Source organism: Ambystoma mexicanum, chromosome 10, assembly GCF_040938575.1.
Source record: "Ambystoma mexicanum isolate Mex_15411 chromosome 10, UKY_AmexF1_1, whole genome shotgun sequence".
Taxonomy (NCBI): domain Eukaryota; kingdom Metazoa; phylum Chordata; class Amphibia; order Caudata; family Ambystomatidae; genus Ambystoma; species Ambystoma mexicanum.
The window spans coordinates 749,365,990-749,438,078 of NC_090932.1; positions in this window are offsets into that span (position 1 = coordinate 749,365,990).

Consider the following 72,089-nt stretch of genomic DNA (forward strand, 5'->3'; position numbering starts at 1 on the left):
GCAAAAGAGTTTCAAGCGGATGTACTTCTTCCAAATACCAAAATCCCAAGGCAATTACTATTGTGAAGCCGGTTAACATAATCACAAGACAACAATACGTTTCAAGAGACCATGCATTCAATTGTCCATTGTTTCGATCGGTCACACAGTCACTGATTTGTTCCGTACGAGTGAGAGCGATTGCAGGCATTGTTTCTTCAAATGAAATACTCCAGAGGTTATTTGCTGGCGATCTCCTGATCGTGCGTTTTCTTAGTCCTTCCCTATCCCAAGCCAACAGATTTCCTTACGTGCAAAAGACAGGGCCAAAAGACAAGCCCTCTCATGATTTTCCTGATGGCACAGCCAAACCGTGCAGTAAGTCTAGCTCCGTGGATGCAGATCGTACCTTGTGACTCCTGGTACTGCGTGATCTGCGATCATGTCATTGCTTCCTGATGGAAGTGGTGGATTTGCAATAGAACCTGACAATGGTGAAAAAGGATCTGTAGGAGAGTGTGGAGATAAAGCGGCCATTTCCCCAGGCCCCACGGGCTCAGGGAGAGTCTCTGATGATGTTCAATGCTGCTTGATCGTTGGAAGCAGAACAGGTAGGATTATCTGTATCTTCTGTGTCGTGTGGCAAAGGGAAGGGAATCCTCTTGACACGCGACGCGTGGATCCAGTGCTTTCGTCTGGTCACTCGTACGGCTGTCTGTGTGGCCAGTAGGACCTGATGAGGGCCCCTCCAACGTGGTGCGAGACAGGATGCTCTTTCAAATGCTTTTATCAACACCCAGCTACCAGGTCGGATACCTGGGCCCTCGTACTTGACTGGGAGGGCTTCTCGCACCTGTTGATAAATCAAATACAGATTTTTAGTTAACCGGTCACAGTAGTCCGAAAGGAGTACATGTTCAATGTCCCGCAAGGATTTTGGCTTTTGTAAATTCCAAATGTTAGCTGGCCTACCCATAACCACCTCAAAAGGGGAGAGCCCAGTCCTAGTCTGTGGAGTTGTTCTCATTGATAATAACACGATCGGTAAGGCGTACGGCCATTTCAGTTTGGTGCCGGCACATGTTTTAGCGAGCTTGTACTTTATGATTCCATTTTGTCTCTCTACCAAACCAGCACTTTGAGCATTTCTAGCCGAATGGAACCGTTTATCGATCTGTAATCCCGTGCATATCTGCAGAATTACAGCAGCGATAAAATGTGGACCATTGTCCGACCAGAGGACCCTTGGCAAACCAAACCTAGGAAAATATTCCTTAAGCATGGTTTTCGCCGTTGACATTGCTGTAGCATCTATAGCAGGAAAGGCTTCAACCCATTTACTAAAGGCGCAGATAACAAATAATACATACTTATAGTTATTACAATGCTCCATTTCAATGAAATCAAAATGTATAACCTCGAAGGGGACAGAAGGTGGACCAAAACTACCCCTAGGTGTCGATGTGTCCTTTCCATTATTATGCTGTAGACAGATCATACAACTCTGAACAAAATGTTCAGCTGTTTTCGGGATTTTATCATTCACCCAGACATTTTGTAACATTTTGGAAACCTTCCTCGAACAAATGTGGGTGGGACCATGAGCCATTGCGACCATCATTGTAATTTACGCATGTGGCAGCAACCATTTTCCTTCTAACTTATCTACCCAACACTCGTCATCATCCAATCTTGCGAAACCCTCAGCCCATTGTTTAGATTCTTCTAATGTGGCATCGGCTTGAATATTCTTTACAGATTCGAAACCCTCATCCATAGTACAAACATTGGTGGCTTCCCTTATAGTATACATTTCTGAATAGAGATCAGTGGCAGTTTGTTTGGCTATCTGGTCAGCGAAAGTGTTCTCTTTTCCCACATCATCTATGATTTTCTGATGTGCTGTGCCTTTCATGATCACTAACTGAGTGGGGAGTGCAAGCGCTGAGAGTATCAAGGGGCCATATTGGATCTTTGTTCCATGTGAAGTCAAGAATCCTCGTTCAGCCAAAAGTCTACTGAAGTTGTGAACCACCCCAACAGCATACTGGCTATCAGTATATATGTTTACTCTAATCCCTTCAGAAAGTTCACAAGCTCGAGTCAATGCTATAATCTCTGCGGCCTGCGCGGATTTATGCGTGATTCTCTTGGTTTCCACAATCGTGCTTAATGTAGTGATGGCATAAGCAGCCGTGGATGTACCATCCGGAAGTTTGAAACAGGAGCCATCACAAAACAGCTCCCCTTGTGGATTATTCAAAGGAGTGTCTTTCAAATCGATTCTGCCTTTAGTCTCTTGCTCTGTGGTGTAGAGACAGTCATGTGACGCTTCGTCACTGCAAGCAGTACCTTGCGGGAAAGGTAAAAGGTCAGCCGGATTCAGTACACAACACCTCTGAATTTTGATGTGTGGTGCGAACAAGATCAATTCGTATCTCGTTAATCGTGCGGAGGTGAGGTGTTGTGTTTGTGTTCTATTTAATAGAACATCTACAGAGTGAGGTACCATCAGGGTTAAAGCATGGCCTAGGACCATACCCTCGCTCTGTTTTACAGACGCAGCAGCAGCAGCGATAGCTCTCAAACATCTTGGCAAAGCGCATGCAACAGGATCAAGGGCAGAAGAAAAGTAGCCGCACAGCCTATTCTTCCCTCCATGTTCCTGCGTTAATACAGCCAAAGCACATCCATCACGTTCATGCACATACAACACGAAGGCCTTTTCATAATTTAGTGTGCCCAAAACTGGTGCTGAAAACAGTGCAGTCTTGAGCAGATCAAACACCTGCAGGTGTTCCAAATTCCATGGCAATGGCAAAGAAATGCCCTTCTTTGTCAAAGCCAACATTGGTTTAATCGTTAATGAGACGTTCGGGATCCACTGCCTACAGTAAGAAGCCATTCCTATCAAGGCTCTGACTTCCTTCTTTGTATTTGGGACAGACATGCTAGAAATGATTTGAATAGCCTAAATAGGTGACCTCCTGTTGACAATATTGAAACTTTTTGAGTGAAGCTTTGTGTCCATGTTTTGCTAGGTGAATAAGCAACAACACGGTGCCCTCCTTGCAGGCACTCTCTGAATCAGCAGCCAAAAGTAGGTCATCTACGTATTGAAGCAGTGTACAAGTGGTGGGCAACTCGAGTGTATCAAGCTGTTCTTTCAAAGCCCTATTATAGATGCTCGGACTTTCCGTGTAACCTTGCGGCGCACGGGTGAATGTAAACGAGTGGCCCCCTAAGGTGAACGAGAACAGTTATCTGCTATCCTTGTGTATAGGAATGCTAAAGAAAGCATTCTTAAGATCCATAACACTAAAGTGAGTAGCAGAAGCAGGGATCATTGTTAGTATTGTCGTCACCTCCGGCACAATAGGAAATTGTGGAGCAACTATCTTATTGATGGCGCGTAAATCAATGATAAAAGGAAAAGGAATTGCATTATCACCTTTCTTATACACAGGCACAATCGGACTATTGCACAAACTACCTGCAATTTCCTCAATTATCCCACGATGTACAAAATCAGAGACTATGCACTTCAAAGTTTGCTCACCATCAACCGAAATCTTATACTGAGGAATACGTGGCAACTTTACTCTGTGTTTTGAAATGATTTTAACAGGCTCAATTTGTAGAACACCGACATCATTGTCATCAATCACCCATAAACACTCCGGCACATCACTAAATTCCGGCGGCAAAGGTCTAGTCAAGAACCGAGAGACAGAAAGTTGCTGTGGTGAAATCGTCAAACGCACTCCATCCGAAGAACAATTAATTACTGCATTTAATTCCTTCAACAGATTCAACCCCAACAAATTCTCTCCACAGTTCGTTGTCAAAATATATGGACAGTGGTCCCTGAATGGACCCAATGTAATCGGTACCAGAGAAGAAACCGGACAAACTACTGGTGTACCAGAAAACCCTACAGAAGCATTGGCTTGCCCTGGCAGTGGAATGTTTGGTGAAACCCGTGAATGTTCAATGGAACACTTCTGAGCTCCTGAATCTATCAACAATAGATGTTTCCTATTTCCCACTATCATTTCAATGTAGGGACCTTTCTGATTAACGGGAATAGGCATTGGTTCCAAACCCTACTTCGGGCAATCCTAGCGAAACAGAATGTCATCAAAAGGAAGGTCTTCAGATAGATATGCAGCAGAAGGACGATCAAAAATGTTTCTATTATCCACACTCGGTGTCTGATTATCCTGTGAAAAAGGTTGCAAATTTTGAGAAAACTGACTTCTACCAGGACTTGTGCTCGCCAATGACCCTCTTGTCTGCCATGAGCACATTGGTTCGCGTGTATAGGATCCAACGGCACACTACCATGTGTAGCATACTGCCCCCTGAATTGTGAAGTACCCCCTCTAGGGCCTCTAACAATTTGTTGCAATAGAAGTTTAGTTTTCAGGTCTCTCTTTCTCTTTTCGATTCTCTCTTTCTCATTATTGACTCGGTTCTCATAGTACTAAGTCATATGCAACACTTCAGACTGAGACTTAGCTTGCCAAGCGCTCTCAGAAGACAATCTGCGATTGGATGTCAGGCAACATCCCACACACATATTTGTCTACAAATAATCTTTTGTGCTCAAATCTTGTCCACTGAAATCTGAAAACATTTGTTCGAACCGATTAAAGAATTTGGTAGCACTCTCAGACTTCCCTTGGACACAAGCAGTAAGTTTGTCCCAAATAATCCTTCTTTCAGGAATTATGATTTTTAATTTTGTGACTATTCTATCAGGCAAAGTCAGTATTACCTGTGGCGGTCTCTCGCCAGCTGGCCTTTCTCTATCTTGTCTAACTATATTAACCCATGTGACCCCTAACCCTGGTACATCATCTGCAGTCCTAATCTGTTTCCACAAATCAATAGGAAGGAGCACATGAAATGACAAATCTATATCACTCAAGGTAAATACTGATGACTGCAAAACAGATTCTATCTCTTTATAGAACGCTGTCGGATTCTTTCTAATATCAGGAATGGATTGTTTAATGGTGTTCACTTCCTGTCTTGAGAACAGGACGTGAACAAACTGTGATACATAATGTGCAGGAATGTCATAGGCAGCTACACCTGTTCTGGTATCAGCTGGCACCTCGACTTTTGTGACAAATGTCAGCAGAACCTCTCTCATAGGCAACTGAGAGATAGGAAACTCCGAACGCTTACTGAGCAACAGAGCTAAATCGAGCGCTAAAGCAGCTGAAGGAGTGTCAGTCGAAAAAGCTCTCTTATAGATATTCAATAATTTTTTTTTTTAAGTGCCCTTCTACAGCTTTAAGGCAAAGGTTTCTAAGGTTCAGGTTAAATCTTTAGCCGACCAGAGAAATTTTAATACGAAGAAAGAAAATTCCATCAAATTTGAACTATTGTCGTTTTTGCCAAATGGTTATGGTCAAGGAAACATTACAACACTTAGTGATAAAATGTCCAAAATTACTTTCCCAGTGAATGTTATATTTTAAGGACTTGGTTTATATATATCATGATAAAAGTGGTGATGAAATTTGGGGACATCTGTTTTCAACAGTGAGATTAGCACTTATGAAAGGCATAACACAGTTTTTAGACTGTATATTACCATCAGAAACCAAGTGTTGAAGGAAGAATAACTAAGTCAAACAATTTTATGTTTTTTTTTTCTTTTGTGTAATGTAATAATTTGTTTAAATTGTAAATGAATTAAGTCTTTTGTATTTCGGATTTTAAAAGTTGTTTAATTTCAACTAAATCAAATAAAAAATTAAATAAAAAAGATGTTCAATAATTCTGCGGGACAACAAATCTTTCTTTTTATGCATTCATCCTGCACGTATTCTACCATTACCTGTATCACTTTCCTCTTCATTTCTGGCATATACTGACTATACGTGTCATATACTTCTACGGGAGATATTGACATGTCTGAAATCCATCTAATCGCATCCTTTATGCAATTTTCGTGTTTCCTCACTTATCGACTTACAACAAGGAAGGATCCTTTTCTGTACAAAAATAGCGCTCAAACTTTCGCCATCAATTTCTTCATTCCATAACCTTTCTAACTCCCTTCTATACTCAAAAACCCTCTCGACATGCTGATATACTTTCTCTGCAGTATCTCTTGAATATGCTAAAACATTCAGATCCCTCTACCCTTGTGGGAGACCTATATCATCCAGTCTGTTCCACATTACACATAAATGAATTCCCAACCCTTCAATGAAAACATTTTTCTCAGGAAAACTTTCTAAATTAGAGAGTGTGGCAAAAACATCAGATTGTTCACCCTTCTCTATGCACTGTTTGGCCCATGCAGTCAAATCGCACTTTCTCTCTTTAGACACAGTATTACGAGTTATAATCTTTGATTCCCCTCCCTTGTCAACTACAAGTGGGACAGAAGCACTCAGAAGAGGAAGAATAGACAAATCTTGTACAATCGATATCAAAGGTGCTATTACTGGTGCAGAAGACAAATCTACCAAACCCGTAACAGTAGGCAAAGGCGGAGGTGCAGGTGGAGGATTAACAATAGGAGGAGGTACAACAACCGGAGGAAGAGGAACAATAGGAGGAACGATAGGTGGAGCAGGGATTACTACGGGAGGAGGAACGATAGCAGGAAGATGCAAAACAGCAGGAATAGGTACATACGGAGGTGGCGCAGTGGCCCCAGGCCTTCATTCATTTAGAAGTTTGTCAATTAGCTCATCAGATACATGAAAGTCTTTAGAGGGATACATTTTCTGAATACCAAGTTGAAAAGCCCTATCCATATTTCTAACTGACTCAGACTGTTTATTTTGATCGTACAACAACGCTTTTTCGGCATTGGACATATGACGGCGCGCATGTTTCTCTATACTTTTAAGTTGCTGCATAGCTTCTTTCTTCCAATTTTGTAATACATCAAATGCTGCAGGTATAGCCTTTTTCCTTTTTCTTTAATAATATAGACTCTAAATATTCTATACGAGGTTTTCAAAACTACCATTGGTTGGCCACTGAAGTTTGGAAGCATGTCTAGTTTGTCTGTGCCAAATATCATTAAACACTATACTACCAATGCTGTGCTTACAATACATAGTACACACCGGAGACCCCTCCTGTGGCGCCGGACAGCTAAATTCCAAAGATTGTCCGTCCTCGTGGAATAATGCCCTGAAGCAGGCAGACAATTTCTCAGGCATATCAGATTCCTGGTGTTACCTGGTCAATGATTGTGCTCGCGTGTACAATACGCCAAAACAAATTATCAGGATACTAAAGAATCGGGTCACGACTCACCTGATCAACGGACAAAGGAGGTCCGATCCGATTACAAAGGACTACAAAGGACCCACGTGGTTGGTGATTTCGGCAAAACCGCCCGCCTCGATATATGGACCCTCGTCAAGATGCCATCTCGGACCGCGGTCTCACCATCCAGGGATCGGGTCGTGCAGTACTGTTGAGGTATTGCTTCTCATCCAAGAAAGGGGTCCCCTTTTTCACCGTCCGATCCCGGTCCGATAGCCGCGTCAACCTTCAACGAGATGGCATCAATCTTGAGGGTCCCTATTCGGGCGCCATCTGTAAAAGCAAGAGGAAATATCGAGGCTGAGTACCACAAAAGGAAATACACCAAACACAGGCTTATAAAGATTCACAGATCTTTATTCTACTGCACAGTTACAAATAAACAAATTCAGATAGCTATCTGGCCCTCAGTACATCACAGTTAGTACCAGCCCTTCAGTGTGAGGAGTGAGAGGTACTGGACATCTGAACATTCGTACTTTTATACAATTTAGTAATAATGTCCAGCCCCTCTGCAAGTTAATAATCTGTGGTCTAGAGTTTGTGCCGTGTTCACTTATGGCTCATACAACAATATGCACATGGATTACATTTGGTTTACATTACAAACAAGTTACAATGGCAAAGTGTATTCCTGGATTTAGCAGTAAGCCTTAGAGCATATCCCTTCACATTGTGTTACAGCCAGTGTCCACGCTCGACATTTGCATTACATTGGGCCTCATTACGAGTCCGGCGGTAACCAAGGCGGTAAAACCGCCTGGTTACCGCCAGACTCGTATTACCATTCCGCCTCTGTGATTCCCGGAATTACCGGGGCATTACAACCCCAGTTTTCCGGGAATCACGGAGGTGGAATGGTGTTAATCCCCATTCCCATTGAGTCCTATGGGACTCAATGGGAATGGGGATCATGGAAACACCTGGCAGCATCTCGTAATGCTGCCGGTGTTTCCTCATCTGCCTGCAGGCGGGCGGTGTTAAACCCGCCCGGTCAGACCTGGCGGGAACATCACCTCCCGCCTGCAGGAGTTGTGATCGCCCGGCATGGAAACAACGGTGGCGGCGGGTTTACTGCCACCGTTGTTTCCATACCAGGCGATTTGTAATGAGGCCCATTGTCTTTGATGTATGTTCGTGGATGAGGCTTGTTGGTGCAGACAATCCTAAGACCACAAGTCATGTATGGGACAAGGTCTCATTACCCAGTCTAAACATTCGGCCCGCAGACAGTCTAACCATTAACTTGGGCACAAAGGTCGGGAAGGCTCGGTTACAATTGGAAACACAGTCCACCATTTTAAAACACAGAATTACAAATGAACAGAAATCAAAATGGCGGATGATCCTAAAATGGCGGTGAAGTCGATCTAAAATCGGAACTTTGCAACACGCCTTTCTTCGCAGAGCGACTGGGCTTAGGCCAATATATATAATAAAGGAGGCACAATATGATTTCCCGTTTAACACAATAATCCCTGTATTCTCCCAAATTGCTGCTGATAAAGGTTCTAATCCCAGGGTGAACCACAGCAGCGAGAGTGGACAGACCTGTCTAGTCCCTCTTGTGATCTGGAATTGTTCTGAAATATAACCCCCTGTATTCACTCTGACACTAGGGTTTGCATATTGCAACCTAACCTTCTGTATATATTGTTCTTCCAAGTCAAATTATTCTGATGTTCTAAATAGGTTCCCCCATTCCACACTGTCAAATGCTTTCTCTACATTGAGAGAAAGCGTTACACCAGGACTCCCATTCATCTCCTGCCAAAGTGTGCATAACAGTAACGTCACGTTATCTCTTGCAAAGCGACCGAGCATATATCATAATTGGGATTGGTGTACTAGTTTAGCTATCACTTTCCAAAGTCTTGTGGCTGAACCCATAGACCGGGTCCTTTAAGACGAGGTAACAGTATCTGAGATGGATGGGGATGCAGATCAATAATCGGACCGACTCAGGAATTTTGGCAAAAGTCAAAGCTGTTTTAATAACTAGTCTTTAAAACAGGGAGTACAATGGACATCAACGGACGCCCCACAGAATTATCTCAACATATTTAATAAAAAAACAGTGCCTTTATACAAAATATTCTTCATACGTGATAAGAAAACCTATGGGAGATTATGGTTGGTCAACAGGGAACATCCACATATACTTTCTATGGGATACAGGGACATGATTGGGTCTCTAAGATCAGGTGGACGATTAAGCCCATCCCAAGTGCAAGTCATCTTCTGTGTCAGTCTAATACTCAACATACTATTGGCTTCTCAAACTATAGGGCTCCTTAATATGTGGCCCTCTATGATTGGTTGGCATGCTTTTACCCTTATGCAATATGCCACTTGCTTGCAGCACGCAAGCTGGTACCCCAAGTGCCAGTGGGTGGACTTGACTGTGTCTCCCCACCCAATTAGTCCAACATCTATCATCACTCCTGCGGTCTGCCATTCAATTAGAACTCGACCTTGCAGAGGCTCACTATGCCTGAGAATAAAAGGGAGTGTGGCATGGCCTTATCTTCTGGTCTCGGTGTAGCTCGCCCCAAAGACTATTTTTGTCTGACCATGTGACTGGAGACACTTTTTTGAGCTCTTTGTTGTATTTAATATTCTTAAATGAAGTAATCTTTTGCACCCTCAGTGACTTCCGTTCCACCTCAAACAGTAATTCGGCTTGCTTCTCACGCTATTGTATCTTCTTGAGTACATGACAAGGCCCTTGGTGGCCCCAACTCTTGACATGGGGCCAGGCAAGCCTTTCTCAAATCTTCCTTTGCTGCCAGCTATCCTATTCTGCTGTGCCACACTTCCATTCGTGGGGTCCAAGTTTGCGAAAGTGCGCTGTGGAATATCCAGATTCTGTACATTCCTATATATGTACATCAGCGCATCGCCATGATCTATTCACTACCTAGCCAGTCTTATGATTACTTTGTCTACTTGCGTTGCTGCGTATGTACAACTGTAAAATGGTTTTGCATTTTCTTCAGTGCTTCTCCGCACGTGCAATATTGATTTTGCTTCCAAAGTGTTGCTTACTTCACTACTTTGTCATCAGATTCTATAATATCTACATTCTTACTTCATTTGCATATCTTCTGGGTGCATCACCTCTACCTGAAGTGACATCACCAGTCTTTTCTTTCATTTGTTTTCACACTTCATTCTGGAATTTCCTTCAGAAGATCCTCATTTCTAAGTGGATACATATAGGGTTTTCTCAATGGATCTCTTGTTTGAAAGACTTTTCGCGATATAAGCACCATTAATGGCTTCGCGCATGTCGCAATTTCCGGTTGCCAATATATACGCAGAATAGGGGTGGAACTTCTGGTAGAGGTACTTGGCTCCTCTTCTACACTCCCCCCTTTGGGCGATTCATCGACCACTCTCCCATCAGTTTTCACATCCAGACATCCTTGTCTGAAGAAATGTTTCTTTGGAGTCCATATTTTTATTATTCCCTTCAAGCATCCTGCTGATTTCACAACCTCATCAATACTCCAGGTCATTAGACTTCACTGTCCATTCAGACTGCAATAAATCCATCTTCCCACATACTTTTTATGATTTCTCAGACACAGGAATTTTGTTCCCTCAGGTGCATGAATACTAGCCCTGACATAGTCTCTAATTTCTTCATCTGTCAGCTCTTTGGGTTTGACCCCTGACTCAAAATTAATCATGATATTCATTCCTGTTGCTTTCTTTGCTGTCTTCTTCCACTGTGTGATTATTATTCTGATCACACAGAATCCAAACATGATCATCACCAACAAAGAAACTTGAAGACATTCACCATCCATTGTGGTAGCCATGAGAAGATTGACACAAACCAGCTGTCATCAGCAATATCTTCCACTTCATCTTCCATCTTGCCGTGTGAGTTTGTCAACATCGTTATGGCCTCTATCAAGGTGCCATTCTCGTCATCATGAGAAGGTATGAATGTGAAACATGATTCTCCGATTTTTCCACAAACACCTCCACCCATAGCTGTAATCATGTCTAAAACATATCTATTCTGGAGTGTCATCAGTCTTATGGCTCTCACTCTTCCTTGAATGCATTGAATCCCTTTATGGTAGTGTTGATCGTCTGCAGGAGCTCCCATCTAGTTATCTGTAACAACTTGGCATTTGCCATCATTTGGATCCTAGGCATAAAGATAAATGTAAAGACTGAGGCAGTTTTGCTAAACAATTTGTGCTCATACGGAATAGCATCAAAGGCTTCTATTGATTTAGCTGAGAAGTAATTCTCCCTCTTTATTTGATCAAGGAGTCCAACAGATCTCTTCCTTCTCAGGTGAGCATCTGCTTTTGGGTACTCACCAATATTCAGGTCACTCTTCGGAATCACTAGTGCTGGAACGTGAACAATCACCATAGAATATAGTCCTCCCCAGTCTCTGGGCAGCTTCATGTATGCTCTGGATCCGCAGGCCCATTAGTGGTCCATTATCACTACTATCCCATCCTTCATTCCTGGTACATCGAAGATTCGCCTACACTGTTAATTTTCTCCAAAGTTTTTATGCCATTATTTCTGAAGCACAGTTCTTCACTAGCCAGGGGCACTATCTGCAAAAGGCCTACTTTATCTCCGGCCCATGTCAGCAACTTTGCAAGCCTCGGACAGAGGGGTTTGCATCCTTTTTCTACACATTTTACAGCTGGTTTATGATATACAATTACTGCCACAGCTCTGTATATTACTATGCCTTCTTCGCAACGATCTGGAGAAAGTACTGTTCCCGAGATCTGCATTTGGCCTCTCTGCTTGCATCTTTGTATTTCTTCATCAGTCTTTGCTTGACAATTGAGCTTTTTATTTATCTCCCATCGGATTCCTGCTCCCTTCATGCATGGCTCTTCGTATCTTATCACATGATCTCTGGTGTGTGGTCTTGCTCTTGTCTTTAAATCTTGAACAGAATCGTCTTCTTCTGGAGCTGTCCGTTCAGTTGCCCATACCAAAGATGCTGTTTGACCCTGAAATTAACCTTGTGTATGGAGGAGTGCAAGGTGACTCAAGCAATGCGCCGTTTCGGCATCTATCTCTATAGCTATGAATATTTTAACATAACAATCCTCCTCAGAGGTTCTCTTTCCTACCTCCTTCATGTGTTGATACCACATGCTGTTTCCCAAATGTGCTGTACTGTCTAGATAATCATTTAACTCATAATCATCTTCCCTTGCACTTCTCTTGGGTCTCTCTCTTTCCAAAAGAATATGTGCAAAATGCTCATGGAGTACATCAGACATAGGGCCTCATTACACGGTAGGCGGTAAGGGTTTACCAGTACTGGTAAGGGCACCGGTACCGGTAAACCCTTACTGCCTTACTACGAGTTCCCTTTGCGGGACCCAAACTTAACGGCTGGTTTTACCAGCCGTTAAGGAACGGGCCCGCTAAGGGACCTTGGTGCTAATTACGGTACCGCAAGTTGCGGTCCCGTAATTAACGCCTTCCCCATTCCCATTGAGCCCTATGGGGGCAAAAATGGGAATGGGGAAGTGCCTTGGTGAATGGGGAATTACCGCCGCGCTCACCTTGGAGTAGGGTGGTAATTCCGCCATCCACCAAGGCGGACACGGTAAAATACCGGTGGCAACTATGGCGCTAATAGCGCCATGGTTACCGCCTACCGTGTAATGAGGCCCATTATCATTCCTACAGGAGGAATCATAGGAACACATGTCAGAGAAATAGGTGACTTCAGATTTGTCACTGGTGTAGGGACAATCACATATGGCCTTGGCCTTCTTACAACCTCTTACTCTGCATAAGTCACTGGAGTGGGGAGAATCACAGGTACTTCTATCCTTTTGGAACCAACAAAGTAAGCAACGTGATTTTGCAAAAAGAGAAAAACAATAACAGATGCTGTGCCCACATAAATGATGCACTAATACATGAAGCACCACCATTGAGGTCTCTCCACACGTTGTTGCATTTGCTCACTTTCTGGAACTGCATTATGCTCAATAAACCTCATGGTGCCTGAGTACTCATTTTTTTAAGGAAGGAAAAACCCTTTTTAATCAGGCAGCCTCGTTAAATGCTCAGGTAACTTATGAATTTTCTCAATTATCTCCACAAGTAACTGACTTATTGCAGGACGATTTATAGGATTCCGCAGAAAAAAAGAAGTGTTTGGGCCTCATTAAAGGTCAGCCGGTCGGAAACAACGGTGGCGGTAAATCTGCCGCTACTGTTATTTCTGGACTGGCTGATTCCGAGTCATGCAGGCGGGAGGTGTCACTCCCGCCTGCATGACGGGAGTGACACCCCGTCATGCAGGGGTGACATGGTAATGAGGATTTACTGAATTCTGCCTCCAGAATCACCGGGTCACCGGGGTTGTAATGCTCTAGTGATTCCGCCAATCATGAAGGCGGAATGGTAGTACCGGTCCGGCGGCAGCCTGCCGGTTTTCCGGCACGGCTACCGCCAGACTCGTAATGAGGCCCTTGGTGTTCCGCTAAACAAGATAAGGATGAACTCGAATCAGGTGATAAAAGACCATAAAATGTCATCTGTGGGCATCGTCATCAGACAGGACCCTTTGTCTGCCCAAAAAGAAACTCAGTGAGAAACGAATCAGGGAACTGCTTCCTTTTCCAGCCATCAAAAAGGAAATCAAGATCGGCATTTTTCATTTATATTCAAAACTTTATAAGGTCCAATTTCAATGAGTTCCTGTGGCTCAAGAACAGTTACTTTCTCACTCTTGCTAAAATAGCTATAAAGAGTGTCCGGGGAAGCCACAGTCCAAATGCACACTTGCATTTATTTGACCAGTAATCTTTGTGTCCTTCTTCCTCGTCATCGATTGGGTCTGCACGTGCTGAACTGCTTCTTCTTGACTTGCTTCCGAATCAGGTCGGAGTGTTCCGGTCTCACCAGCATATGGCTTGATGTCACTGTAGTGAATCCATGCGTGTCGTTCTTGTATATTTACTGCTGAGGGAATGATATTCTTCACAATGAAAGGACCACTCAATCGGGGCTCATGCCACTTCCTAGTGAAGTTGCAGATTAATACAGGATTACCAGTAAAGAGTTTTGGTACTGATAAAGGTTTTTCAGATTCGGTTGCTGAATGGTCTTCATCTGCGTCCAGAGACCGACACCCCTTACACCTGAGTTGATCTGAAATGACAGAGATACTAGCGGTCATACATGTTAAATACGCATGTAGCTCATTTTATAACAATTCTGCAGTTGTTTGGGCATCACTCCTACTCCTTGTTGGAGGTAACAGGGGAGTTCTCATTTGCCTTCCTGTAACTAGCTCATGGGGTGTGAGGTGGTGGTCTGATCCGCGCTGATTCCTTAATGCATATAATGCTAAGGGCAGACAGTACAATTTAAGTTTGCCAATTCTTTCCTTGAAAAGACCGTTGAGTCTCTCACATTGCTGTTCCCTTGCGGATTATAAGCAGAAGAAAACCTTTGTTTAATACTAAGCAATAGACTGATTTGTTCAAATACTTCATTTACAAAATAGGGCCATTGTCGGATCGTAGCACATCACATGCTCCCCATCTAGGAAATACTTCTCGGACTAAAATGTTTGCAGCGCTAGTGGCATCAGGGTGTGTACATGGACCTGCTTCAATCCATCTCAAAAAGGGACACATCACCACTATCATATACCTGTATCCACTACATACTTGCAGAATGTCAACATAATTGATATGTAAATGGTGAAAAGGGCCATTCAGTTGAGGGATTACTTCCCTGGTTGTTTGCAATGTTTGCCCAGCAGTAAACATTTGGCATACAATGCAATTTTCTACATAAAAAGTAAAATATTCTAACAAATTTGGTACAAACCAATCCTCGGTAATAGCTGCTGTGAGGCTTTCCCTAGTTACATGCGCAGGGTAATGTAGCTGTTCTAATACTACCCTCAATAAGGCTACAGGCATCACCAGTTTACCAATGATGTCTTGCCGCCACAATGCTTCAGAGGGGATGAAGAACACCCTCTCTGTGTCCACAGCTCCTTCCCTTCCGGTGCAGCACTACCTTGAACTTCCATCATCTGCGTTCTAGACAAATGATTAAATCCTTTGTTTACAATCATAATCGTGACCATTTTTTCCTTCATATCTGGAGTAGCAAAAGTAAAAATAAATGGAGAATGTGCAACCCTTTGGCCTCTTCACCTGCGGCTTCGGTCCTGCGTGAGATAAAGTCAGTTCTCTTAGTATGTGCTGCACATTTAACTATTGCAATGGCTACCTGGAGTTGTGGTGCTTTTATAGGCCTGTCCAATAATGCGATGTGTTGCACTGGAGTGCTGTCTGCTCAGAGGTAGCCCCTCCTTTTCCAGCATCTTAGCCCTGCATGCACGGTTGATGTCACATAGGTGGAGTCACTCTACACCATCACTTACTGCTCTGTGTGATTCTCAAGTGCAACAATAAGCACCACAATTCTGCAGCCTGTGATGAAAAGTCAGAAGGTAGTCTTGCACATACTACCACTTCAAATTCCCCATTAGCTCTGTACCTTACCACAGCTGAACCTGAATGCCTTTCTCCATCAGTTTGATCAATTTTTGCCGACCCGTCAATAAAGAGAACCTCCACCCCTGCTAGAGCATTCTCCTTTACCCTTGGGATCTCGTTATAGAACTCCTTGTAATTCGAACAATCATGCACTTGCTCGTCCTCTATCACAGGTTCCGCTACAAACGTGGCAGGGTTTACTATTTTGCACCTGTCTATTTTGATTGCTGGATTCGATATAACTACCTCATATGCAGAAGCCCTCTGAGATATCAGTGTACCCTTAGTTTTCTCTAAAACAGAAAACAAAGCATGCTAAAAAAATTGAACGGGAGACTTCCAGCCCTTTAAGATGAGTAGCAATACCCTGGAGATGGATGGGGATGCAGATTTTAATCAAACATCAATAATTCAGGGGACACAAATAGCTTGGCAAAAGCTTGTCTGTTTTAATGCAAGTAACTAAAACAGGGAGTACAACGAACATCAGCAATCGCTTGATACTCAACTCTCAATCATTTCATTAAAAAGCTGGGTTCTTAAACCCAAAATTGGTCACAATTGACGTGTTGACCTGCGTCATTACCAACGTCATCCTACGTGGCAAACTTCTAAAACCTAACGGGAAGCGGGATTGGTTCTAAATGAATAACTAAGCATAGGTGTTATATCTGTATAGAGTAACAAAGAGAAATAATTGGATACTTAACATCAGGTGGGGCAACTAAGCCCTCCCTTCAAAATTGCCGCCATGAACGTCACTAAATGTACGATGTTCCATTAGCTCTACAAACTATAGGACCCCCAACTACGTGGTCCTCTACAATTGGTTGGCTACTAACCCCTGTCAGTAACTTTCCACCTACGTGAGCAGCATGCAGACTGAACAACCAGGTGCGGTTGAGCTTGTCTTGATACCAACTTCCCATCAATTGAAAGTACACTCCATCATCACCTAAATGGTTGGTTCAGTGTCAATTAATTAATGTTTGAAGTTGACCTTGAGTCTGTACTGTTCTCTGAGATTTTTTAAGGAGTATGGGTACTGTCTGGCTCCCGTGCAAAGGTGTGATTTCCTCATGTATCCAACTTTCTTCCATCATGTGACTGCACACCACGATTTGAGCCTTTTAGTGTATTTGATTTTATTCTCCAATAGTCCTCTGACGTCTTTTGTTTTCACTTGACCTTCTTGAACAGGAGCTGTTTAATTAACTTTATTTTGTAACTGCAACACTGAATTGAGGCCTTCCTCATTGCTCCAGACTGCTATATACATACATACATACATACATACATATATACATACATACATACATACATAGTGGAAACATTCATTCTTTATTCAATCCATATGTATCTATGAGGCATATAAGTACATGTTGGCGCTTACCGCAATCTATTCATTATAAGCATTTGGCTAGCTTCATGAATGCTTTGCAGCTTGCGTTTCATTGCATCTGTGCATGTTTAAACTAAGTACCTTCATTATGTTTATGGCATAAGTCTCTTTGGCCCTCAGTATGCCGGTAAGGGAAAAACGATGCCGGTATGTTAATACCGGCATCGTTCACCGTTCTGTAGCAATCCGACCTGGAACCCCGGTATTAGCGGCATACTAAACAACGGTGCCGCTAATAGCGGCATAGGCGCGTATACGCGCCCCTTCAGGGAGCAAATACCGGCATGCCGGCAATAGGGGGTAATTCCAACCCACACATACATGCAAATACCGGCATCGCGAAGCCGGTAATAATGGGGTGCACGATGCCGGCAAAACAGGCATTGCGGACCACCCGCAAACAGCAAGCAAGATACAAGGCAGCTGCCACAGGTGCACACAATCCCCACAGGTGGAGTCAAATGTGGCTGTGCCAGTATAAACTGAGCACACCCACACACCACAACCCCCCCCACAGGTGTAGTCAATGTAGAGTTGCCCAGTACAAAAGGAGCACAACTTAACACCACACCCCAGGACATGGCTATACTGATACAACTACAGCAACAACTGCAACAACAACAACAGCTACAGCTGCAAGAACAGGCAGCACAGAGGAGACACAGGAGAAGGAGGGTGAGACAGGCCCAGCCATTACCACCAGCACAGACACCAGAGCCTCGTAGGCAGCCAGCAATCTCTCGCACCAGACCCAGCCCATTCAACCTAACCCCTGAGCAGATCCACACCCTGTACCAGTTGGACCGTGACACCATCACCACCAGAGTGGACATGATACAGAACGACATTGCCAGCCACATACAAATACGCACTGCCATCCCCCCACTACTAAAGGTGGTGTCTGTGCTACACTTCCTGGCCATAGTGACGTACCAACACACAGTGTGCCAACTGCATGGCATTTCACAACCACTATTCTCACGCATGCTGAACCAAGTGCTGGATGCCCTCCTGAAGCACGCAAGCATCCATATATACCTACCACGGACTGGCAAGGAGATAGCCAAAACCAAAGTAGGCTTCCATGCACTGGCAGGCATGCCCAATTGTGTCGGTGCCATTGACTGAGCCCATGTGGAATTGGTAGTCCCCCGTGCCATAGAGGCGGTGTACCGCAATCACAAGCAATACCACTCCATCAATGTGCAAATGGTATGTGACTCCAGCAAGATCATCACCCATTTCTGCGCCCGATAGCCCGGATCCACACATGATGCCATGCTACTGTGCATTTGTACGCTACCCAGTCACATGGAGCGACATGCTGGACCACGTGCCTGGCTGCTTGGTGAGTTGCACAACAGGGCCATGGCCATGCTGTGGGGTACTGATGTGTGCGGATGCAGAAGGGGGGGCTACTGCACCAGGGTGGGAAAGGGGGGGTAAAAGTTCACCTGGGTGGCAATAGCCAGTGAGTGGAGAATGCATGCAGAGCTAAACACTCCTCACCTGGACCAGCAAAACGGAACAGGACACATCACTAGGCCACATATCACAAATAATGCATATGGATGACAACAAGTAAGAGGCACAACCAGGGCACCATGGTGATGGCAAGCAATGCATGACCTAATAGGATGGCAACTGTGGCAATGCGGCTAGTGTGACCATGCATAGCAATCAATATACAGCATGAATCTGAGACTAAACATTGTCGCACTACCACAACACATCTGCCTCAGCATGCAGGATTACACCCTGCATCATCTAGTTAACCCCATCCTGTGTACCATACCTCTGTACAGAGGATGACAACAACTAAGAGGCACAACCAGGGCACCATGGTGATGGCAAGCAATGCATGACTTAATAGGATGGCAACTGTGGCAATGCGGCTAGTGTGACCATGCAAAGCAATCAATATACAGCATGAATCTGAGACTAAACATTGTCGCACTACCACAGCACATCTGCCTCAGCATGCAGGATTACACCCTGCATCATCTAGTTAACCCCATCCTGTGTACCATACCTCTGTACAGTATACATTGCATATAGGTGACTATTTTGTACACGTACAGGGACATGTGCATGCCCACACCAAATAGCTGCTGCCATGACCGTGCTCCCTGAAAGTGGCAGTTCAGAGTGACACACACCTATTTGTATCTTCTTGCAGGTGATGGAGGATATCCCTTGAGGCCGTGGCTACTTACCCCTGTGCGGAACCCGCAGAACAGCCATGAAGAGGAGTACAATCGTGTGCACACTCGTACCCGTGTTGTGATTGAGCAGACCTTTGGCCTGTTGAAGGCGCGGTTCCGTTGCCTAAGCAGATCTGGTGGGTCACTCCTACATAGGCCCGAGAAGGTGGCAAAGATCGCCATGGCCTGTGTCATGCTGCACAACATGTGCGTCCGAAGGAATGTACCACTGCCACCTGACATTGACATGCATGGGCCGGGTGAGGATGAAGGGGATGGAGACGGAGGCGAAGGAGCCCCCCTGCCATTACGTGATACACTGGATGGCCATGCTGTACGCCAAGCACTAATTGACGAATACTTTTGAAACGCAGGGACAATGAAAGTAATGTGTCTGCGACACACTGGCTGAATGTGGACATGCACACCTGTTTTGTTAGAACTGCCCCACTGTACACCATCACACAATAAATGTACATGTACAAAAAGAAGTATGTCCAGCCAATAATTCGCTTGCACACAACGGTGTATTTTCAACAGACGTGATATTGTGAACATAATCCCCTCACAACCCACAGTAAACTCCTTACCCACCCCACAAACCCCCAAAATACCCCAGTAAACTCCCTCACCCACCCCTCAAACCCCAAATGTCCCCATGTGTCCAACAAACAGTGGTCCCTTCACCAACGTACATTTTCAATATGTCACTGCTTGTCCTGTTATTTCTTGGCAATTTTTGGATCCGGGGGTGCCATGGTCAAGCGCTGTGAACTCCTCTGCGTCAACCGCACAGGGCTCGATTGGGCCGAGGTGGAAGGGGTTGTTGCAGTGGAGGTGTCGATGGTCGGTCCCATGGCTGCCCCAAGGTGTGGGCGCTGCATTTGCGGCAGATTCACAAGCAGGGCCTGTGTAAGTGACCCCATACACTCCCTAAAGGCACATGTCGATGCCTCCACAGCAGCAGTATTGGCTGCGATGGCCGTGGCATTGTCCCTCATGGCGTCATTCCCAGTGGTTACTTGTTGCCGCATGAGGTCCAGCATGGACTCCTGTCGGGCCTCAACCCTTGCCAGGCGAGCCTCGAAAGAGTCGTTGGCTGCAGGAGTACTGGTGGCCGGGGTGGCGGTAGACAGGGTGGTGGTTGGCAGGGTGGTGGCTGGCAGGGTGGTGGATGGCACCTGCATGGGGCCCACGTCCAGGGCACTGTCCTCCTCAAAGATGCCAATTTCAGAGTCTCCAAAGTCTGAGTCATGGAGGCACGGATCGTCCATGCACTCAGACTCTGTAGGGGGTGAGGCTGGTAATGGGGCTTGGGGTGAGTGTGCTGGACATGATGTCACCCTCATTATCCACCTCTGTAGACACAACGTCTGCGGTGGCTGGCGGAGCATCAATGGAAACGCCTCCCACTGTTGTGGGTGGCTGCTGCTGTTCTGTAGCTGCAGGTGTCCCCTGCAGGGTTACTGCCCTGCGTGGCACACTGCCTGTTGCTCTAGGCAGTTTCTTGGGCTGGGGGGTGGCGGCGGCCCTGGTCCCTTGGCATGCAGTGGAACGACTTGCACCCCTGTCCTGCATTCCATCTTCCTCATCGGTGCCTGGGGGATAGAAGAGATGCAGGTCATCAGTGATGCTGTCAAATGGCAGCTATGATGTATTGTGGTGTGATATGTTCATACATTCAGGCATCATTTAATTTCTGGGGTGTGGCATTTGGTGTTCTGAGGGGGCATGTGGGCAATCAATGCATGGCTGGTGGCATTGCATTGGTTTGGTGTCTGTGTGGTGAGTTCCATGGGCATGGTTGGGTCATGTTGCACCTCTGTTGGGATTGGGATTGGCACTCAGCATGCGTGTGGTGCAGGGTGTGGCTCACATTCTCGAATGGATATGTTGATGTAGCCATGGGACATGCCTTGCCTTGCCTAGTCTCACTTCCACATCACTTGTGCCACATCATGGTTTAGTCTACATGGATGTGATGGTTGACTCACCTTCCTCTGTGGATGATGCGGCACCAACCTCCTGGTCTCCAATTCCCTCGATTGATTCAGGGTCTATGAAGGAACTTGCTATCTCCTCCCATGCCGTCAACTTTACAGGGGAGTGTCACCATTGCGGGCCTCCTGTTCTCCGCCAGGATCTTCCTCACCCGGAGGCGGAGGTCGTCCCACCGCTTCCGGCAGTCACGCACACTCCTTGGGGTGCTCCCCACTGCCGACACCCTCTGGGCGACCTCCTACCAGACTTCTTTTTTTTGTTTGGGCCGCATGCTTCAGGTCAGTGCTCTTGATCTTATCTGCATGCTGTGCAAGGGTGTTAGCAAGCATGCTTAGTTCTGCGTCTGAAAAACGCTGCTTTCTCTTCCTTGGGGTCGACTTCTTGGTAGCCTGAGACATCCTGCTTCTGTTGTGGCACACAACAACACGAAAGAAGTGGTGGTTGTGGAGGGTGGCAATGGATTGTGTTTTTAAAGATGGCCGCCGGCCCATTTCCTGTTCCTGTGCGATGACGTAATTTCCGGGTCCGTTTTTTGCGAACACGGTAATACCGTGCCGGTATATAGGGGTTGTTATGAGGCGGTTACGCAATGGGCGGGCCCCGCAATGCCGGTATAGGGGGGTTGGTGGCCCTTTACCGGCATGGCGGTATTGCCACTACCGGCATACGCGCACTCGTAATCACCCGCTGTTAGCGGGTGCATACGAGCACAGACTTGCACGTTCCGGCATGCCGGTAATTGACAAGCTTTTACCGGGCAACTCGTAATGAGGCCCTTTATCTTGATCCCAAGATGTCACTTATCCTTAGCACTTCTTTGTTCTTCATAAATCGCCTGCCTCTCTGGTCTGGTTATCTTCTATATGGAGTCGATTCAGTTTCCGATGACGTCACCATTCATCCTGGTCAATCAGTTTCATTGTTTCATCAGGAATCACGTTCAAATGGCCATCATATTGTCTTGAATGTAGGTATGGTTTCCTCAATGGGTACTTCACTTCCCATATTCTCTTAGGTATAGGTATTCTTATGGGTACTCCACAGAGTCATTGCTCTTCTTCTTGCTTTCTGATTGGTGTAGTATAAGGCGCATACTTTGGTTCATACTTCTTAAGTAATGTATTCAGGGTAGGTAGAGTGGGGGTACTTGGCTCCTGCTCTGCACTCCACCCTCTGGGCTATTTATTGACCACTCTCACATCAGCTTCTATTCCTAGACATCCTGGTTTGAAGAAGTGCCTCTTAGGGACCCATATTTTTATGACTCCTTCTGGCATCCAGCTGACTTCACATGCTCATCCTTGTTCCATGGCATGAGCGTGCACTGTCCACTTGGACTGCCTTAGATCCATCTTCCGACATATTTTCTGTAGTTCTTTTGATACAGGAACTTCATTCCCTCGGGTGCATGGATACTAGACTTCACAAAGTCTCTGATTTCTTCATCAGTCAAGATTTCAGGCTTCCATCCTGGTTCAACATCGATCATGATCTTCATCCCTATGACTTTCTTTGCTGTTTTCTTGCATTGCGATATTATTATCTTTATCACACAAAATCCAAGCATCACTACACTAATAATTGCAAGGATCCAAGAAATGTAAACATATCTGCCATCCGTTGTGGAATCCATGAGAAGAGTGATCTAATCCAGCTGTCATCAGCAATATCTTCTACTTCTTCTATCATCTAGCCATGGAGTTTCGTCAGCATGTCTATGGCCTCTGTCAAAATTCCATTCTCATCATCGTGAGAAGGTTTAAATGTGCAACATGGTTCTCCAATTCTGGCACAAACACCTCCATCCATGACTGTAATCATCTCCAGGATGTATCTGTTCTGGACAGCCATTAGTCTTACAGCTCTCAGTTCTTCTCTGATTGCATTGAATCCTTTTATATTTGTGTTAATTGTCTGCAGCAATTCCCATCTAGTGATTTGTAACCACTTGGTATTTGCTCCAAACTGGATTCTTGGCATCAATATCATTGTAAACACTGATGAGGTCTGCCTAAACAGCCTGTGTTCATACGGGATGGCATCAGAGGCTTCTATTGATTTAGCAGAGAAGTAGTTCTCTCTCTTTGTTCGATTTACCAGTTCCACAGATCTCCTTTTTCTTAAGCATCTGCTTTTGGAAAACTATCAATGTTCTGGTCACCTTTAGGAATCACCAATGCAGGAACATGGACATTCAACAATGTGCAAATTCCTCCCCAGTCTTTAGGCAGTCTGATGTAGGCTTTTGATCCACAAACCCAATTACTGCTGTTCCATGCACCATTCTTGGTGCATCGAATATTCGTCCACAGTTCTGATTTTCCCCCATTTTTCTTGTATCATTGTTCCTGAAGCAAAACTTAGAACTTTCTAAAGGTACTATCTGAAATGGTCATCATCTGTCTTCGACCCATGTCAGTAGTTTAGCAAGTCTTGCCCATAATGGCTTGCATAACATTTGTGCATGCTCAATTGTTTCTTTGTAGCATCCAATGATCATCCAGGCTCTGCAGATCACCACTCCTTTTTCCCATCCGTCTGGCGATAGTACTGTTCCCCAATTTTGCATTTGTCCTCTGTTCTTCCATCTGTGAGCTTCTTCTGCAGATTTTCATTTGACATCAAGTTTTTTGTTCACTTCCCATCCAATGCCAGTTCCTTTCACTCCTGGTTTCTCATACCTGATCACATGATTTCTCGTATCGACTCTGTTTCTTGTCTTTATATCTTGTATGTAGTCATCTTCATCTGGATCTGTCTTTTGAGTTGCCCATTTAAGAGAAGCATCACTTCCCATAAATTGACCTCTTGTTTTGCAAAATGCTATGTGCGAAAGGCAATGAGCTGTCTAGACATCAATTTCAATTGCTGTGAAGATCTTTGACTTCCCCATGCTGTATGGCAGGAGTGCACATATGAAGCAGTATTCATCTGAAGTCCTTCTTCCAACTTCTTTCATGTGTTGGTACCATATGTTGTTGTTTCCCAAGTGTGCTGTGCTGTCTAGATACTCATTCAGTTCATAATTGTCTTCTTGGGTGCTTCTTTTAATTCTCAAAGTCTTCCTGTAGTTTTCTATAACCACATCTCTGAACACATCGGTATAACTTCTTCTGGTTGGTCGATTTGCAGGAACATCCATCCGGCTATCTGCGTAGAAGAAAGTTCAGCAAGTCTTTCTTTATCCCTCTGTCTTTTTCTGGCAATGGCTAAGAACAGCCATATAGATTCTGCTATCATCTCTGCACATGATTGTCTTTTGGGACTTGTGCTTGGGTTTCTTGTCACTGGACCATATGTGTCTGCATGCATTATCTGTGTGGGCCCAATGTTTGTCAATCCCTTATTTAGCTTGCTCTGCTGACCCTGTCTTTGGCATTCAAAGGTAGTGTTTGAAACAAGTGCTGTGTGTGATGTATTACTAATAACATCCATTTCAATCTCAGGTATCTGTCCATTTTGTCAAGGGATGGGAATGACTATGAATGGCCTGGGTTGCTTTGTAGTTTCCACATTTACCTTTTCCTTTTGCTCAGAGACATATATAGGAACCTTTGCATCATGTGCACCTATATAAAAAGCAGTTCTAACTGTCAGTGAAAGCAATATGAGGATGAACACAATACATGTGTAAACAATGCAATGATATGTAATGCGACAGCATCTACTTCTGGGGCAATTTGAACGTCTGTCCTCCTGGGGCAACACAAAGTTACTACTTTGATGACCCATCTCAATCATTTGATGCTAAGGAAGGAAAAACACATCTTTAATGACACTGCTTTTTTAGAATGCTTCTGGAAACTTGTTGTCTTCTTCAGCATTCGTCCTCGATCAACTAGCTGCTTTTTAGACCCAATTTCCCCACCAGTCGCGGTGCAAATGTTCCTTTATCGTGAAAAAAGATGATTTCTGCGCGCTGCTATAAATTCTGCTTCATTAACCAGTTCCCAATCGATGCCCCAAATTTACTTCAGTCCAGATGACATTGTAGCTTCCCTGTCAGTATGAACAAAGTGTTAGGTCTTAATCACTTCCTCGATCTGTCCCACGGAGGAAAGTTTCTATACAGCTCTGTGATTTCTTTCAGAATAGATCACTACCTGGATAATGATACCTTCCAGGATCACATTCAAATTTGTAGTATTTCTTGGGTATCTAAGAAATGTAACCTCATCCGTGTGTCTTTCAATGAGATGCAGGTAGTCTCCAATTAAACAAATGAACACCACACTGACCTGTCTATGTGCTGTGTCGGGTGATGGGGCATTTGTGTTTTCCTCACTGAACTCAGGAAACTTCAAAAATTCTTCAGTGATGATTATGAGCAATCTTCTAACAATCATTTCATTGTCAGTATTACCAATAAAATCTGGAATGCAGCAAGTTCTCCCCACCAGTGACGGATACAAACTTAACACCAACTCAAAATACATAAGTATATGCCTAGAAAGGTAATCACTGGGTAACACCATGAGTAACTCCGAACAAGAGCTCTGTATGGAAATAATCAGGATAGTGTATCCTTTTCCAATTGCTGTGTCCATGATCAAAGTTTGGCATAACCTTATTCTTATCAAGGCTTAAGTGTGCCTCAGTCCAAAGTTAATAAACCTTTCTCACTTTCTTGTTATCAAGGCTGTAAGCATGCCTCAGTCCAAAATCAATAACCCTCTGTAGCTTTCATGAATGCAGATCTTCTTTTACTCTGCAACTAGGATGCACAGAGTGTTCGAATGTGTCCTTTTACCCTTTTATTTATGGCTGAAAAAGGGAGTGTCCAAATTAAGCCACAGTCCACTAAAAGTTCTTCAAGCTTTCCACTTGTCGGGTTATGCGTCCTTCTTCTTCATCATGGATCTCGTCTGCACATGCTGCAGGTCTTCCCCGATGTTTGTAGCTTCCTCATGGTGGGGTGTAAGCAGAGGCGTCTCTCTGGCGTAGATTTTAGTGTTGCCCAGGAAGATCCAAGCTCGCCTACCCTGCACTTTGACAGCAGATTGCGTGACGTCCTCGACAATGAAAGGATCGTGTGAAAGCGATGCTCGTCCCACTTTTTCCTTGTATGGTTGCGGAAAAGGATTTTATCTCCTGGGTAGTTTCTTGGACCTAGAAATTTGGGAGTTTGGATTGTTGCAGGTCTCCTTCTGTGTTCTGTACTGCTTTACACCCTTGTCTCTACATCTGTCCTGAAATCAGAGAAAAACTAGATGTTAAACAGTTCAAGTTGTTTTGCAATTCAAGTCCTAACACTTCTGAGATTGGCTGAGCATCACTTCTAACTCAGGATGGAGGCATTAAAGGTGTTCTCATTCTCCTGTCTGTCACAATCTCATGCAGCGTAAGATGATGGTCAGAACCTGGTTGGTTCCTCAATGCATACAATGCCAGTGGTAGGCAGTGCAACCACCCTTTTTTCAAAGTAAGCTTCAATTTAGCTATTCTTTCTTTTAACAGGCCATTGAGCTTTTCACAGATACCATTTCCTTGCAGTTGATAAGCCGAAGAAAAGATGTTTTATTCCAAGCAGCAAGGTGATCTGCTCGAAAACTATGTTAACAAAGTGAGGTCCATTATCTGATCTCATTACTTCACATACTCCCCATCTAGGAAACACTTCACACACCAAGAACGTGGCTGCACAGGTAGAGTCTAGGTACATACATGGACCTGCCTATATCCATCTGGAGAAAGGACATGCTACAACTAAAAAGTATCTGTATCCATTACAAACTTGTATCATGTCGACATAGTCGATATGCAAGTGCTGAAAAGGGCCATTGGGTCTTGGGATGACCCCCCTCACTATGCGCAGTGTATGCCCAACCGTGAATTGCTGGCAAATAATACAATTTACCATAAAAAGTGCAACATGCTCCATTAGGTTTGCTACAGACCAATCCTCAGCAATGGTTACAGCAAGATTCTCCCTGGCTGTATGCACCGGGTAGTGTTACTGTTCTAGCGCTATCCTTAATAAGGCTATATGCATTACTGGTTTACCAGTGCTGTCCTGTCACCACAATGCCCCGCCTTTTCCAACGCGCCAATCCTGCGTGCACCGTCAACGTCACATAGGCAGAGTTGCTGTATACTGTCAGTTCCTGGTCTGCCTGATTCTCGACTGTGAGTATCAATGCCAATAATTCAGCAGGTTGCGCTGAATAATGAGATGGCAATCAAGTACTTATGAGCACTCGAAATTCTCCATTTGTCAAATGTTTCACTACTGTGGCGCCTGTATATCTTTGCCCGTCATTTTGATCGATCCTTGAAGAACCGTCAATTAAGAAAATCTCACCCCTCGTGAGTGCATTCTCTTTTACTCTAGGGAGCTTATCACAGAACTCTTAATAGTTCGCACAATCGTGTATAGGTTCTGATTCGGTAATAGGCTCAGCTATAAACATAGCGGGATTCACTATTTTACATTGGACTATTGTAATCGCTGGAGTCGATATGATTACATCATAGGCTGAAGCCCTTTGAGTAGTCAACGTGCCTTTTGGTTGTTCTAAAATTGCAAATAGTGCATGTTCAACAAATAATGTCATGGAGCATCCCATTACTATGTTTGTAGCCTTCTCTATGGCGAACGTGGCGGCTGCTAAACTTTTGTTCACATGGAAAATGACCTCTCATTACTGGGTCCAAAATTCCGCTGTAATATGCAAGGGGTTTGTACCCCAATGTCGTTCTCTGTGTGAGTACTGCTGTCATAAAAGTACCATCTGTGTGTGAGAATAAAAATAATTCCTCTGCATAATTGGGAATCCCTAAAACTGGAGCTGTGCAAATGGCTTTTTTCATTTCGCCAAACCCTTCTTCCATTGCCTCAGTCCATATGATTTTGTCTTGCGTTGCCTGTGCTTTCTTTAAGGCCTGTAATAGTGGCCTAGTGTACGAGCTATAGTCAAAGACCCATACTCTAACATAATGATATAGTGAAAGAAAACTCTGCATCTGTTTTATCGTGTGTGGCTTAGCTGTTTTTTGAATAGCCTCAGCTCTTTCAGGAGTAACTTTTTTTCCTTCATGTGAAATCAATTGGCCTATATACCACACTTCTTGTTGACAATATTGTAACTTTTCCTTGTCAACCTTATATCCTTTGTCAGCAAGTATAATCATTAGCTGAACAGAATCACATCTACACTCTTCCGCTGTGGTGCTGCAAACTAAAATGTCATCTACGTATTGCAGCACAACGCTTTGTAAAGCAATATTGCTCAAGTGCATCTGGAGGACTTTCTTAAAAATCGATGGGGACTCACAGTACCCCTGGGAAGCCTTGTGCTTTTTAATCACACTTGTTTAAAAGTGAATGATGTCAAATCTTGGGAGTCCTTGTGCAATTAGATTGAGAAAAATGCATTTTTCAAGTCAATTACCCTGAAATATCGTGCTTCAACAGGTATATTACATAGAATGGTGGACAGGTTAGGGACTAGAGGGAACTCAGCCTCTACAATCTTGTTTATAGGGCGAAGGTATTGGATTAGCCTCCACGACCCTCCTTTATCTTTTTTCACTGCGTAAATCAAAGTATTACATGGTGACTCTGACGTCACTAAGATACCTTGGTCCATCATGGCGGAAAATCATCTTGAAAATTCCATCATCTGCCTCTCGAGATATGGGATATTGTCGTGCTTGAGGTATAATTGCTCCTGGTTTCAATTTAATCTTCACTTCCCCAACTCCTTTCAGTAAGCCTATGTCATAGGGGCCAGTGGTCCATACTGAACTTGGTACTTTTGCCATATCTTCGTCAAAATATTCAGGATGCTTCTTTGCTAGCATCATTCTCTGTGGAACCTCTCTCTTAATCGCTATGACCCAACAAGTAATGCACATTTCAAATATCACAAAATAATCAGATCTGTCATCTCCAAACAAATCTTCATCAGTGACGTCAGTCACTCTGCAGCCTTCCTCAATGGAAATTACTATGCTCCATCGTCTACCCTTATCATCAGTTGCATCAAGCAAAGCCATATTTTGTATTCTCATTGTTCTGCCTACTAGACCTGGCAGCCATGTTAACAGAATGCGTATCCCATAATGAAACACTTTGGGTTCCAATGGTATTGCTCTAGGCGCTATTTTTCCTGCGTATCCCCTGATCATTTCGCACATATCTAAATAATGCATTCCCAGTGTTGAGCATACTATGCCATTGTCTGTAAATGAAATGGTTATATACATTTTTGTCATTTAATCTCGTCCTAATATGTTGACAGGTGTTTGCCTTGAATAAAGCAGTGGCACCTTGATATCACATTCTCCTATAGATACTGGTAATTCTTCTGTAAAAGGAACACGACTTGTTGCTCCTGTTAAGCCCTGAGTATTCACCACATCGCCAGACCTTAAAAATGTGCCCTCACATGTACACGAGCGTGTTGCACCCGTGTCCACTAAGAAGGAATAAGCTTTGCCACCTATAATTACGTCTATCCTTGGCTCCTCACGAGGATTCAGCGTAATAGATAGGAATGTACACATCAGATCTCCCAGTGAGCTGTCCTATTGTGGGTACAGCCTCACCCCATCACACGTGAATGTATTTCCTCCATCAACAGTAACGCCTCCTATTCTACGCATCATAGGTTGCTCTGTGTTTGTGTTCTGCTGAAGTTGCATAGGAGATTGCTGCGATTGTCCTTGTGGTTGATTACCTGTCACTTGCTGTGGTTGCAAGCTTTGATGCACTCTCGGTGCTTGCTGCTGCACTGTTTGATCTTGCGCAACTCCATTTCCACTCTGCTGCGAATATGCAGGTGGATTTGGCATTCTGTGTCTTGAAAACTGAGCATTCTGTACTATCCCTTTGCTCCTACACATACAAGCTACGTGCCCTGTTATTCCACACATCCAACATACAAGCAGTTGTCTTCCCATCTGCCATTTTGCATGTTTTGATTACCATTTTGCATATTCTGAAACCCTTGTTGTCCATTCTGAAAACGTCCCTGATTATTCTGCCAATACCCTTGATTACCTTGCCAACCTCTCCCTCGATATGCCCTTCCTCTTGGAGCATATCCATTATTTGTCTGAACAAACTGTCTTTGGTTATTTACTTGCACCATTGGTACTGCTTGCTGTGGGTTTGATCTGCCCACGTTAGTTAACATTGCCCCTTCAATAGCATACTTGGATAACTTTTTCTGAACTAACTTTGCTTCTTCACCTTTACGTGCATCGTCTTTTTTGCGATTCTTATTCTGCAGGAGTCTGCAATAATGTGCAATGGTCAATTGAATTTCCGACCATGGTTTTGCTTCGATCCCCACTCATTTCTTGAGCTGTTTCTGCACTTGCTCTGGCAGCCCTTGGCATTATATATGATAAAATACAGGTATAGACTTACCCCAAGCCTCATGTGTTTCAAGCGCCCATGCGTCTTGGACATTTTTAATATAAAGCAATGGGTCCTCTCCCTCTTTCATTTTTCTTGTCATTATACCTCCCATATCGGACGTGTCCGGATATAGTACTCGGAGCACTTTCCATATCGCTGCTCTACAGTTATTAAATGGCGCTCCATCATGCGCGATGTTGACTGTAGTCACACCATGGTAACCTACCCGTGTCCATACGTCATCAGCTCTTTCACCAAGTATGGTGATTAGAAGACCTTTAATATCTCCTATAGCTAATGTATATACTGTGGCCTGGCTCCTCCCTTTTCTAACAAGGGGAACTAAAATGCTCCAAACTCATTCTCATCATTTGTCTATCTACTGCTGGAGTAATGTTCCCACATCGCCGTCTACCTTGCAATGACCTTAGCCTGCTTACAAAGGGCGGGGACTCCCCCCTCTCACCATGGGGTTGCTCCTTATGTCGGTCTGACTGTGTCCGTGGCTCTGATGCCTTAGACATAGGTGATTTTAAATCCGACCATCTTACTTCTTTATCCAAAGGCGGATGCTCTTCTAGCTCACATATAAAACTCCTAACCTCCCTCGAGTAGGTTTCCCTTTCTTCGTCTGATACTTCTTGTGCTCAACTCGTGCAACTCCTCTCATCGTCATCTCTATTTAATGTTAACCTGTCAAAAGACAGCTCCTTCTGTCTCGTACTACGGGAGGCTTCCACCGTGTCATACAACGGAGTACTCTCAAGACGATCATTTTTTTCCCTTCCTTTGTGCTCCTTTTTGGGCGTGCATTTTGTGGTATACTTTATTGATCGTTTCCCCAATGCTTTGCGAGTCAAATTCGTCTTCTAGATTTACTCTAGACGTGCCTGGAAATGGCTCAGACTCTGGAAATAATTATTCTATGTCTTCCCAGTTTACCAGAGGATTGGGATCTCTTACTTCCCTTTCCAAATACTCAAGATCGCGGGCTCTCTGTCTCCTTTTGCGTTCCATGTCATCATCGACTTCTCTGCGCTTTCTCACCTCTTCTCTTATTCTATCTTCCTCTTCTTTTTCATATCCCTTTGTTCATATGCCCTTCTCTTTTCCTTGTCTCTTCGCCTTTGTATTCTTTTCTCTCTTATCCTTTCTTGTTCATCAGCTATTCTTTCCTCTTTTAGCCTTTCTTTTTCATCGGCTGTTCTTCTATTATCATGCTTTCTTTGGTGTTCTGCTCTCGCTTGATTTTTAGCTTGCTCATTTTGATATAACTGCTCTCATCTTTGTCTATCTTTTCTTTTCGCTCATTCATCTCTCAATCGTTCCTTCTTTTATTTGTCTTTTCTGATTTGTTCATCTTGGTCTCCCCTTCGTCTTAAATCTTCGATGCCTTCACCATTGAGTTTAATTAAAATCTGACCTCCCAACCACTTGTTCAGTTTTATCCTTATCTCCCGTCAATCTCTTCATTTATCTCCTTATGTCTAGAGATGTACTTGCTTGATCACTTCTATCCTTATCGTGTCTCTCCTTGCCCCTTGAGACTTTGGAGGTGATATCTTTCTAAGTGTCTTTCTCTGGGCCCTCGTCACTACTTTGCGTAGGTGACTCATATGATGGATTGCTATATCCCGTCACTGCTTTAAGTTCTCTTAATGGGTATAACCCTTCGTCTTTCTTAATCTCGTCTTTTATTTCAGATGGGCCGGGCAGAGCAGAAGGCTCTTCACCCCCCTCTTTGCATATATTGAGTATCCAATCTAAAGGAGCCTCCTCCTCCTTCTTGTGTTGACCGGCCACATATACGTGCACCTCACGATCCTTTCTTTAGGACTCGTCTTACCCTCTAACTTCGTGTTCCGATTGGAACTTAAGCCAATTCCCTTAAGAAAGTCTTTAAACTATTCTCGTCTTCTATATGTCCCTCATAAAGGGGGCACTGAATTAAAGCTTCTGCTAACACTCTTTAAAGTCTAGGAACAGGGCTTATCCTTATAGCGTGGCTACACCTCACGACTATTTTCCTCATATATTACTTGGCAACACTCAAGTCAATATCTTTTCCCAATAAACTTATATTTTATACTCTTACTCTTGCATTACATTTTATCCCACCTCCCTCTGTTACTCTCCGTTATTTACCATGCACACATCTCTTTTGCCACTCTCTTGTATTATTCACTCACCGTTCACATGGTTTTGCCTTCGGACCCTCGGGATCACTGCCTTCATTACCACCTCTTTGAGCTGCTTTTTGAATCGCTTCGCGTAGATGTGGGAGGGGTTCCTATATTAAAATAGGGATCCCGTCACACCCTCCTTGCAAGGTTTTTATCCTATTCTAACAACAATCTACGTGGGGCTTCACGTCCTGTCAGCCAAATGGCAAAGGTTGTGCGATATTCCACAGACCCTAAATTTACTTATGTCGATGGCCGATGGTATCTTATCTAACCATCAATCTCTGCTACCAAGTGAACTGGAGACTTCCAGCCCTTTAAGATGAGTAGCAATATCCTGGAAATGGATGGGGATGCAGATTTTAATCAAACAGCAATAATTCAGACGAAACAAAAAGCTTGGCAAAAGTTTGTCTGTTTTAATGCAATTAACCACGAAAGGGAGTAGCACATACATCAGCAATCGCTCGATACTCAACTCTCAATCATTTCATTAAAAAGCTGGGTTCTTAAACCCAAAATTGTTCACAGCTGATGTGTTGACCTGCATCATTACCAATGTCATCCTATGTGGCAAACTTCTAAAACCTAACGGGAAGCGGGATTGGTTCTAAGTGAATAACTAAGCATAGGTGTTGTATCTGTATAGAGTAATGAAGATAAATAATTGTATACTTAAAATCAGGTGGGGCAACTAAGCCCTACCTTCAAAATGGCCACTATGAACATCACTAAATGTACGATGTCCCTTTGGCTACACAAACTATAGACCCCCAACTACGTGGTCCTCTACAATTCATTGGCTACTAACCCCCATCAGTAACTTTCCACCTACATGTGCAGCATGCAGATTAAATCAGTAACTTTCCACCTACATGTGCAGCATGCAGATTGAACAACGAGGTGCGGTTGAGCTTGTCTTGATACCAGCTTTCCACCAATTGAAAGTACACTCCATCATCACCTCAATGGTTCAGTATCAATTAGTGTTTGAAGTTGGCCTTGAGTCTGTACTGTTCTCTGAGATTTTTTAAGGAGTATCGGTACTGTGTGGCTCACATGCATAGGTGTGATCTCCTCATGCATCCAACTTTCTTCCATCATGTGACTAGACACCACGATTTGAGCCTTTTTGTGTATTTGATTTCATTCTCCAATAGTCCTCTGATGTCTTTTGTTTTCACTTGACCTTCTTGAACAGGAGCTTTTGTTATTTCATGTTATTTGTATCTAAAGTCAGACAATTCTAGTTCTAATAAGACCTTGGCTCTCTTGGCTCATCCAACTCCTTAGCTGAAATATATTCTGTTTAATTCACTTTCTTTTGTAACTGTGACACTGATTTGATGCCTTCCTCGTTGCTCAAGACTGCTATATATGTAGTGGAAACATTAATTCTTTATTCAATCCATATGTATCTATGAGGTATATATGTATATGTATATGTTGGTGCTTGCCGCAATCTATTCACTATAAGCATTTGGCTAGCTTCATGATTGCTTTGCTGCTTGCGTTTCATTGCATCTGTACACGTTTAAACTAACTATCTTCATTATGTTTATGGCATAAGTCTCTTTCTCTTGATCCCAAGACGTCACTTATCCTTAGTACTTGTTTGTTCTTCATAAATCGCCTGCCTCTCTGGTCTGGTTATCTTCTATATGGAGTCAATTCAGTTTTGGATGATGTCACCATTCATCCTGGTCATTCTGTTTCTTTGTTTCATCAGGAATCGCGTTCAAACGGCCATCATATTGGGCCTCATTACACGGATGGCGGTAAGGGTTTACTGGTACCGGTAAGGGTACTAGTGCCCGTAAACCCTTAACGCCTTACTACAAGGTCCCTTTGTGGGACCCTACTTAATGGCTGGTTTTGCGGTACCGTAATTACCGCCTTCCCCATTCCCATTGAGCCCTATGGGGCAAAAATGGGAATGGGTAAGTGCCATGGTGAATGGGGAATTACCGCACCAACACACCTTGGAATAGGGCGGTAATTCCGCCATTCACCATGGCGGACTCGGTAAAATACCGGCGGCAACCATGGCACTAATAGTGCCATGTTACCGCCGTCCGTTTAATGAGGCCCATAGTCGTGAATGCTTTCTATTTGGTGTAGTATAGTTCACATACTTTGGTTCATACTTCTTAGTTAATGTAGGCGGGGTAGGTGGAGTGGGGGTACGTGGCTCCTCCTCTACAAAATAAAGTCATGGAACAAACCATCACGATTCTTCTAGCCTTCTCAATGGCAAACGTGGCTGCAGCCAGTGATTGTTCGCACAGAAAGTGTCCTCTCATAACTGGACCTAGAATACCACTATAAAATGCCACATGTTTATATCCAAGTGTGGTTCTCTGTGTAAGCACTGCTGTCATGAATGTTCCATTTGTGTGTGAAAGCAGAAAGAACTTCTCAGAATAATTGGGAATTCCTTGAACTGGAGCTGTACAAATTGCTTTTTTCAACTCCTCAAACCCTTCCTCCATTTCCTCAGTCCATTCTATGTTCTCATTATTCACTTGGGCTTTCTTTAAAGCCTGCAAAAGGGCTCTAGTCTATGAACTATATTCAACTATATTCAAACACCCAGGCTCTAACATAGATACACAAACCCCAAACTGCTGCATTTGCTTTATCGTGTGCGGTTTTGGTGTTTTAATGATTCCCTCAGCTCTTTCAGGTGTAACCTTTTTTCCCTCATGTGAGATTAACTGGCCTGTGTACAACACCTCTTCCAGGCAATATTATAATTTCTCCTTGTCTACCTTGTATCCTTTGTCTGCTAAAATAGTCATTAGCCAAATTAAATCTTGTCTACACTCATCTTCTGTTGTGTTACAAACTAAAATATCATCTACGTACTTTAGCACAATGCTTGGAAAATCAATATTACTCAGGCCCATCAGCAGGATCCTACTAAAGATCGATGGAGCCTCACAATACCCTTGAGGTAAACAAGTGCTCTCCAGCTTACTCTGGCGAAACATAAATTACGTCAAATCATGAGAATCCTTATGTCAATCACTGTGAAATATCGTGCCTCTGTAGGAATACTACATATAATCGTTGCATGAATTGGAACTAGTGCAAACTCTGCCTCTACAATCTGGTTAATTGGTCTCATGTCCTGAAATAAACGCCATGACCCCCCCTTTGATTTTTTCACAGGGTACACAGCAGTATTACACAGTGACTCTGACATCATCAAGATGCCCTGTTCCATCATAGCTGATATAGTCTTAAAATACCCTCATATGCCTCTCGAGACATTGGTTACTGTGTTGCTCGAGGTAAAATTACTCCTGGTTTCAGCTTAATCTTAACTTCTCCCACCCCACTCAATAGGCCTACATCATAAGGATCTGTAGTCCATAAAGAGGTTGGCACTTTTTCCATGTCTTCATCAAAAAATGCAAGGTGCTGCGGCACTATCACCATTCGCTGTACGATCCCCCTTCTCTCTATTCTGATCCAATATGTAATACTCATCTCGAATATTAATTCATCATCTGACGGATCGTCCTTAAACCTATCTTCGTCTGTGACATCAGTCAATCTATATCCTTCCCCAATGGCAATTACCGTTCTCCATGGCCTGCCCTCATCATCAAATCCTTCAAGCATGGCCTATTCCCCTCGCGCTATGGCTGCCTGCAGCTGTAAGGGTAAAATCTGTTCCCCCTGTTCGTCCATAGGTATCCTCATAATCTTACCCACTATGCCTTCATCAGTGAAAGAAATCATCATATTTAGCTTCATCATTAAGACTCAGCCCAAAATATTAACTGGTGTTTGCCTTGAATACAACAAAAGATACAGACATATCACACTCTCCTATGGAAACTGGCAATTCATCAGTAAAAGGAAATGTACTTGTAGGTCCAGAGAAGCCTAGCGCATTCATGGCATTTCCTGATAACAAACATTTTCCCTCTTGTATACATGAGTGAGTTGCCCCAGTATCTACTTAAAAAGAAAAAGATTTGCCTCCTATGTTAACACCAACCCTTGGTTCCTCTTGAGGATTTGGTGTCACCGATAGTACTGAACACATCAAGTCACCCTGTGAGCTGTCCTATTGTGGATATATACTTATTCCTGTGCCTGTAAAAGGACTTCCTCCTGCAATGGTGACACCCCCTACTCTCGGAGTCAATAACTACCCTGTGTTTGCACTCTGCTGTATCTGCATGGGTGCGTGCTGTGACTGCCCTTGCAGCAAATACAATGGTGCTTGCTGTGATTCCAAAGCCTGTTGCATTTTGGGCACTTGTGCTCGATTCACTGTCTGATCTTGGGCAAACCCATCTCTATTTTGTGATCTATATGCTAAAGGATAAGATGTTCCCCCTCTTAAGAATTGCCCCTTCTGTACATACCCTTGGCTCCTGCATGTTCGCGCGATGTGCCTTGTCATGCCAAATGTCCAACTTATAGGAGGGAATCTTCTCAATTGCCCTCCTTGCATACTCTGGTTATCATTCTGCATATTCTGAAACCCGCCTTGGTTATTTTGAAAGCCACCCTGATTATTCTGGAAATCACCTCTTTCTCTGAACCCTGTAACTCTGCCTCTCGGCACAAACTCACTCCTTCCTTGATCCAATTGGCGCGGATTACTTGCCTGTGACGTACCCATTGCTTGCTGCATTCCAAGCCCTTCTCCACTTGTCAGTAGCTCTCCTTCTATGGCGTACTTTGATAATTTTGTCTGGACTAACTGGGCTTCCTCAAGTTTACTAGCATCCTCTTTCATTTTATTTTTCTCTTGCAGCAGTCAGCAATGATATGCAATGGTCAACTGTATTTCTGCCCATGGCTTCACTTCCATTCCCACTAGCTTCTTGAGCTGTCTCTGTACCTGTTCCGGCAACTCCTGACACAAAACGTGGTAAAATACTGGCACTGATTTCCCCCACGGCTCTCGAGTTTCCAACCCCCACCGTTCCTGAAAACTTTCAATTTAAGCAAGTGCATCCTCGTCATATTTCATCTTACATGCCATAATTGCACCCATATCTGACATATCGGGATACTGTACCCTAAGCGGTTTCCAAACAGCCACCCTGCAATTATTAAATGGCGCTCCGTCATGCGTGTGTTTTGTGCTGTAACACTCAAATAACCTGCTTTCGTCCAAATATCATCAAGTCTTTCCTTAAGAATGGCAGTTAGGATACCCTTAATGTCCCTTATGGCTAACGTATTTCCTCCTGTCATCTTTTCTAGCTCATAAATCCATTTTCCAAAACCCGCTATTAAACTAGGGAGTTTGCATCTTAAATTATCCTTGCCCATTTGGGGCCAAGGTATATACTGTGGTCTGGCCCTTCCTTTCTCCAATACAGGTAACTGTGTGAACCCAAATCTGCAATCCACTCCCATCGTCTGCCTACTCATAGAGGGAACAATGGTTCCCGATTGCCTTCTACCTGGCAACGACCTCAACCTGCTCACATATGGTAGTGATTCCCCCCTCTCACTATGTGATCGTTCTTTACGTTGTTCTGGGTACGCCACGGCGTCTGGTGTCCTATCTTTAGGTTGGTCTAAATCTGACCATCTTCCTTCTCCATCTGCAGACATCCTTCGGGACTGCATGCACTTTCTCCCTCTTCCTCACAGAAGGTTTCTCTGCCTTTGTGTGACACACCTAGTCCCCAACTAGTGTGCTTCCATCTTTCTCATCTCTGTTTAAAGTCAGCCTGTCCAAAGACAAGGCTCTATGCTCGAGACTAAACAAGCTTCCTTCTTTGCCTCGTGACTGGACACCTGTGGATCGATCTTCTTTTCCCTTACCTCTCGATTCACTTTTTGTCCTCATCTCCTAATAATATATATTTTTTTAAACACGAGCGCATTATAAATAACGTGCCCTTCCAAAATGAAACTAGCGCCTTGATACATACAGGCTATGTGCGCTGCAAATAAATGCAAAAAAGAAATCTCCTGATGAGCTTTATCAATCCTATCTCTGATGCTTCCTATCTCAAAATTCTCTTCTAGGGTTATCCTTCACAGTCCTGGCATTGCTCTTTGCGACGGGAGGAGCTCCTCTATGTCGCCCGATGATATTACTGGACTCGTTTCCATTAACTCTTTCTCAATGTCATCAATGTTGCATGCCCTCTGTCTCCTTTTTCATACCATTTCTTCATGTAATTCCCTACGCTTCTTCGCTTCCCATCTAACTCTGTCCTGCTCCTGTCTTTTCCCTTCCCTTCTTTCATTTGCTCTATGCACTTCTTCGTCTCTTCATCTTTGCATTCTTTTGTCTCATAATTTCTGTTGTTCTTCCTCTTTTCTGTTCTTTTCTAGCCTGTCTCGTTCTTTGATTTTTCTCTGTCTGTTGTCATACTTTCTCTGCTCTTCTGCCCTTTCTCCCTTTCTGAGTTGCTCCTCCTGATACATTTGCTCTCACCTTTGTCTACTCTTCCTTTTATGCTCATCTTCTTTCAATCGTTTCTCTCATTCCCTGTGTTTTCTATGTTGTTTGTCTTGATCTTCCCCTTGCCTTACCTCCACGATGCTCTTCCCATCAAGCTTGAGCAATATCTGTCCACCCATCCATTCGTTCTCTACAAGCGTAACCTTGACACCTTTATCCCTTTCTCCTTTCTATCTCTTAATCTCTCGTTCTATATCTACGGAAACATTAGGTCATTCACTTTTCTCCTCTTTATCTTGTAGGACCTTCAAGTTCTCATCCTTTCTCTTTCTGGACTCTTGTCACTGCTATAAGCAAGTGGTTCATGCATCGGATTGCTATATCCTATTGCTGCCTTTAATCCCCTTAATGGATACAATCCTTCATCTTTTGCACTATCACCATTTACTTCAGGCGCGGTGGGGGAGCAGAAGGCTCAACACCTTCCTTCCTGCACTGATTAAGCATCCAATCCTCAGGAGGATTCTCGTTCTTCCAGGTACATCTTCCAAAGCTCTAAACTGGCTAACCTTTTCTCCTATTTCTTCTCTGTGTACGCAGCGTGCAAGTATGTGGTCATGTGCTGTAAAACTGCTTTTGACAGTGATCCCCCTTGTGGGCATGGCATGCACATTTTATCTGCGGTACCCTTAACCCATTCCGCACTATACTGTTTGAGCTTGGGTGCATGTTTTGGCAGTTGCTTGCAAAAATGCATCAGTGGAGTAACATCCCACATTTTGACAAGTCTCAATTGAATGCCGAAACTTACCGTTGCTTTACACAAAATAAGTTTCAGAAAAAACAATAAATATGACCGTGCACCAATAGTCGCTGCTCAAAGACTCTAGTTCACAATTTTATTACAATCCACTTATTTTGGTTGACGCCGACAATGACTAAAAAAAATAGATAATAACCTTTCGTCTCTACTCAACACAACCTATCCTTGTCGCACTTCGACACTTCACTTTCTCTAATACATAAAAATACATAAGCATACAAACTAGTCGACTTTTCAACATATACTTCCTCAGCGCTCTTCGCTGCTATTACATGCCCCTAACTACTCCGATAGGAGTTTAAATCGACTCCTCTCACGGATCTATTTGTGTGCAGCCTAGTTTACCAACTTGGGTTTTGAGACAACTCCTTCTTGACACTCCTCGTCATTGACGATCCTCGTCATCACCTTACTCTTTACTATTACCACAATCCCCTGTCGCCAATTTATTTGCCACTCTCCTCAATCCACTCACCATTCGCCTTTCGGCTCTTGATACTCAGGATTTTCTCCTCCTCCAATTAGCCACTTTCTCCTTCGGTCTGCTCAGCACGTGTGAAAACCAGGAGGGATTTCGTGAAATTGGCACCCGTCCCACCTGTATCTTCTTTACTTGCAAGTTTTCTATATCCGCCACTCTCCACAGGAAACCTCGCGTTCTTCCAACTGGATGGCAGAGGACGCCCGATGTCCACAATCTCTAAGATCTTACTGGTCAATGGGCCTTGATAACCATCATCTCTCTGCCACCAAGTGAACCCGTAAACCGGGTCCTTTAAGACGAGGTAACAGTATTTGAGATGGATGAGGATGCAGATCGTACTCATACATCAATAATCGGACCGACTCAGGAAGTTTGGCAAAAATCAAAGCTGTTTTAATAACAAGTCTTTAAAACAGGGAATACAGCGGACATCAACAGACGCCGCACATAATTATCTTAACATATTTCATTAAAAAGAGTGCCTTTATAATAAATATTCATCATACTTGACAACACACTACATGGCAAATAAGAAAACGTATGGGAGATTGTGGTTGGTCAACTGGAAACATCTACATATACTTTCTATGGCATACAGGGACGTGATAGGGTCTCTGAGATTAGGTGGACGATTAAGCCCATCCCAAGTGCAAGTCATCTTCTGTGTCAGTCTAATACTCAACATACTATTAACTTCTCAAACTATAGGGCTCCTTAATATGTGGCCCTCTATGATTGGTTGGCACACTTGTACCCACTTGCTAGCAGCACGCAAGCTGGTACCCAGGTGCCAGTGGGTAACTTGACCGTGTCTCCCCACCCAATTAGCCCAACATCTATCATCACTCCTGCAGTCTGCCATTCAATTAGTTTATTTGAACTCGGCCTTGCAGAGGCTCACTATGCATGAGAATAAAATCGAGTGTGCCATGGCCTTATCTTATATTCTTTCCCCACCTTTGCCCGTGTGGTTTGTTCAGGGATGTTTCTAGAAGTATGAACAATACATTGTGATCTGAGATACCTCCTGGTATAATTTCACATTGCACAATCCTCATAAATGCTTAGTTCGATAACAACAAAGAATCAATGAGTGATTGCATGCCATGTACACACAAGTTCAAGGTACATTCTTTGGAAGGTGGGTTCAATTGCCACCAGGGATCACAGAGACCATAGCCTGCTATTAACTGTTTTAGTTTCTCTGTATCTTTTTTCTTACCATCTCCCAGTCTAATGGATTTACCAACAAATGGGTCGGTAGGTTCTAATCCCCCCAACAGTATATACTTATTGTCCATCTCTGCTAGTGACCTATTGAGTCTCGAAAAGAATGCTCGTTTGTCAGCTGTTGGTGCAAATATGGAGCTGACGATTATCTTTTTGCCACCTATGTGGACCTTTATTGATATAAATCTACCCTCATCATCTGCCCAGACCTTTGCTACCCTAATCGAAAGCGATTTATGAATTAGAATTGCTGCTCTCAATGTCTTCCCTTTCTCTAAACTGCTTTGATAGACTTTCCCAACCCAATCTCTGCATAGCTTCTTCGCTCCTTGTTTAACGAGATATGTCTCTTGCAAGAGTGCAACATCTGCCTGTTTGGCAGCTAAATATTGCAGAATCTTCTTCCTTTTAATGTAGTGCCCTAAATCGTTAACGTTAAGTGAAAGGATCTTTAGATCTCTACTCATCTTCGTATTGTGCATTCTCGCCTACTGCTGGGACCTACTTCATTTTCTCCAATGCACCTCCTCCCCTACCTCCTTCATGCATTTTCCACTTTAAGGCTCTCGCCAAAACCCAAGAATGACCATAACAAACAATGCATGAACTTGCAACATGGAATAGATATATCCAGCACAAATGAATCCCACCTCCCCTTCTGTTGGGTTGACCAAACCCAACTATCTGCACTTGATCTTTCCCTGATCTGCACCTTATCATTTATCAACTTGAGATGGGCCACAGGTTTTCTCTCCAGTGCCCCATCTTTTCTTCTTCCTTTCTTCTCTTCCAGGTGGTGTCCTTCTCTGTCTTGCCTCTCCTCAGTTTTATGCAGCACAGTGTTCATTGCCTGTGTTTCCAGGTCTTGCAGGAACTCCCAAAGCTCAGATGGGTCTCTGAATTCTCTTGTCCTTTGATCTTTCGTGACCAACATTTTTGCCATATCCAGTAGTCCATATCTCAGGTTCCATTTTCTCATAACCGGCCGCATACTGAGTAACCTCTTCTATGCCTCCAATGTCTCTTAAGAACCGTCTGGTGGGAAAATTAAGTTTTGTGTTTGGCAGCAGATGGGAACCGGTGTACATGTAAGTACCTCAGGAAGCAGGTGATCAGGGGCCTTGTGCTTGAGGGCTGCCTCCATTTCACTTTCATACTCTGTGCGCTCTTTGCATTTCTAGGTCCATCTCAACGCTCACCTTTAAGTTTGCTGGTATCCATTTCTCTAGAAATGCCATTGGATTAGCTCCCTCTACTTTCTCTGGAAATCCAAAGAAGCAGCGGTTGCCGCTCCGGGTTCTGTCCTCCACCCTCTTGTTGGCTATGAGTTCCTCATCTAATTGAGCTTGTATAAGGAAGCCTTTCTGTGAACCTGTTAATTTCAGCCTTAACACTGAATATCTTCCAGTGGGTGTCTCTTGCTCTTGCATACATGCTTACCAACACCTCATTGAGGTTTTCAAATTGTCGCAGAATAAGATCTAATTTTAATGCTATTGATGACAGATCCCCATCTTCTGATGTTTGATTTGCCATTTTCCTTTTATGAAATGCGCTCCTCGATGCTCCTTGGATGGGGAATCTAATCTGTGATGGGCCTCACAAGGCTTATTCTAAGTGTCTATGCTGCAAAGGATAGAGGCACAACTCTTCACTATTCTCATCATATGGCACATGAGAGCACCAGCTTAGTTGCAAAGTCCAAATCTGCCTTCTTTTTTTTTCATATTTAATTTCATTTGCTACCCCCTGTATTCCCTTCTCCTTTCCTCTTTTATTGTTATGCAATCTTGAATGTGGACTTATCCATTGGAGAGGTGCAAGTAAATTGTGGTAGTGCACCGCCTGTTAAATTCCTTGAAGTGCAAGTTGCCCATTAGCCAGAAGAGAACTCCCGTCTCTGAAGCTCAGTGTACTGTCATTTCATCTACTAGATTACAGTCCTCTTTCTATGGTCTTGCTGAGGGCAGACCAGCACCTGATGCTGCTGCTAAGTTGCTATCTGAATGCTGTGGCTCACTACTCATGGCTTTCTTGTTGTTCGCTTCCAATCCTTGCTGCCTACCTGGCCACCAAGCAGGACTTACCCAGTGCATTGCCTTGCCCTGCCTTTGCTCCCCTGACCTCCACTCATGTCTTCTCACCACCTCAAGGCTCAGGTAGTCATCTCCTGGTCTGGAATGCCGCCTACTGCTGTCTGTCTGACCACTTCTGCTTCTGCCACCATGCACCTCTGTACATCACCAGGCTCTCTCCCACCGTACCTCCAAGCAGCAGGTAAGTTGGTAAGCACATCCCGTCACCATCTTCAGGCTGCGGCTGTCAGCTCCCTGCTTGGATTTTTGGTGCTGTGTTCTCTGTTCTGCCTCCCCCGTTATACACCAGGATCTGTCCCTGTTAGCTCTAGCCTCTCTGGTACATAATCCGCCTTGGTAGGCTTCCATGTGTACTCCACACCCGTTCGCATGCCTGAGAAGGGAGCTGAAGGGCAAAAGAGGTTTAATCCAGAGTGGCTATTTTCACAGGCAGTTGGCCAAGCCCTACATAGCTTGGGTTTCAAGGCATGACAAGCTCAGGACCTGTTTTTGGGCATACCCATCCCACTCAGAGTGAATGTAGCAAAACAGAAGTGTGATGGTTGGAAGGTTCTAAATGAATCATAACACCTGGTTTTGCTCCGGACATCACTCCAGACCATCATTCTTCAGCATGCCCTGCCATTAAAGAGAGGTAAAACAATATGCAAACAGGAAAGAGGCAGTTCAGGTGGACTTGGACTTGCACTTGAACTGTTGTTGTCATCTATTGCCTATATATACAATTGCCTATTCTGTCTGACTGAGGTCTGCATGCATTCTGCATGTGTTATATTAGTTCTTTGTATATAATGGAAGCTTGACTTAAACATATAATTTGCATGTTTCTTAATTCAATCTCACCCATGCCATTAACCATGATTCCCCCAACCATCTAACAGCTGAGAAACACCTCTTCACTAACACCCATCCCGCAGGTAAAAGTCCAGCTGTCATGCTTTTCTTGTCTTCGATAAGTAGCCACTCCACCTCCTTTCTTACTGTTATTGACACTGCAAAATCCTTCTATTGCACTTTTGTTGTCTCCTCTTGCCAATCGCATATTTGCAAGCTACCCACTACTCTTGAATCCATGCAAAACCTGCTATGATCCAGCTTCTTTTCCGGCTCCAATTCTACTGACAGGTTCAACAGCTATTGTTCCATCAAGGTCTCCAAGATACATGACAGCCTCATTGCTCTTCTCATTTTCCCTCATCTAACCTACATTTCTCACCTCCACTCTATCCCTCCATTCTATGTATCTCTTCCCTTTCATCAGTTCAGTTGGAATTGCACTGATGCACCCATAGAACAATCCATTTGAGGGCTAACTGATTCAGTTGCACAACCGACAGCCAAGGAACTGCCAGCTTTGATGGGATCCTCTATTATTTATGACAACAACCTGTCACATTCCTCTGGCACCTTCTCAGTTTGTGTCAAGAGGCATACTGACCTACCCAACCCTTGAAATATCTGTTATGTCATTCTTTTCACTGTGTGGTAATCTCTGATATGGCACTCCCTGGTATACAACCCCACCCTACAATTCTGGGATTAGAAACAGGCTGTTTTAGTTATCAATACTTATTTAAATATCAACAGTATTATCATTCAGTAGAAATCAATTCCCTCCATGTAAATATTGAGCTGTGTTTTTTTTAGTATGTGCATGCAATTTGAGTGTAGCTTTAGTAAGTTGTATCAAATTCTGCATTTTTTGGGTTAGTGAAGAAGTGCTATCAATTATTACTGCACATATAATGGTTTACCACCCAACACAGGAGAATAGTTTTATGATTTTTATAATGAGGATGAGGAGCCCTCCCACATCACTTCACAGATCGGTACCACTTGTGCAGAATCGTAAAAAAAACTACTGTTTAATGTCAAGAGCGATGAGTGAATGTAATTTACATTGGCATCGTTTTCTATGGGAATGGAAGTGGCAAAGCAAAATTCCTGTTCACCTTTCAGTCCACTTTTAAATATCTGTGGCTTTCACAGATTATCAAGAGGTTTTCTGTTAGGCTAAGTGGTTGGCTACACCTCTGAAAGAAGACTGGGAATACATTATTTGGATTTAATTTACAAAGAAGTACACTTCATCCACATAGAAATGCTATTTATTCTACGCTGTGCAGACAGCACAGGACAAGGTTATTGGTTTTCATTGAAATAAACTCACTTGAAAACAGCAAGAAAGCACTGTTGTATTTCACATTAAATAACAATATAATATATTTAGAATGAGCTCCCCCTAGTGGAAACCACCTCCTCAGCACCCACAAACCTGGGACATAGCAGAGAAATGGCCCAAGAGTATGGTCAGATAGTTTTAGGATTTACTTCTGAATAATTCTTTAAAGCACTGAGCTAGGATGTACCCTCTAGAGTTTTCAAAGAAAGTTCTAGTAAATCAGGCTTCTTCTGGTCTCTTTCTACTTCCTCTTGCAAAGCAGGTCTCCATCATGGACAATGCATTATCCAATATCAGTACTCATCTATTTGGAATAGTAGTTGCCTTTCTCTGTAGCTTTTAATTCCAGAGTTCCCCTATTTACTGTGTTTTTCTATTTTATAATGGTACTTTTCTCACACTGCTTCATACCTGATATCACAGTTTTTGACTGGTCAAATATTGACATTGGCTTGCTTAAAAGGCAGACACTCTCAGGGTGTACACCCCTTAATTTTCATAGGTTGATCATTTTTCTGACATTTGTGAGCTGCAAACTCTTATCGTTTTTAAATTCAATATCATATTTTGTTTCATATCCTATTGTGGCAATATAATATCTTTAAAAAATATAGATTCCTGGAATTCCCCAGCCCAGAAGGAAATAAGTACTTGCGACATAAGTATGTCTGATAATTGTTTATGAAGTTATTAATATCCATAATTGTATCAATTATTTAAAAAGGTCGGCAATTGAGATGTGTAGTCTTTTGATAGATGGGAATCTCAAGGTCACAATATATTTTTCCTTTTACTTCTATATTACATCGTTGTGGAGTTATGTTAAAAATGTTTCTTCTATTGCACCTAATGATACCAGATTTATATAACACCCAATATTTGGGCTATGCATCAGAATAATTACTCATGCGAGCAGCTTTTTGAAATGGCTTCAGTCAATGATTGATTTGAGTAAACTGTGTTGATTCTTCATTAGGCCGGCCACTTGGTGAACTTTATTATGTAACTTGATGTTAAGTGGTGACACTTCTAAGTGCATTGAGCTGTTTCATCTCTTGGGAGGAACATATTTGTGACAAAGCTGGAATACAATTAGATGTATTTTTAAGGAGTATTTCTTAAACCAGTCCCATCTGGGTGGGACTATTCCCTCCATCTGAGGCCTTGTCAAGATTGCCCTTTTTCTGTGATTTAATGTATTCTCTTGATCATAAATTCACTTGGTGTCATATTAACGAAATGTTAAGCAAAACAGTTATTTGTTCATGCAGATTAACACATGTATTGCCTATATAAAACCCAACATACAATTATCACATTTAATATATTTATAACAGACATCTGTTTGTGGGAGTAAATATATCACAGAGTTTAACATATATTCTTGAAAGAATAATCCAAGATTTCAATTACTTTTGGAAGATGCAATACATTGTTTACATTGAATATTTCTGACACAGTAGGGCATTTTCAGATTTTTGGATATGCAGTTCCATGATTTATAGAGAACTAGCTGTTGCCGATGGCTTTGCTCGCATGTATAATGGGATTCGGTACAATAGTGGTGCTCTCATCAGGTGCTAGGAGTACCAGAGAGTTAGGTGAGCTCACTCTGGAATAGGCCACAAAAACTGCCCAATGTGAGAAGCTGTCTTCCCTTAGGTCAATTCCTGTTACCTTTAAAGCCTGCCCTGATGTTTGTTGATGTCCTGTGAAACAACCCTTTAAGAGGAAATTAAGTCTTTTGAATTCAAACAGATATTATGAAAGTATAAGAGATATTTGTGGTATGAACACGGACTCCCCCTGACCAGAACCGGTTCAAAGGAAATTTACCAACCTTTTCCACCTTCCATAACTGGATTTTTCTAAAATGGTGAACATGTGTTACTAACAGCAAAAAGCCCCACGCCGGGGGGAGGGGGGCATTAGCACGTCCAGTAATGCCCCAGGTCCTTCATTAAGGCTTGGGGCTTATTGCTTAAGTAGATCACAATGGAAAATTATACTAATGGCATTTGAGTACATGAGTATTGTACACTCCCTCAGATATAACTCTGCTTTCTGTCGGATAAATCCACAGATATGAAGCACCGCATATCAAACCTTTCTTGTGTCCAATTGGTTACATCTATTTTTTAAGAATCTTTTAAATTTTGGTGTAAGTGGCTATCAGAATACATGTCATTTGTGGTAAAATGAGTTGTTTATGTTGGAAGTAGGATTATATGCTACCAGTCAGATCCCACAAGCCTACAACCCTAGCATACAGGATAATTTTACAAATTGGTTATAACTGGAACAGTCTCCACCATATTAGGCATTGGCAGCATTGCTTATACTATGTGTTGGATCTTACACCTTTGGAAGTGAGATTCCCTTCCCTGCCATTTTTTCCCTCTTGTTTACAATGCCAAAAATGGACCATACTGTACTATTATAGTTCTGTGTCAATGTCCTGATGTGCATTCTGCAGAAGCAATCTGTGCTGCTGGTAGAAAGACCCTTGCTAAACCCGTCCACAATAAAAAAGTGGACTGGAATGTAAATTCAAACAAAACAAAATAGAAACCATGGGAGGATACAGAAGGGGGTATAATGTGCATCCGTTCCATTAATATAATCAAGACTACTAGTAACAATGAACAGTCTGTGGCATGGCACTTAGACTTGCTATTATGGTCACTTGTAGACCATTGATGTATACCTGAAATAATGAAGAGAGGCACGAGTTGTAAAAACAAAACATTAATGCATTGCAAGAATGGCCGGGTGGTTAGCAAGTCTTATGATAATGGAAAACTGAATTCTCAACCCGCCCACATTGGGCAGCAGCATTTGAAGGCGAAAACCACAAAATTAGAATACATTCCAGACAACAGGTGTATGCTAATTCCACCCCCTCTGCTATTCTCCTGCTTATACAAATTTAATACGACAGAAATTGGCCTACCCTGATTGTCTAATACAGTAACGTGTTATGTCATGTGCATTCCACCGCAGAGACCTACCATGTAGTTAATATGAAGAGCAAAATGTACCCCACATAGAAACAAACAAGATACAGTAATACTCCCCACCTTCAACCACACATTTGGCATGACATGGTATTCCCAGACCCTGCTGCTCCTCCACGTTGGAGCCCGTCCTGGTAAATATTGCGTGGTTGTCTGCCTATACCAAGGACACAAACCATTGGTTTTTAGAACATCGCATCAGGGGAAGGTTTCTGTGGTAAAATACAACAGAGGCCTAACTCTTCGGACAATGGGCCTCATTACATGTTTTCATGTCCGGAAACAAGGGTGCCGGTAAGCTCACAAGCACCCTTTTTTCTGGACTGGCAAACTAGGAGTTTGCCTGCAGGGGCCACTGTGCCCGACAGGTGTGACCCTGCCAGGCGCAGCAGCCATGGTAGGCAGACCGGTCACAGGAGCGCTGGCAACAGACTCTATGGGAATGGGGACTTACATTTTACCAGCCCCTGACTTAACATGCCGCTAGACTTGGAATCTCCCGGTGGCACTGGGAAGTCAGGTGCCAGTAAAAATGTTTACGAGTCCAGTGGCAACCCACCGGTAGCACTGGCAGGGTTACAGCCGGACTCATAATGAGGCCCAATGACTTCATACTTTTTTCTACCAACTTGTCATCGCTGCGTACTTGCCATTCTTGGAGACTCTCTAGAGTGTGGTAGCAACAATAACCAATTAAATAAATGGCAGAAGTGAATTCAATAAATGGCAGGCCTATTTTTTTAATAATATTCAATAATATTCATGAAGCCTATAGTATCTCTTATGTTTAAAATGTGGCACCTGCATATTTACATGCTTCAAAGCCAAGATAAAACTACAGCCGAAACATTCACACCATGCTTCCAATACAACCTCTGAAAAAGAGAATCATTTGACTAATATGCTAACCCAAGCATGTCCAAAAAGTTGTTGGTACATTTCACCAATTAAAGAATAATCTTCAATTGTGTCACATCTATGCCTTCTTGACATGTAACTAATTTAACCCATCTAAACACTGTAGTAGAAGAAACTGGATGGGATACTGGAGGCATTCTCAAATCCTTGGCTACAGCTTTATATTGTTTAAGACAAAAACAACAGCGTGTTTTGGGGAAGCAACAATGTAACCCCTGCAGCCACCTCTATTTTATGAGATATATGAAAAACACCACTGCCGGAAAAAACATGCAGCCTGTTAACTTTAATGCACTAACCTCAAAAAATGCGTGGCAGGCAACCAAAAACATCACTTATTTGGCATGTAAAAATATATACTCATTAACTGGTCACTCCACAAATACAGATAGGAGGATGTTTGCATCCCAGAATGACGAGCATTTCAAACAAAGGGGCACAACAACATTTGCCATAAGAGGATCCATGTAACCTTGCATACACCAGCTATCCATAGGTTACCGGGAAGAGCTATATATGTCCAGATAGTTTTAAGAGCCTAGTGCTCCTGTACAATTGGTGCAGCTTCTTTAGAATGCCAGATCCCATATCACATCCTGAGCTTTCCCAAAGACGATCATGTAGTGGGAAGAGTAAGTCTCCACCGTATATGAGCAGGTTGAGGTAATTACCAGCGAGTAGGTGGATAGGGACAATTACTCCAGCCATAGATAGACTAATAGTGGGATCCGACTATGGGATAGGGTTCACACAGTTCCCCTTGTTAGAGAAGGGGGGAGAAAGACTGCAGTACATCCCATGGCCCCAGATGGACAAAGATAATTTAAAATGCAAGCTCCCTAGTTTGACTTCGGGGGCTGGGAAATGGATATATGCGAGCTAGAGAAAATGACAGGATGGAATACACTGGCCATAGGGGATATAAAATGTCTACTGCAGCTATTCTTGGAGAAAGGGCTGATGACATAGGGAAGAGAGCAGGGGTATGCAAGCGTGACAGCACAAAACACAGCACGTGATAGAGCGCCATTTAATAATTGCAGGGCAAATGTTTGAAGGGCTCTCAGGGTACAGTATCCTGATACATCAGATGTGGGTCCAATTATGACACGAAAAATGAAAGAAGATGAAGATCCTATTGCTTATATTCAGGATATTCAGGAGAAATGGCAGATTGAAACTTGTGAACCGTCGGAGAAGACAGTGGCACTATTTTATCATATTTTGTACCATGGATTGCCAGAACCAGTACAGAAACAGATGAAAAAACAAGTGGGGTTGGAAGTGAAGCCATGGGCTGAGATACAATTGACCATTGTACATCATTGTCGGTTATTACAAGAGAAGAACAAAAAAAAAGGATGAGAATAGGAAAATTGAGGATTTCAAATTAGTTCAGAATGTATTTTCGAAATTTGCCATAGAAGGGGCAGTATTGACAAGTAGAGAAGGAATGGGAATGCAAGAAGCAATAGGTAAATCACAGGTGAATAATTAATGCACGATGGATCAAGGGGGGTATGGGTTTGCACCAAGAGGCAGAGGCATGGATTTTAGGGGAAGAGGAGGCGGATTGCAGAACAACCAAGGTGGATTTCAGAACACTCAGAATGAGAGTCAGAGTGCTCAGGGAGGACATAACCAAGAAGGGTTTGCCAGAGGGCCACCCCCAGTGTGTTGGAATTGTGGAATAACAGAGCATATTGCGCGTGTGCAGAAGCCGAGGGAGTAAACAGAATGGCCAGTTTTCAAGAGGGGAGGCAGCTTATCCACCGCCATACAGGACACAAACAAGAGATGACTTTGCCCAGGATCACACATCCTATCAGGCACAGACACTGCAATTACAGCAGGTACAACAGCAGGGACAAGTACAAATGGACCCACCACAAGGGCAGTCGCAACAAGCACCTATGTAGACACAACAATATGGGAATACAGGGCAACTATTCATGCCTAGTATAGGAGGTGTCACTGTGGTAGGTGGAAATCCTTTCACGGGGACGGGGATGCATTTATGTCCACAATAGGACAGCCCACAAGGTAATTTGATGTATTCAGTACTATCAGTGACACCAGACCCCCAAAAGCAATCAAGGGTCGATGTGACGACAGGGGGCAAATCCTTTTCTTTTCTTGTAGACACTGGGACCACCTGCTCTTGCATACAGGAGGGAATTTATCCAATGTCAGGTATTGCCATGAATGCTCAAGTGTTCTCTGGAGCTATACATTTAGTTCCTTTTACTGATAAGTTACTGGTTTCTGTAGGGTAATGTGATGTGTCAGTTCCTTTGTTATATTCACTACAGATGCCAGTTAACATTTTGGGAAGAGATTTAATGACAAAACTTAATATGATGATTTCATTCACTGATCAGGGAATAGTGTGCTCCATTCCAGGAATACACTATTTAAATGTAAGATAGTTTATACTGGTGTTCACAGGGAAAGTGTCCCTGTGAGGCATCCTGGTAGATCAGGAAGTCTTCCTAAATGGGATAAGATTTTTGTTGACATGGCTACCTGGGCTGATAGGAAAGATTGTGAGGATACCTGATGAGTTTTTATTTAGACCACAAATACCTATGGATTAGGAAGATGGGCAGATGATTCCTAGAGTTAGCATCTATAGTACGAGGCGAGATAGCAATGCTTGAAGGGGTAGATGACGAAGGTAGATCTTGGAGGACAGTGATAGCTCTTGAAGAGGAGTCCAGATTGACTGACATAAAAGAGGAAGATATGTTCAGTGAAGAATGTATTGATGACGAAATGGTGTTCTTTATGAGCATTACATACTGGATAAGGATCTAGAAAATAGAAATCCCACAGCAAATAGCAATAATGCAGCAACAACCAGCATTTTTCCAGGAAGATCTAGAAAAGGTGCCAAGTGTCCTATGGACCACAGACCCCTATGACATAGGCCTATTGAAAAGAAAAGGGGAGTTTAAAAATAAACTTAAGTCAGGAGCAATTTTACCTCAAGCAAAACAATACCCTATGTCCCGAGAAACTGATGAGGGCATATTCCACACTATTTCAGCATTGATGAATTAGGGAATCCTAGTGCAATCGGAATCATTGTGCTATACTAGCAGGGTGTACTACCAGAGGACAGTTCCAAAGGAGCTGGGCAATGTTGTGATGGAGATCAAGGCAATAATTTCCATACCAGGATTATTATATCAAGACAACACAACTGTAGAAGGAACCTGGATGGACCGACAGGATGCTTGTGTATCCTTCTGCAGGCCAGGATGGGGTGATTGTTGAAGAAATGAAGAGGATGAACTGTTCTGACATGACGTAGAAGACTGGAATGACTGAATGCTGGGAAAGGTCACAGCTGCTGATCTATGGGTGAGTGCATACCAGTAAAGGATGCGAAGATGGAATGATATCATGTGCAGCCCATCTGCTAAGGAAGGAAGCAGTGCAAGGAGTACAGAAGGTGAAAGATGAGTGCTTGAAGTCATGGTCTAAGTACTTTAAACTGCTGACATGGGTGGAGGATGAGGCTGGGCCAATATCCGCAGTCCCATTCATAAATGCAAACATGTGCTTTCAAAGTAAAGTAAAACATTATGTAAAACACAATAGGAGGTGTAAAAACCCCATGGACGTTCCAGGAATGAGGAGAGGACGGGCTATACTAATGGATCGGTATTGGGCCTGTGGATCTAGAGAATATATGAAATTGCCCAGTAATTGGGGTAGAGTGTGCTCTTTGGTATACATCCATGTTCGAGCATTGGTGATCCCACAAAGTGACCTAAAGATTGAAGAGTTTCCAAAAGGAGATGACCACATGAGAAGAAGGTCAATAGACCTCTGGGGAAAGAGGAGATCAAATTATTTCTCAGCAAAATCAAAAGCAGCTTTTGATGATATTCCCGATGAACACAAATTGTTCAGTAAAACTGCAGTGGTGTTTACATCTATGTTCATGCCTGCGATCCAGACTTCTGTAAACACCAGATGGTTACAAATTACCAGATGGGAGCTGCTGCAAACAATCAATGCCACTATAAAGGGATTTAACAAAATAAAAGAAGAGTTGAGGGCCATAAGGTTGATGACCCTCCAGAACAGGTATGTGCTCAACATGATCACAGCCATGGAAGAAGGTGTTTGTGCCAAGATCTGGGCATCATCTTGCACATTCATACCACCCCATGATGGAGAGAATGGGACGTTGACAGAGGCCATATCAATGTTGACAGATTTGCACATAAAAATGGTGGATGAAACATCAGACATTGAAGATGACAGTTGGTTTGCACTCCTGTTCTCATGGATCCCTTATTGGTTGGCAAACTTATTCCAGACATGGTACAAGCATGCCTACCAATGACAGCAGTCCATATAACGGAGGACCATATAGTTTGTAGGACCAATGAGAAACTGTGTATCAAATGTTTCTGAAATTACATGTTTTTAAGAGGTAGGCATAAGTGGCCCCCTGATATTATAAAGCCAGTAACAATCCTAGCTCCTATACAATTGTATATCTAGATGATTCCCTTAACCAATCCCGACCCTTGATAGGTTTTTTCACCATTGCCACGCAGTATGACGTCACTCTGATGCATTATCGCTATAAGATTGCATTTTTTGTTGGAGATCATTGAGAGATTGAGCCTACTTCTGTTGATGTTCGTTGTAACCTCCCTGTTTTAGATAATTGTTAATAAAAGAGTACTTTGTCATCATCTTGAGTTGTTTCCATTATTTGGATTCCGAATTACTCTGGTGTAATACCATCCATTCCATATGCACATTCCTAAAAGCCATAAGCTCATAAATTTGGTAATATGAAATGAAAGAAAGGGTTGGCATGACAAAGAGTTGAAAATGACAGATAAAGGCAGTATTGGCGATGTGAGCTGAGAAGGAAAGGGAGGAATTGAAAATTACACTAAGTTTTCAGGCAGAGTGAGGATAAAAGGTAGGACAGAAGGAGGAAAAAAAATACTGAGGAAGCAAGGAGGAAAGGGAGAACATGAGGGGAAAAAACGGATTTCAGTTTTGGAGGGGGTCAGGTGAAGAAAGTGGGAGGACATCCAAGAGTCAATGACCAGAAGACATGAAGAGATAGTGGAGTGAAGAGAATTTGAAAGAGAGGAAAAGGAAAAGAAAATATGTGAATCATCTGCATGGAAGTAACAAGAAAGCAGTGGTCGAAGTGAGTGGGAACGGTCGGGAGCGGTGTTCCACTACTTTTTTTCTTTATGAAATTAAAGCACACTTCTCCACTTTACCACTGGCTATCAGTTACAGATAAACTGAAATCTATTTCAACTCAATTGGCTGTCAACCAGCTGGACTACAACCCGTGAAAAATATGTTTGCTTCCAACTATGCCAGGGTCACAGTTCCACTACTTTTTTGGACAGTTCTATCACTGAAAGAAAGATTAAATTGGTTGATATAGGGAGAGAGAGGAATAGTGTAGAGAGAGAAGAGGAAAATCCCAAGGACATACCACTGGGGAAAACCGTGAAGCAGCAGGCGGGTAGAAGAAAGGTGGCTAGCCATGGAGTTAGAGGTGGATCGATCAAAAAAAATTGAGTGAAAAAATGTAAGGACAGAGCTGGAAAAACCAAAAGACGAGACACAGCAGTATGATGATCTACGATGTCAATGGCAGCTGAAATATCAAAATGAATAACTGCAGAAGAGAGCTTATTGTGACAGGCTGAAAGGAGAGAGTTGGAAACCAGCAGTAATTCAGTTTCTATAGTATGTAGCATTTCAGGGACAAAAGCTAGTTTGAAGGGGTGGAAGGAGGGAATGAAAACGCAAAAAGAAGATACAATCAGTAGACAATTCTTTCAAGGAGGTTAGATAGAAATGGGAGTTGAGAGAGAGGGCACAATTTGGGGGTAAGGGAAGGATCAAGAGAATGTTATATGTGAATAATAATAGCATGTTAAAAAGAAGAAGGGAAAGTGTCAGATGAGAGAGATTAGAAATGCAAGTAAAATAGCGTAGCAGCCGAGATTATATGGAAAATTAATAAGAGTGGTGAAAGAGTAAAGTAGAGGGGAAAGGTGGAATTGAGAAGAAAGAGGAGAAGTAGGGGAGTAGAGGATGTGTGGGGCGGGAATGCCAGGCACCAGGAAGCACATTTGTAAGTAAAGTAATCAGCAAAGTCACTAGAAGTCAGATAAGAGGTAAAGGTCAGGGGCAGGAGATGAGAGAGTGCTATGGAAAAGTTGGAATAGTCGACGAGGATGAGGAGATGAATAAAGTAAGAGCTGAGAAGGGCCTCCAGGACAAGGTGAGTCCTTTACCTTCTGTGCTGTCCCAGACTAGGATGTTTTGCTAACAAGGTGGTAGACCTTGTGCCTCAGCAAACACAATCCAATTTGCCATGGGGACAGTAAGGGAGCAGAGCTTCCTCTTCCTTGGAACATCTGTCTTCTGTCCTCTGGCAGAGGGCTTTGGAAAAGACTGTTCTCCAAAAAGGGTGAAAATTAATTCTTTATGATGTTCAGGCCCAAAAGTGCGGGTTTGCACCCCTCCTTTAACTCCATTGAATTTGGACCAACCAAAAGCATTATATAACAAGAATTGGTGGTGCACGTTCACTACACACATTCAGGCCCAAAAGTGAATCAGAGAAGGAGTGGGAGACCCCCTCTTTCATAGTTAAAAGGTCACAGGGGAATGGATGAAAGCTTTAAGGGGTCAATCCGGGTGCTTAAGGCAAGTGATCCTTAGCTCCTGATGTCAAAACCAGAGTGCCTTGTTCCAGAGAAGGAGAGGGGGCAGGAAGGAAAGTAAAGCCCATAGCAAAGTAAGATGATGGAACCCTTCCTGAAGCACTTGTGGCCTCTGATTACCCTATCTCCACGCCTCCCTCAGCCTGCAGCTTCCAAATCCCTCTGAGTGCAATCCCCTAGTTTGATGGAGGCTATTGATATTCAATTGCCGCTTCGAAGACAGGCTGTCAGGAGATCCCCTGGTGGGAGCCTATTGCCCAGCAGGGAGGAGTCACCAATCCTCCCAGGGAGACAACAGAGACAGACACCCTGCCTTTTGTCTCATTCACTGGAATGCAGACAGGCAGGCTGACCGGAATCCACATAGCCTTAAAGAGCGTGTCTGAGCTCACAGGGTTGACACCGGTATGAATCCAATTGGATGTGCCTTTGATAATTATGGCAACTATCAGCCACCATACCAAAATCTCTGTATGACTAAGATTTAAAGAATACCCTACCACCTGATGATAGTTTGCCATATTTATTAAGATGTTTTGAATCAGAGGTGTTGGGGTTAAGGCAACCTCTCCCTCTATGAGTGTTGTGCTCCAGCAGCTGTCAAAAGGGCACATGCAACCTGTGACCTGATCTGCGCTACTGAAGATCAGGTACTGCATCTTTGTCAGGAGACTGGTGCAGCTGGGCACATGTGTACATTTGACATGGAGATTTATGAAAGGTGAGTGGAGTACAGATGAAAAAATGCTACAGCGTTTACATCCTTGCCAGATGGCAATCCTTAACAGATTAAATGGACGAAGCAAGTGGGGAGGAAAGTGGTCTCTTATGGCTCTCCCCAAGTGTTTTTACTATTTCCACTGTTTGCTGGTGAGGAGGAGGAGCATGCTACCTGCCCGACTATCATGCTCACGACCAGCACCACCCCATGCTTGCACACCTTACTATCATCAGGGTTCAGGACCCCCCTCATACACACATAAATAATTCTCCCACTGCCAAGAAAACTGGTGAAGGGGCAAGTTGGACCCATGTATGGCACGTCCGGTGCTCATTGCAGTCAGGAACCTGATCTGGTATTAGTGTTGTGGTGGACCTCCTGGTTCCACCAAGATGGAAGACAGAATGGCCATGGGTATCCTTTGGAAGGTGCAAGCCTAGCTGTCAGGAGTGGCTGACTATATAAACCACATCAATGCATGCAGCTTTGCTTCACATTACTCTGCATCAGCAGCATAACGCTTACCGGCGATCCCGAGCTCTGGACCTGCAACGAAAGAAAAAACAAGTTAGTAAAGCTGGACACGGCATACAGAGTTAACAGCTTCTTTGAAGCTTACCTGCTACAGCATCTTCGTTTCCCGTCATCACGCAGAGCTTCCTTTGACCTCTTTTCAGCTCCGGTCTTCATCGCTCAGCAAGGCCAGAGCTCATCCCTCACTCAGCAGCACCAGAGCTTATCCATCACTGCTCCATGGTGTAATCCGCTCCTGCTTCAGCACGTACCATGTACCAGCATCTGAAAAGAGAAAGACAGAACAATTAAAAGGACAACCAAGCACTCAACACGTTGGATTCCCCAACATGTACCAGCATCTGTAAAGTCAAGAACGTGAAGTGCATAACGTGTCGGATACAGCAGCTGATTACCCTTCCAACAAGCAGTTAGCAGCACTGAGTGCCGACCCCCAAAAGACAGTGCTACAGCCACAAGCACACTGGCAAGGCCACTGAGAAGAGCCTCGGGACTGATTGGCCACAGTAGAAAGGCCATAGGACATTTTGGCAACCCAGAAAGGCTGCAGGACAGAAGACACCTTACACAAGGCTGTTGCCAGAGACTATAACTTCAAGAATTGCATCAACGGGCTGCAGCTGGTCTGGGCCTGGAAACCAGTGAAGTAACTGGTGGTGCACACCAAAGACAGGAGAATAGCGCCCCTGCACCTGATAGCAGGACGGAGAGCTCAACATCATTAACCCTTGGCTATTGAGACACAGGTTAAACCCCAGGGAAGTGCAAAGTCCACAAGGCTAGCAGACATTGTGCATATTCCCTACAAGAGCATTGGAATGCTCGTGAATGGGGCAATAGTGTCCAAAGTACCAAAGCCATATTACATCTTTAAACCGGCATTACGCTCAGGCAAAGACACACTGTGGGTGAACGAGGTAGTTGTTGACCTCCCGTATGAAGCTGCCACATTTGCGGGGGTTGTCACTGGCATTTCTCTTTTGGCAGAAGGGTTGGAGGAGAGAATGATATCACTAATAAACAAAACATCTCATTGGATTAACAACCACTTATCTGGCATGAAGATCTATCCAAGGGGCATCTTGATCGCCAGAAGAGCCTCATGGGTTTGTAACATGGTTAAACAGGAAGAGGGTGATTGCGTGATTGTCACAGTAGCAACACCAGATATGCTGGATTATTTTGTCTCCACCTGGATCCTAGTCGATATAATATGAAGAGCTCAAAAAGAGTAAGCAAATTCATTCCCTTGGCTGCCTTTTACCCCCTGCATACTGTTCCTCCAAGTTTACAGCGGGATCACTGGGAGGTGGTGGGAGGGAGGGTAGGGGCTAGCTGTCCACCTAGTGCAAGTGTAAGGGAGAGTGGTGGCTGGAATGGGAGTGACGCAGTGCTCACATAAAATCGTTTTGATTCCCTTTCAGGTATTGAAGAATTGGACTGACTAGGGGCTTCGGATGAAGGAACTCTAAATCCTTTGGGGACTGAGGCGGCTCCCACCCGGCGGGAGAATTGTTTGACCATTGTACAGAGATTGTGGTCACTATTCTCAGCTGGAATATAACAGGGGCTGCGTCTAAACGTGACAGAATGGATGTAGAGGCACACATGAATCAAAATGACATCATCCTTTTACTGGAAACTTGGGCCTTGGAATCTGTCCGGTTGGATGGATTTGTCTCATTCTCCATTCCAGCACACAAGAATAAAAGAGGTTGCTGTTATGGGGGCTGACGATTCTGATTAAATCATCCCTGAACTACTCCATTAGGACAAGGGAAACCAACACCTCCTGTATTCAGTATGTCGCTGTGATGCCTGAGCAGGGTGATAAACTACTGTTGGTTAATTTTTATAATAGCTGCCATGCTTCGGAATTCAGTCAGCTCAAGGCATTGAAAGATCTGCGCGAGTGTGCTATTCTTGACCATCTGGATCAGCACACAGTCTTGGTTCAGGGAGGGGATTTTAATGTGAAATTGGGCAACAGGATTCCAATTGACCTTAATTCGGGTGAGGACATTGCTTATGGGATTGTGTTCCCGCAGATGTCTGATGACTGGGTATGCTTCAGCGGCCTACAAGTGAGCATGTAGTTTATGGAATGGGGAATGTGTTCTTTGAATGGATGCACTCACTCTGATGTACCCGATAAGACAACATTTACAAATGCCCAGGGGTCATCAACCATTGAATACGTCTGTATGCACGTCCAACATTGGAAGTTGATCTTGGATTTTAGGGTTGTACAAGAACGTTTTAGCGACCATTTCCCACTGAGGCTGGTGCTAAGACAAGATTGTTCCAAATTTCCTGCTGTCGCTCACCCACAGCTGGATTCATGTGAAATCAATCCACATTGTAAGCACAGAGTAAAATGGGCAAAGCGTGATCCTACAATAACCAAAAACAAAGTGGTGTCCATTAATTTGGAGCATATTTTGGCTATCCTTGCTCAGGACACTCACCCAATTCAGATCATTCTGTGGTTTGATGATTTGTGGAGATCTGTGATGGAATCATTTCAGCATTGCTTCAAACAAAGTAATAGGAGGTTCACTAGTTGGTTTGATGATTTGTGCAGGACTGTGTAAAATTATTTAAATGGGATCTTAAGAAATACCGAGTGTACTAGGGGAGAGTTTGTTAAGGGATGGGCTAACCACAAAAGGGCAGTGTAACTTAGGAAAGAATCCATGGAGAATGAAGCGTGGGAATAACCTTTGCTAGCCATTTCCAACAAAGGCTGCAAGAAATTCTGGCACTTCATTGCAGGAGGCACGTCTTATAAGAAAGTTAAGACACACAGGGAAAATCATGTGCAAGCCAAATCCTGGTTTGACCATTATTCATTCCAATATCAGTGCCAGGTGATCAGGTACTCTGGTGGAGACCAATATTCCTCAATAAGGCTGACTTTGAAGGCGGTGGAGATGGCAGTTAACCAGCAATCGCACAATCGTGCTCCGGGACCAGATGCAGTCCCAGGAGATTTATGTAAGGGTGAATTGGATTTGACCTTAGAATACAGTGCACTTGGGTCTTCCTTTCGTTTTTCAAAGGCCCTAGACTCCCTCAAAGGATTTTTTAGGAGAAGTGCAGATTTGCCTTGGACTTTGCCTTGGACGTTTGCAGGCTTCTGCATGCCTTGTGTGTGTGCCTCCAGGATGGGGGCTGAACTGTCTAGGTCCAATACACATCCTGGGTGCCAGAGAGTCTGGTGTGCTGGGAAGGGCTGAGACCACCGTGGTTTGTGATTGGTCCATGTCTGGTGTGCTTGTATATGAGCAGATCTCCCATTGGTTCCTCTTCGTTTTTTGCACGAAGGAGATTCTGGATAAGAGAATGCCCCAAAGACTCACACCAGGTTGATCTCTTGAGTTCTTACTGAACCTAGGATAGGATCCAAGTATCCTGAAACTAAGAAGCTGAGTCTAGGAACCGCTGGTGGCCCGCTGGAAGGTTTGGCACCCTTATCCCGCTGTTGTCCCGCTGGACACCTCTGCATCTGAATGAACCAGAAGGTCTGCAAAGGCGCTATGACCCATTTGAATAGTGGGACCAATTATTCACAGCACCTTCATCTAAACCTGTAAGAAGTGTCCCTGGGCCAACCTGTGGGCTGACCAGCTTGTGAGGACCTTTGCTCCGAAACGGCTGCCGTTTAGAGGAGACCCTTGAAACTTGGTACACCGCAAGCTCTGTGTTCACGGCACTTTCCTACCGAATTTTGTACACTTTGCATTCACTGGTCTCAAATAAAGAGAGAGCGCCTGAACTAGAGTATATGCGGTTACTGTGTCGCCCAGCTGTGGTGACGAACTTCGCAGGTGCCTTGCTGCTGTGCCCCTCTGTGCCCTGAAGCCTGATGCAGTGAAACTGTCTTGATCCCTTCATCTGGAATGGAGAAGTCACCACATTCCCACCAGGGAGTCATTGCTGTATCTTCATTACTGAAAGCAGCAGAGCCACACAACTGCCGCATTTAAGCCTGCAATGAAGTGGAATCGACTGACGAAGTTTGGTCTGGAGTGCGTCGGGGGTCGGTGAGTACCTGCAACCCTTACTGGTGGCCCCCTAGCGCCTCCATCCACTTTTACGCACGCCTGCCCCCTGAGGGTCACTCACCTTTCCACAGGTAGCCCATGCTACTTCCCCATTCACAACTTCTGGAATCTGTTCTGCCTTTTTGGGGAGACCCTCCACAAATAGTGGGAACTTGTTCTTCATTGCCTCACCCACCTTCCTGAGCTGCCACAGCCCCTGCAAGAGACCCTGTTTTCGCCCTTCTGCACCATCACGTGCACCAGCATTTAACAGTACATTTGAGCACTAGGCTCCACTCTTAGTAGGGACTGGACTGCCACTCAGATAGAGATTGTTTGATAAAGATCTGCCTAATGTCTATTACCACTGCTTGTTATAGTAGTGCTGTATTGGCTTGATTTATTACTGTTGATAATTGCTTTGTGTTTCAGTTCAAAGGCCTTGGATAAATGTACACGTATTTTTAATATATATTCAGTAAAAAAACGTTGTTAAAGGGACGTTATGGTTAGGTTGCGCTACTAAAAACCTATGAAATTCAAAAAACATTGTAAAAGGGACGTTATGGTTCAAAGTAAAACTGAAAAACCCATGAAATTCGGCAGTTATGGTAAGATAAGCAACCATAACTCGCGCCGCCGCCGTGCACTGCTAACACTAACACCCAGGACATCAAAGATGACATCACAAATGTCATTGATGACATCACTGATGTCATCACATGTCTGGCTCCCTCTTTTTTCCTTTACTGATATATCTAGGCCAGTTACAATCAGGAACTAAAAATTCACTATACTATAATACAAAGTACTATGTTTGTAGACTTATACTACAAATATGTTCTTACAGTAATTCACTTAGGGTCCACTCAAAGCATATGAACCATATACAAGGGAGAAAACACAGACTTGGAAGACAACAATGCTTTCTATGTATGAAGATGATTAGTACGGTTATCAACACTGTGTTATAGTTCTGTTGTTTTTTTATTACTGTACTTTCCCTGAATATGCTCATATTTGTACACATTGCACGTACACTACTTTCTTTAGGGTCTAGTCACAATATGTGATAGTTATACAAAGGGAAGTAGTAGCTTTGAAGCAGAGCAATCGTTTTTGTACATGAAGATAATCAGTTACGTTATGAAAATTGTCGGGTAATGCTGCTGTTTTTTTGTTTACTTCACTTTCCCTGTATATGCTCTATTTGTATGTGTTATTGTCTGTTTGTGTTTGGTGTGCAGTAATGCAATAATGTAGTAATTGGGTTTTATTAGCTATCTATTACATGTTTCACATTATGCAAAACTCTAATAAAAAAGCAGTTATCATTTCAGTATTCAACATGGCAAGATTATGAATATTGCACCTTCATCTTTTATGCTGCACACACTGCTTATGTTTCTGCATGAATAGCTTAGTGTACAGGATAGAACTTCATAATAGAATGCTATTTATATCAACACATTCCTTAATGCACTAATTAGCTCATGATATTTATTCCAATAATCTTTGACACTTTTTTTATTAACATTACACTAATAATCCCTTGTACAGACTTTTCATGAAAGGTAAATGCACATGTGATGTCATCAGTGATGTCATCAATGACATTTGTGATGTCATCTTTGATGTCCTGGGTGTTAGTGTTAGCAGCGCACGGTGGCGGCGTGAGTTATGGTTGCTTATCTTACCATAACTGCCGAATTTCAGGGGTTTTTCGGTTTTACTTTGAACCAAACGTCCCTTTAACAACGTTTTTTCACTGAATTTCATAGTTTTTTAGTAGCACAACTTAACAATAATAACTTTGACTTTATGTACATATAATATGAAACATACTGAACCCTTTCTACTGAATTTGACGGTCCGCAGACATGTTTGGACAACAGTACCACCACCTAAAAACTCTGGGGAGGTATGTGTAATAGTTATATCATAACATAGGAACATTTAACAAATTCACAAAGCAGCACACATACAAACTATATGTAGTAATACTTATGGAATATACCAAAAGAAGATAAAGTGGCTTCCACCATAATTACCTCACAGACGCTCCACAACCAACAGCAACACCAGACGTATACACTACTGATTACATATCTCACCAGACACAGTAAGTACACTTCTTTTTACTCATATATTTATAACTTTCTATATTAGAAAAAAAAAACATATTACTTTTTTGTTTTCTCACAGAAATGTGTAGTACTCTCGACTGGCTAGAGGAGCATTTCCCACGAGAGGAAATGTTAGAAAATAGTCCACCTAATGGTACACACTTTACTATATAAACTTTATTAATAAATATTATTTTGTATACATTTAACATATACATTTTTTTTATTACAGACCATACAAAAATTCCAAGCATCTCACAACAACAATCAGAGGATATCACTCTACAGCAGATTAATCACAAAATGGACGACCTTATGCAAAATTTTATGGATTTGAAAAACTTTGTGGAAAATTATGTGAAACCCCCAACAGCACACCATTGTCCAACCTGCACTTGTCCCCCCTCACCCTATCCCACGCAGTTAACCCCAAACCCTGTCTATGGACCAAAGCGTTTCGGTGAGCTTTCCTTCCCTTCTTCACCTGATACCAGTTATCTAGAAATCCCTAATTCTCCTGTTTTTGTTTCCGTTTCTGCCCCACCTTCCCAGTCATAATTGTATATATATATATGAAATAAAGTTAGTTTTCTTATATTGTGTTGTAATTACTTTCAGTTCCTTGTGATAAAACCAATTTAGGTGTCCACGGACACCGCAGTTGTTCGGAAATGTTCGTAAAGAAACGAAAATGTGACTGTCCTGAGGACACTACTAAGTTGAAAATGTTCTAAGAACACTCGTAGTGTCCTGAAATGTTCGTAAATAAACGAAAATGGAGGTGTCCTTAAGAACACTATCCCTATTCGTAGTGTTCGATAGCAAGCAGAAACTGTTCTGAGAACACTCGTGATGTCCTGAATTGTTCATAAATAAACGAAAATGGAGGTGTCCTTAAGAACACTATCCCTATTCGAAGTGTTCGATAGCAAGCAGAAACTGTTCTAAGAACACTCGTGGTGTCCTGAATTGTTCGTAAATAAACGAAAATGGAGGTGTGCTTGAAACGCTATGTCTGTCCGTATTGTTAGCAAATAAATTAAACTGTGCTAAGAACAAACGGCTGTCTGTAACTGTTCGTTTTACATGTGATGCACTTTTAATTAGTTCAGGACCCGAACACTGTCCGCAGAACATCAACACGCATGCGCAAAACAATGTCCGTACATTGGGTGTCCTGCGGACGACCGCTACCTTAGCGAACATGCTCACAAAACAATCATGTGACCGCGCCCACGCTCATCTCGTGCTCTAAATGCGGACACTGTTCGTGTCCCCGACCAGTTTAAAAGTACATTTCCAAGTAATCCACAGTATTTCTCATTAAAAAATCACCATACCACAAATCCCACATACTAATCCTAACTTTCCACATAGTTTTTGTGACTTTTTGAATCTTTTTTGATGTTCGATCTGTTTTGCGGATGGCGCGCATGTCCGCGACCCGTGCACAAGCACCCCGTTATAAGACCACGCCGTAGAGCGCATTCTCCTTGTGTTTCTGACTATTCCACAGAGCACACTGCATTTTGCTGCATACTTTGCAGATTTTGAGATTTCCATCTCCAAGCCTATCACATCCATGTCTCGACTATTACCACATGGTGCTACATCTGCCTCAGCACCACCCCCACCCCCTCCACCACCACCATTTCCCCAAGGGCCTGAAGAGGGGAACAGGAGTGAGGATACAGGAGGAAGAAGAGGATGATGAGAATGAGGTAGAGGAAATCCCTACTACCTGGCGTCGGCGTGAATCTTGGGTGTGGCGGTTGTTTACCGTTCATGGAAACGGTCCTAAGTTTCATGCGAACTGTGTCACCTGTAATGAGTGCAAAATGGTACTCAGTCGCGGGAAGCATGGTTCATATAGCTTTGGGACCACTACCATGAAGCGACACCTGCGCTCATTCCACACTGGGGCCATTCGCAAGGTTGTACCTTGCAAGAAGCGTAGTAGGTTGATTGCCTCTACTTCATCCTCCGTTCCTGATCCTGTCACCACAAGGAACACCTCTGTGGGACACCGTCTTCCTCAAGCTGCCTCACAGGCCATACAGAATTCTGATGACCCTTACCTTTCGAGGGTCACAGTTGTATGTGTGTACTGTGACACAGTACTCTGCAGGGGGGAGCGACTCCGGAGTGCTTTTGAGACGATCGTCTCAGAGCACCAGAAGACCTGCTCACTACCCAAATAAAACCCACTCTACATCTTCCTCTCTCAGCTCGCCCTTTCTTATCGCTTTGGTTGGTGTCCCCCTCCCTTTACCCTCCTTTCCCTCCTCTCCTAGTGTGTCGTGTATAAAAAAGAACAAAAAAAATAAAAAATAACAAAAATCAAAAAAAAAAAATAAGGCTCTTTTCAGAGCCGCCTTTCACACTTAAAAAATAGAAGTGAAGATACAAAAAGCATAGCCATTTCCATTTCGTGAAAGTCCGTGGACGGTCCGCGAACAGAAAAACAATTGCATTGCTACCCTATTGAAACCAATGCATTTTTCTCTAACAGGAAGTGGTGGCTCTGAAAAGAGCCTTTGGGAGGTGTTTGAATGTAAAACATTTTAACTAAGTAAGACGTACTTCAAAAGGAATGGTATATTTCTAAAAAAAAGGTCGCAATGCATTTTGTACATTTCTCAGAAAAATCTGATTGCCAGCATAAGTAAGATGGACTCCATCTTTGCGAAAAATGTATGTACTACGAAACAAAATATTTTCATTGTTAAAAGAGGACATGCCAAAATCTCTTAGGAAGGCACAAACAGCCTTATTAACATTACGCCTTGCTTTCTTCATTTGTGGACCACATGAAAAAGAACGAAGCCATACTTGTCTGTGCGCAATCCGTGAAAAAATTATTTTAGAGTTTGGAAACATGTCTATTATCTTCTGAAGTCCTTCTTTCATTGCAAATTGCAAAGAAATTCCAGACACATGTCCTAAACTGTTCCCTCCACAATGTATTACAATTATGTCTGGATGTTCCTCTATCTTCAAAGTTGCACAGAGAGGTAGTAAGTCCAACCACTTCATTCCACGTACTCCATGCCAGTGCACTTCCACATGTGGGAATCCAAGATCTATAGATACTCCAAAGCTTTCTGCATGCACCTTCAACCAATGAATCCACGAGTCTCTCAAAATCCATACAATCTGTGTTTTGAAACACTCAGCCATAGCTATCTGTTCTTCTCTCTGCAAAAACAATATCTGAGAAAACCTCTCCTAGCACAACACACTCACTAAACTTTACTGACCAATCCCTTGCTTCATCCAATCTCATTTCCATACCTCCCCTCCCCAAATTCCCCGGATGTAATACGCGGTGTCCTAGAACTACCGCCATGTCTGCGAATGTATCGTAACATGTACAGCCCTTCTACCATTTCGATTTCACTCTCTGTGCCATTCCCTCATTGGATGTAGCTAAGCAATCACATGACCATCCACCAATCAAATCCAATAACTCTACATGTAACTGTATCATCATAGAGCAGCAATACGGTGTATCTCTCGGAGTACACGTCTCATACCATTGACAACCACAATCTACGAGAAACACTATACAAATCTCCAATATTTCTACTTGCAGCTTGGTCCATATCCATATACATGAACAGAAAGTACAGGCATGCATATTTTCTACACAGTACATGAACACATTTTCTAACCGACTTTTACCTTCTATAATCTGAAAAATGAATGGACGATCATTGTTTCATTGTCCTAAAATGACCTGTCACTTACAAACCTTTATATCGTTTAATTTCTTCATACACACACACACATGCAAATACTATTAAACTAACATTTTTGAAATAAAATATATACATGACATATAATCACACAAAATAACATACACACTCTATGATCAAATCTCAAACAATAATATTTGTACAAACACATAATTGGTTTTTAATTGTTTTCGTTTATATAAGTACTTACATACATTTATATAGGACAAGCAGACTATGACATTCACTCACTGTTACTTGCAAAAGCAGGCTATGACACATAGCTCTCAACTCGCACGCTTTTGGCGGTTGTCACCCGCCTTGTAAAGGACTGACTCACCCGCCAAGTGTCATGATCTCTGCTTCCAAAAGGTCAGGGTTTTCCCAACTCCCTTGGAAGCAGATCCATAACCCAGGTTCCGAGTGCCAACCAGTCACAATTGGGACCTTTTGGACCCAGTCCTGGCGCCAGTGGCACCAGGCTCATAAATATGCCCAGTCCCAGCGCTGGAAGCGCCGGGCTCATAATGCTTGGGTGGACTTACCTTCAGCAGACCATGCTGCTTACTTGCCTGCCAGTTGAGCCTCTGATCCTCTTCTGTTTGGAACTACTTTTCCTGTTGGGTGGGGCTGGAGCCACTCCCTAGATTCAGAACACTGGAACTCTTCTGGAAGGCAGGAACTCTTTTCTTACCAGGAACTCTTTTCTTACTTGGGCGTGGCTGTGGAAGGAGACACCTAAGCACTACAGGAGGCTATTTAAACCACACCCGGTGGATGAATCTTGCTTTGCGTTATTCTGCAACCTCTGCAGCAGAACGCTCATCGTGTCTTCTGCATCCGGTCCTGGGCCTAAGGAAAAAGGCTTACCATCCTGAATCCAGTCTTCAGCAACACCTATAAAGACAAGAAAGAACAGGTTAGCATTCCGGCATCTGAAAGGCAAAGGCTTACCATCCTGAATCCAGTCTTCAGCAACACCTATAAAGACAAGAAAGAACAGGTTAGCATTCCGGCATCTGAAAGGCAAAGGCTTACCTACTCTTCGTGCGCTCCGGAGGTCTTCACACTGCATTCCGGCATCTGAAAGACAAAAGTTTACCAACTCTTTGCACGCTCCGGAGGCCTTCGGCGCTGCATCCCACATCTGAAAGACAAAACAAGGTGCGTTTAAAGACATTGGGGAACTTTAATACTCACGTGCCATTACTCCTTTCCACATCTAATCCAGTGGGTATTCCGGCACCCTGCAGCCGCTCTGAACTCGTACCTGCAAAATAAAAAGACAGTTAGAGCGCATAGTGAAGCAGGCAACAAGCGCTTACTTACGTGCTTCCAGGCGCTTCTATTCATCACACGGGCTCCATCTTCAACTCACTTCAGCCCGTCATCCGCCATCGCCGGAACCCTGCAAAACAAGAGACATCATTACTAAAGACTTTAAAGACATTTGAATGACTCGAAACTTACCGTTCGTGCAGTAAACGACGGACAGCAGTCCTCTGAAGTCAAGAGGCCTGCGCTACCTATCCAGTGAAGAAACTGGTTACAGCACCCTGCCCCGAGGCAGATGGAGAGCTCGGCATTCACTTACCTAAGGTGAGAGCGTTAACCTTTGGGGGTCTACAGGAGAGGAGAAGAGGAAAGAGATAGGGACACCCCAATAACCCCAGTTCATTAACCCCATATTTTCTATCTGCAGACATCTTACTCTACACGTCAGGCATACAGTGCACAGAGGTCCAGCCCAAAGAGCCAACCGGGTGCTACACATCACCTTTGAAGATACGGTAGTCGCCCAGTCAAGACCGGCGCCTCTGCGAGAATCAGGTGAGCGTTACACCAAGCCTCCTGCACGCCCATTCATTCCTATGGGCATCTCACCCGCCAAAAACAAAATCAGGTGATTTCACCCGCCTTTGCGACACACATGGTTGAGAGCTATGATGACAATGACTCACTATTACGTGGAAAAGCTTAGTTACAAGAATAGTTGTATACGTTGGTAGATTATGAATTCCACAAACCATAGTAAAGATATTTTCTTTCCTACTCTTAGTCATAATATAGTTGTAATGGTTTTCAAGAAGGCGCTGAGCATTTCAATTTAAAAAAATCTATGTCTAAAATGAAAACAGTGCTATATAGCAACCGAATTACTACTTTCTTTCTTTTACAATTGCAGTGAAGCCCATTCTCCTGAATAGAAGCAGCCGATTTTGATTTACAACTAAGAAGCAAACTACTCATTTTTGAAAAAAAAGGAAGTAGATGGTTACCATAATATTTGATTTATAACTCACACGCACTGTACGGTGCATTCATGGTATTTCTGTGCCTAAAAATAGAGATTCTGCACCATTCTGATCAAAAATCCCCCCATCTTAAACAGTGATCTCCTGTCAGAATGGCCCTCAAATTCCTACTTTTCGGCACACAAATTACCCAACTCAGCCGCTAGAATGTAGATGTTGTAGAACAAACAACTGTTTTAATTGTATAGCTTTACCTATATTATTTATTCTTCTCCACACCACCGGCTTACTTTTTTCTGTCATCTGAACCCCAGTTTAGAAACACATTAATTGAAGAATACCCATCCCTAGTAGTTCAACTTCCCAATTCACAATCACACACCATTACATACATCTTTATCATCTTACTCAAACAATCATGCACACAACACACATGCATTGCAGAAAACCCCAACCCATACCATCTGTATTTTTTTCATCAGACGCTAAAGAATGCCCACCAAAAAGCAACTCCGTAGAAAGGGACGCAGAAGTAGAGCAAATGAAAAGAAAAGTCTCCAACATAAACACCCATCTATAGCAGAATTTGTAAAAAACGTTGAAACACAACAGCTAATACAGTCATGTTGTGAAACAGAAGAAGTTTCTAGTGCAAAAACTTTGCCTCCTCTATCACAAAGTAAAACAACCCAAAAAACTATTAACAGAAAATCAACTATCACTACAAATAAAACGTCTTCTATAAATCTTGATATAGTACAAAGTAAGCATACCAAGAAAAGTATATTAGCCAAAATGTTCCGTCACAAAGTCCTTCGAAATCTGATAAAAACAGGAGAGAAACCAGGTTCAACACTTCAAACCTATCGTAGGAAAGTAATCTTAGAAGCGTTGATAGACAGTGCAATTCTTCTCAAAAGAAACGTATTTATTGTTGTGTTAAACAGAATTAAACCACTAACAAAACTAATAACTAAATTTCAAAAAAGACTTCTCAATAAACGAAATGTGAACAGAAATAACTTCTTAAATATCTGTGGAGGTGAATGGAGTCACACTACAACCACAGAACCATAGTTTAATGAAGAAGCGTACAAACAAAAGCAAACAAATACAATTGCCATACATAGCAGTGGTCGAGGTTATGAAAAAGTTAATATTACCATAATGGATCAAGAAGTACTCCTTACAAAAATATGCCCTGAAAACTTAGATTTACCCCTCCATTCGACTGAATCAGAACATCTAATTTACACACGGCTATACACGTCAATGTGTAACATTCCCAAAAAAATGTTCAAATCTTTACGCCTATTCCTCAATCGATATGTGAAAAGCAAAGACAAAATCAAAATTAAAATACTGCAAAGTATGGATGCTTGTCCAGTACGCAAGCACACAGGACTGCAAGGACATTTGTTGGCCTGCATATCAGGAGCTACTTGCAAAACAACCTTCCATGATATCAAAAGGATATCAACACATCATGCAAGTATAAGAAATCTAGTTTATAAACTGTATTATGCAAAAAGTCCTGCTTTAGCACTAGCCAATTTAAATAACATTCTTCTACATGGTACACCAAAAGACCTACTAGAAGAAATTGAGTATATACAGAAAAAATATTTTGGAAATGAAACCCACTTACAAGATGAATTAGCTGTCAACCAACTTCGTAACAAATCTGCACATGGCAACCTTTCACTACACACATACAAAAAAGAAATACTAAGATTTCAAAGCACTTCAGCTGAAGTACCAAACTACGTGTGTGTATTTTGCCGCAGAACGTGTTATAAAAGTAACACAAA